This window comes from Furipterus horrens, unplaced genomic scaffold (genome assembly GCF_987537825.1).
Source record: "Furipterus horrens unplaced genomic scaffold, mFurHor1.1.pri manual_scaffold_11, whole genome shotgun sequence".
NCBI classification, from domain to species: domain Eukaryota; kingdom Metazoa; phylum Chordata; class Mammalia; order Chiroptera; family Furipteridae; genus Furipterus; species Furipterus horrens.
Genome location: NW_028327181.1, coordinates 20,296,007 through 20,364,730, shown reverse-complemented (window position 1 = coordinate 20,364,730; position 68,724 = coordinate 20,296,007). Strand labels below are relative to the sequence as shown.

Genomic DNA, 68,724 nt, shown 5'->3' with positions numbered 1-68,724 from the left:
AAACAATCCTCCAGCTTCCTTTGTAATGTGTAACGATCTGTGCCAGGCAGCCCCTCCCAGGTGCCCTTCAGCCCAGGCTCTCGGGACTTAGGGGCAATGAGTCCAGGGGCCCAGCTGGCCCTGCCGGGAGTGGCTCTGGATTGCTGTCCGAGGCCTTTGGCTCCTGGGGGGAACTGCCCTGCGCCTAGTCAGCAGTTCTGCTGCAGTCGGGCGGGCAAGCAGCCCAGCCACCCCCCTGGGGCCAACTGGAGCTGCTGGCCTGGCCGCCCCTTCAGCACATTCTGCCGTAGGTGGAAAGCTGCTCAGGGTGTGTGGAGCCAGGTTGCCCTGGCACTCCCTTGACACTGTCCCTGTCCCCACCCCCATGTGTCTGCATTAGTTCATCAGACCGGCATTGATTTTCCTTCCTCACCTGACGGCCAGGCTTTGATGTCGGTACCCTCTGTACCTCCAGGTGCTGAGCGATGCTGACCTTGGCCTCCCCTCCCTGCCCCACAGGGCACACAGCTGACGTCCTCCTGACCATCTCGCTGCCTCCTAGAGAGGCCATCGCGCCCCACCGGCCTGCCCCTTGGGGTGGGCTAAGGAAGGGCCTTGTTACTGCAGACAGCAGCACAGAGGGACCTCCTCCTCTGGTTAATGTTTAAACGCATGTGGACGTGCAGAGAGAGCTGTATTTCCTGCCTGCCCAGACGCTGCCAGCTGCTGGGGCTAAAGGGGAAGCAGGAGACCCCAGATGCTGGGGGCTGAGCTGGGGAGTGAGGGTGCCCACCACAGGCAAAATCCAGTGAGTTCCCCAGGAGCCAGGGAAGAGCTGGAGATATTACAGTGGGTGCCAAAGAGCAGAGCAGGGTGTGCGGGGGGCACAATGGGACGGTCCCACCTCTAGGCCATGAGGACTTCAGCAGGAGGGACCCCGGAGAGTCAGGCTGCCCAGAGGCTATGAGGAGGCTGGTGGAGAAATGTAACATACAAGCACTGGGTCCTAAAGCAGAGCCCTGTGGGGTCCCCCAACCCCAGTGTCACCCCCACTTCCTCCTTATCCCCTCCCAGTTTCCAGGACCCTTACTCTGAACCACCCAAGCCTCAGCCCCAGCGTCTCAGAGGCCTTTGCATGCTTTGAACCCCACCTGATATTTTGAAAAAGCTCCTTTCATTTTTGATGATAAAGCCAGTACGTGCCTTTTGGAGAGAACCTGAGAGATACAAGTAAGGGCAACGGACAGAACAGTGTTGTCTGAAATCCCAGCACCCTGGGCTGGAAGCCAGTGCTGAAGTTTGGGTGTATCGCTCTTTTCTTTGCAGGCATGACACACATTCGTATATACATGTCATGTGTGTGTGTGCACAGTCATTCACACCCACCCCACTCTCACGGACACTTGACAGTAGCCCCCTGTGCATTATCTGTCAGGTACATTCTTATTTCATTAAAAGTTTTGCATGACATATTTATGGCAGGCCTCGCCTCCCATTACCAACCGTGTGCTCCCTCCTTTCTGGAACTTTCCACACCTCCTGGTTCTGGGCTCCTGGGCTCCTGGTGCTCCCTTGTGGCATCCGCGATGTCCTCACAGGGACCCAAATAGCTGGCTGGGGCAAGTGCAGGGGCAGGGCTGCATCAGGACACGTTCTCAGCCAAACAGCCCCATGGCCACGCTGCTCGGTGGCCTCTGCAAAGCCAAGTGACGCCTGCAGCACCATCCCACCAGCAGCTTTCAGGGGGAGTGGCCCCGCACCCAACAAGGCAGATGGGGTCAGGAAAGCAGCAACGAGGTTCACATGACGCTCCTCTCCTCAGAGAGCAAGGCAGGTGCTGGGTGGTGCCCTAGAGGGGCAGGAGCCTTGGGGTGCTGAGTGAGGGAAACCAGAGGGGGCTCCCTGAGTCCCAAAGGCTTCTCACTTGAGTCACAGGGCTCTTGCCCTGAGCCCTTCACGACCTGTCCTCATGCCCACCGGTGCAGCCTGGGCCTCTGCTCAGCCTCCAGCTGCCACTCCTCACACACAGTAGGCCCACCTGTCCATCTGCCAGAATTTTCATTTTTGAGTGGGGAGCCATGGAGCCCAGAGGCAAGTAGACAGCCTGGCACCAGGGTCAGCATCGAAGTCACTGGACATCCAAAATAGCCCACCAGCCTGTTTTAACTACCTATCGAACACCATTAAAATGGATGGAATTCAGCCCTGGCTGGTGTGGCTCAGTTGGTTGGAGCATTGTCCAGTACACCAAAAGGTCACAGGTTCATTCCCCAGTCAGGGCGCATGCCCAGGCTGCAGGTTTGTTCAGTCCCCAGACGGGGTGCATAGGAGAGGCAACCCATCAGTGTTTCTCTCCCTCTCTCTCACCTCTCTTCCCCGCTCTCTAAAATCAATAAGGATGTCCTTGGGTGAGGATAGAAAGAAATTTGATAGAATTCACTTTTTCATGTCCCAAACTCTGTCCACCATAAAGGTACTTCCACACCTTGACAGGTTACTCTTTACAGAAGGGGTTTGGGGGTAAGCCCTGTGCTGGGAGGGTTCTGGGGGGATCCTGGCCCACATTCAGGGTGTGTTTGGGGGGCAGAGGCTGTGGAGCCCTGCTCTTAGCCTCTCCTTAGACCCTTTCCCAAGGACCAAGAATGCGGAACCACAGCGCAAGGTGCTAAGGGTGGGGTTTCCTGGCCCCCTGTTCAGGGAACATGTGCCAGATCAATCCATGCTGCCTGAGATCTTGGGTGGCAGCCTAGCCACTGGGGTCAGCGGTGGCAACCCCAGGCTGTCCATCAGAGCTTTCCCCCACCCACACCTGAGACACCTCCCAGGGCCACCCAGAGCTTGTGGCTGGGATAAAACCGGGCACAGGGGTTGGCACACGCTCCCAGCCCCCTCGGACCTCAGCAATTGAAGCCAGTGCTTGCTCCGGGCACTGCTAGGCCTGGGCTGGGAGGGTCCAGAAAGGTGGTGGTAGAGCCAGGGACAGAGGGCTGGGACTGTAGTGACAGAGATGGGCAGCAGAGGGCAGCAGAGGGCAGCAGAGGGCCACAGAGCCACTCTGCGTGAGTCCCCTGCCTGCCCCTGCCCCCTGCGCCCCAGGCCTTGTCCCATCTCCAGGACACCCGGAACCTGACCCACAGCTACACAGGGAGGTCAAACCTCACCTTTCCCACTCCCCACAACAGGCCAGCTGCCGGCATGGAGGCCACCTCCTTTCGGGCCTGTCCTCCACTGCTCGCCCCCAGCACAGAGCTTTTAGTGCCCTCCTTCCACTGTCCCTACCACCTGCCACACATGAGTCACCCTCCTGGACACTGTCTTGGTCCATCCCAGGGCCAGCACAGGGTCTCTCTTTTGCATTTCCAGGCCCCAGAGGATGGGGTGAGGCTCAAGAATGTTCCAGGTGGCCCTCATGATGAACGCAAACCAGAGGCCATAAAGCATGTCTAGGTTGCCACTGCATCACTGACCCCAAGGCAGGCTGGTGTGGCCATCAGTGGCATTTGTGGACACATGACATGTGACTCTTCTGGGCGAGGTCCCCCACCATAGAAGAGGAAGCAACTTCACAGAGAAAGACTCAGCCTCCAGGGCACAGCCAAGCATCTTCAGGGTCCACCTTCTCCCTGTGGGGCTCCCCACGAGGCCACCACACACTAGGCCCAGGGGAGGCTCCCTCACGCCTGACACCCTGAGGGTTACAGAGCCCCATCACCTCAGCCAGTGGTCACTCCCTCTGTGTCCTCTGGTGATGGGAAGCCCGCCCTTCGAGGCTGCTAGTTCCAGAAACTTCTATGGCTCTTTCCCATCAGCACAGGCTCAGCTCTCTCAGCTCCCTCGGCCCCAGGAGTGTGTTCCCAATTTGCCATCAAGATCCAGAAGCCCTCCCCCTCCCCCCTCCCAATCTGGCCCCACTCCCAGTCCCCAGCCCCTCCCTTCTCATCCACCTGCTTTTGCTGGTGAACGCATTCCTGGCTGTAACTAGGATCCATGGCTGTAGTGAGTGAGGCCCACGGTCCTGTCTCCAGCCCTGCCACTCCAGGGACCCACCCGAGCGCCCAGCTCGCACTGTTGGCTGCACACACCTGACCCATCAAAAACTATCCCTGGCCCTGTCCTCACCACCCACCAAATGGCACCACTGGGTCTGGGGACATTTTCCCTCCCCCGTTCTCTTTCACTTGTTCCACCTCTGTAACCTCTGCCTCTTCCTCCGTTCCACTTGGCCAGCCCCAGCGTGCATCCTGGGCAGACACTCCTCACTGCCCGCCTTCCCCCACCTACACCTGAGAAACCTCCCAGGGCCACCTTTGGCTCTTAGAATCAGCCTTTTTCCCACTCACTGCCCCCACCCCCCATCCCCTGACACACTGGCAAGAACCTCACGCCGCCTGCAGTAACTGGAACCTGGCAGGGCCTGGCACTCTCCCACTGTGAGGACTAGGACCTGGCTCGCTCAGCGCGTCAACACAGACTTGTGCTTCCCACAGCGCCTGGTGTGGGGCGGGCAGAACCCAGGCCAGCAGGTTTCTCTGGCCTGCCCCGAACACAGTGACAGTCCAGTTTGTGCAATGAGGGTGGAGCCCAGGGTGACTGCTGGATGGCAGTGGTGAGCAGTGCAGACGGGGTGCTACCCAGCGGCCAAGGGAGCACCAAGGAGCAGAACTGAGCTCTGATCGAGCAGCACCTGAAGGCCACCCTGCTGTGCATCTTCCCATTACATGAGCTCACAACTTTCCTTCACCATCCTACTCAGTTTGCAATAAGTCTTCTGTTCCTTGGAGCCAAAGGCTCACTGTGGGCATACCACCTCCATCCACCCCACCTCACCCCTGCCCCACCCCTCAGCAGTACGCCAAGTGGGTTCCCTCTGCCTGAAGTGTGCCCCAAGATCCCACTATGGATGGTTCCGCGCACCTCCCCCACCACCCTGGTCAGGCTCTTTGCTAATGTTAACTCATTATTTATCCCTCACCCCAGCCTTGAGTTAGGGGTGATCATGTTGGTTTTTAGTGTTCAATGCAGCCAGCTGGGTTCAGGGGGACCAAGCTGGGTCTACCTGCCTTATAGTCTCAACCCAAGGGGATTCTGGGAGAAGAAAACCCTAGATACCCCCAGAGGGCTATGCCCCCCAAGAGGAAAGGCAGGTTGGGGGACCTGCAGCCATGGGGTTCACAGTCAGAGGTTCCAATGTGTCCTGGTCCCCCAACCACACCCATCAGCCAGGGCCAGCCTGGCCAGCACTGTGACACGGGTTCACCTGTGTTGGTCCTCTCTCTCGTCCAGGGTATGGGGGGTGAGGGGGCCTGTGACAATCCAGGGGGATCATGTCAGGAATTAGGATAGGTGGGTTCCACCTGTTCCAGTAGGAAACACAGCATTTGGGCCCCCCCACATTCATGACCTGCAGGATGGAATGCAAGTACACGCAGACCTCGTTTTATTACACCTCTTTTTTTTACAGATTGAAGGCAACACGCTCCACCAGCAAAAACATGACGGCTCACTTCATTGCGGTACTCACTTGGTTAGCGTGATCTGGAACGAAACCTGCAGTGTCGCCAAGGAGTGCCTGTGTCTCCCCCACTGAGAGGGGCTGTTCCAGGTCCAGGACACTGGTTTTCTGGGAAAGAAAGGAGAGGAGGCTTCTGGGAAGCTATCAGGAGGGTCGGGGGGCATTGATTTTCCTTTCAGGGTCCCAAGGTGTTCGCTCAGCTATACCTCAGTGGCCAAGAAAATGCTACCTCCCGAGCCAACAGCAGTGCCCAAGGGCTCGCCACTGGCCGTGGGGCAGGCAAACCACCAAACCACCACGTCCCTGAGTCCTGGTTCAGGGGACACACCCTGGCACTGGGCTCCACGAGCCTGCCTCGCTAAAAGCAATCTTCCCAGTTGTTTGCAGCTGGTTCACCTTGGGGGTACTTGGCTCTGGGGAGCTCCTCACCAGGCCCACCGTCTCTGCAGGAAGCAGTCAGGGGTAGGCGAGGGCTTGGCTGGGTCACTCCTGGAACATTGATGTTTACCTACAACCAGCTTGAGATGCCCAGTGGCCCCCAAGGGCCCAGTGCCTGCCAACAGGGATGCCCATTTGGGGGGTCAGACGAACGGAAGGAACGCTTCATAGGAGGTGCTCCTGGAGGTCATCTCACCCAGAAGGGGGATCCTTTGAACCCAGACCCTCAGGTCTGGACTCTGGGGGGACCTCCACTGTCATCCCCCTGCTTCCTCACCTCCAGTCCACATACAGGGGCTCCAGCAGGCCCCACTCTGCCCACTGCCGACCCAGTTCGATGCCCTCACCCCTGGGGGCCTGTGACCCAGTGGCACCCTTTGTCCAGCCTCCACAAGCCCACACAAACCAATTGCACCCCTACCTGACACGGGGTGCACCCAAAAGACACCAGGTGCCTTTCTGAGGAGCTGCCCCAAGGGCAAGGACTGGGAAGGTGGGTGTCCCAGACTTGCTTCCCACCTGTGCCCCCAAAGCAGTGTTTTCAAAGATGGAGCATTTCCTAACAGAAGGGTGTGATGGTTAATGGAAGCAACTTCCCACATACAAAAGACTGAGCGGAGCCCCTGCCCCGGGCCACAGCCTGCGGAGCAGAGGCCTCTGCCCTGCTCTCAGGCCGTCCTCCCAGCTGGCCTGCACCCCTCTTTGCCTCCGGGGCTGGGCTTGGAGGTGAAGCGCCGCACCTCCCCCCCCACCCCCCAGCCTCATCTGTGGTCCCATGAAGGCTCCATTGTCCGGCGAGCCTGGCCTGAGCTCTGTCTCCCCACATCCCAGCTGTTTGACCCCAAACGTCATTTTCCTGCCGCTTACTCAGTTTTCTCATCTCTATAATGGAGCTGATGTGGGATGACATGAGGATGTGGGGTGCGTCTGGCAAGAGAACGCCCATGGTGGGGGGAGGAGATGTGCCAGCAGGAACCAGCAGAAGCACGGGGCAGCCACAGGCCTGCCTTTCTGAGCACTGGGTGGAACTGGGCTTGTCTCGGCTGAGTCTTGCCGTGCTGTGTGGCGGCTGCAGTTGGAACACCCCCATTTGTTGTCACTGACAACGTGGTCTTGAAGGGGCGGGTTGGTTTGGGGAACTTCATCCAGGCTCCCTGGGCTGGAGGGTCCCATCTTTGGATTGCAGGGCCAGGGACCATTCCAGACACAGGACCGAGGGGGCGGAGCTGGCTGCCTGCCCACTGTAGCCACATCGCTCCTGCTCTGTGCTGCTCCGTGCTGCGCAGACCCCTTTCCTCTTGCCTGTCTGCCAGACTCCCCCCTCCCCTTCCCCTCAGTCCGGCCTGGTCCCCTGGAGCCCCCCACCTTGAGCTCAGACCCCAATGTTGAGCGTGTAGGAGACCAGACTGACACAGGGAGGGAGTCAGTCTGTCTGGGGCAGAGGTGGGAGTAAAGGGGTGCTGTCTCCAAATGTAAGGGGAGCCAATAGGTCCAATGGCCCTAAATCTCCCCAAGGCCAGTGCTCAGGAGGCTAGGAGCTGGGGGAATCATTGTGGAGGGGACAAAAGTCCAGACAGGTCATGTGGGTCTTAGGCTTCAAGCTCCCCAAAGGGCTGCAGAGGCCACATCCCAGGTGGAAGGGTTATGGGGTTTCCTATGAGCCCCTCTGATCCCCTGAGAGTTTCTTCCTCACGCAAGTCTGAGAAGTGTGGGGGTCGCCGCCCTGCAGGGTCCCTTTCTGGGCTCAAACTAGAGAATGTGTGTGTAGCTCATTGTGTTTACTGGTTTTGGATTTCCAATTGCACAAAATATTGCGCTGATCTAGACATTTACAAGGAAAGGAGATGGGGCGTGCTGCCGGGGGGTACCGGAGGAGCGAAGGGCTATCACGGGTGAGTCTGGAGCAAGTGACCACAAGCCTACGATACTTACCTCCCCCACCCCCTTCAATCTGTCTCAAATATTTTTTAAAATGAAATATAATCTCTGCTTCACGATGGTAGTTTCTACACTGCTCCCCAGGATCTCTTGCAGAATTCTCCATTTGGTGCACCCTGGGTGCAATTTCATGCATGTGGGGGCTCAGGGAACAGGGGAGCATAGAGGAGAGGAATATGGGGGAAGGTGAGGAAGCCAGGATGGGGTGGTGGCCACACCTGAAGCAGGTGGGATCCACAGACTCTGTGCCCAAGGCATCTGATGGGGGCCTGAAGCCTGGAGCCAGGTGTGAGGGAAAAGAGAGGCTGCCTCTCTCATTCCAGCTTTCCTGCCTGTCCTCAAATACTCCCAGCTATGTGCTGCCTCAGGGCCTTTGCACTGGTGGTTCTTTCTGCTCATGTCAGATATCTTCTGGTCTCTTCTTCTGAGAGTTCCTTCTTTGGTGCCTGCTAAAGGAACCCCCACCTGATTCTGTTTCTGCAGCATCTGGTTTGGTCACATTTCCTCACTGCCTGCACCTGTCCTAGCACCTGGCATGTACCTGCCCTAGAAAGTATGCCCTATAGACTGGTATGCATGGGGAGGGAGGAGGCTCCCTCACCCCTGGGGGGCCTCTGGGGTCACTTCTTAGACTGAATACATGCTGGACTCTTGCCTTAGCCCTGCCCTCCGTCTGCTCATGCTCCTTCCTCCCAGGTGGCTCAGTGGTGTGCCGGTGGATGCTGGCCACAGGTGTCCCAGCTGTAGGGTGCAGGCCACAGCCTCAAGACCTCCATCTGGTCATGGGAGTAGGTGCAGCCCAGATCTCCAACACTCCCTCCCCATAAATAAAAGATTCCCTTCCTCCTTTCAGCCTTGCACAGCCACAGCCTGCTCACCACCCGGCCCTTTGTGCCCACGCGTTGCCATGGAGACAGGGATTCAAAGGCCTGCCACTTCAAGGCTTCCCTACTCTCCTGGTGGGCCAGGGTGGGGGTAGCTAGGATGGTTGCCCAAGCTCGGCCAGCACCAGTTCCTCTCTATCCAGCTAGATACCTGGCCCTGCCAGGCCAGTGCACCCACTACTTCTCACTGGTGTGGGCTGACTCTGGGCCTACCTGGGTAACAGGTGCACTTTTAGAGGACCCTTATTCAAAGTTGGATATAGTGAGGGAAACTGAGGCACACTGGTCCCTGGGGAGACTCCTCTTCATTTGGTCTTTCTGCAGCCCAGCCTGATGCTTAGCATTTGGAGGGTGCATTGTACCACGAGGCAGCCATGTGACTCTAGACAGGCTCTCCCTGCCCCCCCCCCCCCGCCTCCGCCAAATTTGCCATCTGTACAGTGGGCTGTTCTTGCCTGGGCACCCACAGGGTCCCCAAGGCTCTGGGACACAGGCCTGGGGAGGTGCTGTCCCCTTCCCCATGCCTCTGGCACTAATGGCTCAGGGCTAGCCAGCAGGGTGGGTTGCACAGGGCTCCTGATCGAGGACCCAGCATGTTCCCTCTGTGGAGTCTGTCTCTGAGTCACCCCACCATGCATGTGGTGGGGTCTCTGAGGCTCTGTGCTCTCTCTGTGTCCTGGATACCACTTACACTTCTTATCTCTCTGCCATCCACCTTTTAATCATCTCCTCTGACTCATGCAGCTAGAAAAATCTGCGGCAGAATTTTCTGGTTGCAGCCACGTCCCTCTCACCTACCCTGGCGTGACACAGGGACAGATGGCCATTTGGGATTTGTCATCCACTCATTGTGGCACTCGAGCAGCTCTGGGACCACTTCAAGCCTCAGTTTCTTCTCCTGCATAATGGAAGCAGCTGTCCACCCTTTAACAAATGCCCACAGACATCTGGAGCTCTGGGCTCCATGCTGGGCCCAGGAACAGGACACCTCATTTCTTTGGGGGAGACCCTGCCCTTCTTGCTCCAATCCAGGAACTCTGGTGAGGGCAGCTAATCACAGACCCTCCCCCTTACCCCTGTCCCAGGCAGGCTGGGCCAATCAGGGACTTCCCTGGGAGTTTACTGATGAAGCAAAGGAAACGGAGAGGCAGCAGAGCAGGCTGCAGCCCAGGCTGGCTCCAAGGGGCCCGGACTTTTTATCCCCCTTTCCTGGCCCGGACTCCCACCCCACCTGAGCAGCCTAACCGATGGAAGCCCTCACCTCACAGATGGCACCATGGTCCTGGTCCCAGGAGTAGGCAAGGGGCTTGGACACAAAGATTGTGCAGGCCGGAGCCACGTGACAGGGCACAGCAGGAGCCGGGTGGCTTCTCTAGGTGTTGCCCGGCACAGCATCTAGGAGAGCCTCCATGTTTCCGGTTAGCTCCCCGGGAGCAGGTTCCCCTTTTTGGAACCTTGTGGATACAAGAAGCCTGCGGCCCAGACTGCACTGGTACAATCCGTCCTTTTGGGAGGATGCTGGATGTGGCCTGACATCTCTGTTCAATAGAGGGGTCCTCCATGACCAGGTACCGCTATAACACCCCCGAGAAGCTCTGAAATGCAAGCTTAAGGTGTCCAACAACTCAGCTGGGCCCAATTCTGGTAGAGAGGGTACCACACTCACTTCTAGGCCATACCACCAAGTATCTTGGGTCCAAAACCAGGCAGTTTTAGTGGACACATGTGCCTCAGGGCTCGGTCAGGGCTCCAGGCTCCCAGGTAAGCCGTGGGCGAGTCCTTCAGGCTGTATAAGGAGAAAGAGTGTACGTTAGCCACCTGCTCCCCTGCCTGAGGCCCAGGCCTGGGCCTCCCTTGCTTAGAACCCCTGCTCATCAGGCTCCACTATGGTCCAAAAGTTTCCCCCCCATCCCAAATTCATACGTTGAAATCCTAACCACCCAAGTGATGCATTAGGAGGTGGGCTTTGGGGGAGGTGCTCAAGCATCATGAATAGGATGAGTGCCTTTATAAAGGAAGCTCCAGACAGCTCCCTTGTTCCCTGTGCTGTGTGTGGGTACAAGAAGCCTGCGACCCAGACTGTGCTGGCACCTCATCTGACTGCCAGCCTCCAGAGCTGTAAGTGATACACGTACGCTGTTTAGAAGCCACCCAGCCTTTTGTATTGTTAAACGGATGGAGAGGCTCCATGCCTCTTCCGCATCACACGAGCCTCCAGCAGGCCTGCCCCGGCCCAGGACATGTCTGGAAGGGAAGAGGCCAGGACTGATCGTGGGAATCTCTGGCATGGTCAGTCCTAGAGTCTGGTACACAGCAGGGCATTAACAGAGCCAGACCCCCACCCCCCACCCCACCTTCACTCCCACCTTTTATTCCCCGTTGCTCCTGATGAGCTTGCAGACATCACGGGGGTGCCCAGTCCAGAATAGGGAAGCCCTGCAGCCAGCAAACCCTCTGCGCCCCTCCTTGGGTAGGTGCAGTTGGCTGGTCACTGCCGTCCACAGGCCACGTCTTCTGGGCTTTGAGGCAGCTACATGGTGCCTGTTCTATTGCAGGAGCCCTCCAGCCTGGAGCATAAGTTCAATGAGCCAGGAAGGGTCAGGGCTATGATGTGGTGATTTGGACCCAGCCTGCCAGCCCCCCAGGCCTGGGCGTCCCCCGCCCAGGGACACTCAGCCATAGCCTCGAAGGAGAGAGCCAGCCGTGTCTGAGCTCACTCCTCCCACCTCCTGGGAGCCCAGAGGGAGCTGTAATCCCTCCATCTGCCGTCTGCATGTGGCGTAGCCTGTGGGGGTGGGTTGACCTCAGCCCATGGGAAAGGGGGCCAGGCCGGGTCCTAGGTGCAGAGACATCCCCCGAAGAGTAAGAGTCAACCTAACTCAGGACCCACCGCCCATCCTGCAGTGTGGAATGGGTGGGTTATACCCACTGGGCCTCCTGCTGCCAGGCAGTGATTTGAGAGGATGGTCCAGGCAGGGGCAGGAGCTGGGGAGAGGAGAACAGAGGAGGTAAGAGAAAGGGGGCTCGCGGCTGGGTCGGGCTGGATGGAAAACAGGTGCGTACAGATCTGCTGAGCTACAGCCACTGGTCCTTACCACTTGGTTCTGTATATCCCAGCTTTTTGCTAACAGATCCATTTTTTTTCAAAAATAAACTTTTAATTTTAGAACCGTTTTATATTTACAGAAAAATTGAGAAGATAGTACAGGGAGTTTCCATCTACCGCACACCCCACTTCTCCCCACTGTCAGCGTCTGACATGGTATGTATAATTGAGGAACCAATATTGAAACGTTAATACCAGCTAGAGCATGTTTCTGTTCCTGTTTCCTTCGTTTTTACTCAATGTTCTTTCTGTTTGAGGATCTGCCGGACTGTTAGTCAAACACCTAAAGACAAGGGGACACAGTGTGGCTGGCCTCCAGGGCCTCCAGCTGTGACCTCCCCCACTGCATCCGCTCCTCTGGGCCTCCCCAGGCATTGGGGGGGGGGGGGCGCTTCCCCAGAGTCAGGTCTAGACAAAGTGAAGGAAATGTCACCCTTCCCCACTCCCTGTGTACCACAGAGACCCTCCCGGGCCTCAATTTCCTCATTGTGACATGGGTCCAGACTGCTTCCACATTCCCATGGCGCTCGGCACCCTGCAGTCAAGCAGCAGAGACTCTCCCACTTTGGGCTGCGGTCCTATGCTCGGGGCTGGACTCCCCGCTCCTAGCCACCTGGGTCTGCCAGGCAGGATCTCTCTGCTCTAGGGCCTGGTTGGGGCAGGGCAGCCATCACAACCTGCTCCCTGAGGGGCACACAGGAGGCATTTCCTGACCCGCAAGGTGGAGTGGTTTTTGGAGGTGCCTCTCCCAGTTCCCATAACCCTCATCTCCCACCCCCTGGTACTCACTCCCCTTTCCTCCTTCCCCTGGCCCACCATCTTCCCACCTCCCGCTCAGCCTCAGCTGAAAAGATGACCTTTTCCCCAAAACGCTCAGCCAGGACAAGACAAGCTGATAAGTTATGGGTCAGGGGAGACCCAAACACTCTGCTTTGGTGAGAACAGCTCCTGTCTCACTGCGCTCCCCGAAGCTCAGCACTAAGGGCTGCTCCGAGCTCAGGCCTGTCAGGCCCCCTCCTCAGGGAGGGTAGATGAGGGGTAGGCAGGCAGAGGTAGGCAGGTGGGTTCCTGCAGAGTGGACAGCTGACCCTGACCACCTCTGTGTGGCACTCAGGGACTAGCAGATATCCTCCTTCCGGCAGCCCTCCTGGATCACCTCCTCTTTTCCAACCAACTGATGTCTCTGCATCTCCCAGATGGATTTCCCCAGGCAGGCCCTCCAAACTTGAGGACCCCTGGCCCACTCTGGGATCCCCTTGGACATTGCTCCCCCTCCTGTCCCACCCTTCCTGCTCTCCCCATTTCTGTTCATTCTTCCTCCAATGAAATAGGTGTCACCCCATTTCACCATCAGGAAAATTGGAGGAGGGGGGCATCCCAGGGACACGTGGCCAGTCCGTGGGAGGTCCGGGATTTACTGGCCACCTGTGACACATTGGGACAGCTGGGGTGTGAAAAGCAATGTGGGTGGAGTGACTCGATCTGGGGGGAGGTGCAGTGGAACTCTTGGTCAGGGGCTGCAGTGAGGGCTGGGAGTCAAGCAGTGCCCCCGTGCACCTCTGCTGAATTTGGCACTGCTCCCAAGAAGCAGGACAAGAGAGTAATTAACACAGATCTCTGCCAGCACAGCACCGATGAAGATGCTTACGAGCAGGTGCTTACGCGCTCTTGTTGGCAGCTACTTGCAGATGGGATGGCCAGGAAAACCTCTGTCCACTGCCTTATAGGTGGTGGCAGCCAGGAGAGGACAGTGTCATTTGTTTTCTTTTAAAAGAATGCTTTTATTATTATTATTATTTAGACTGAATTTCCTGGCCTTTGGTGTGGAATAAAGAGGCATAAAGAAGTATCTCTCTCCCACCCATCTCCAGCCACATGACACCCCCTGCCATACCTGCAGGTACCCCCCAACTATACCTATTGGTGTCCCCTCTCACACCTCCCAGCAATTCCTGCGGTGCCCTCCTCTCTCCAGAGTGAGTCCCCCATCTTCATAAGCTCTGCCATCCTGTCAGGGGTGGGATGCTGCATCGCACTGCAGCTCAAATTTTCATCTTTTTCATGGCGACTGAAGCTGAGCCTGTTTTGATGGGTTCGTTTTATGTCTTGGCCCATCTTTCTCCTGGGTTGTTGGTCTTTTTCTTACTAATCTGTAACAATTCATATCTATAACAAGAAACAGTCTTTGCAAGATGAATTGCCAATATTTCCACCATTTGTCATCTTTTTATTTGGTTCACCTCCCATGCAGCTGCCTTTTATTTTTATGAGGTTGACTATATCCATCTTTTATTTAATGGCTTCTGGGTTTTGTATAATTCTTAGAGTAATTCAAGGTTATAGATTCTGTTATGCTTCTTCTTTTTTTTATTTTTTAACTTTTTAAAGCTTTGGTTCATTTGGAACTTATTTTAGTGTAAAGGAGTCAGGTAGTGAAGGTAGTGATCCAAAAGTTTTCCCCAAATGTCTGCTCAGTTGTCCTAAGGCTGTCTGTATTACAAATTTAAAATTATTCATCGAATAATCCATTTTTTCCTTCTGGATTGCTCCTTCCCCCTTCTCACATTTGCCTTGGAGTCTCTGGGCTTTCTTTCCATCATCTGACTGCCCATGGGTTATGTTAATTATTGTGGTTTTAGACTAGATTTTAGGATCCCACACAGCCAATCTCCTGCTGTACGCTTAGTTTAAAATTTTTCCTTGGTTTCTTTGCTTGCTTTTTTTTTTCATGCGATCTTCAGAGTTACTAAGGCGGGGCCTCTTGATTTATCCGAAGAACAAGCAGTTAGAACTTCAGAACATGCACCTGGGTCCCAGGGCAGGCTTCACCTCACTGGTGGGTGGCTGCCCGCGGGCTTCACTCTCCGGCCTGGCCACGCCCTCAGGGTGGAGTATGCAGGCACGGGGCTGTCGTTCGGCCCCAGGCACCATCACTTGCCTATGGGAAGGGAAACGGTTCTGGCCAAGCTGTGTGGTTCTGGCCAAGTGGGGGACTTTCTGTTCACACACACCTCGGTGGAGCCCGCCTGGTGTTGTAGAATGGGCTGGAGAGGCCCAGTGGCCAGAGCAGGTGGACAGCACTGAGCACAAGGGTCCAGGAGAGGAGATGCACCCAGGATGGGCAGCTATGGCCATGTTGCTGACCACTCATTCCAAAGGAGGTTTGTAGGCAGGTGGGAGGCAGCAGCCAGTCAGCCTTCAGTCTGAACCTGTGCATGCTGAGCCCAGAGCCTGGAGCCTGGGCATCGATCAAAGCCTCCCAGAAACCTGACCCTCAGGCTGGCCAGTCAAGAGTGGCAGCTGAGAGCCCGGAATCCACGACATAGGCAGCCCATGGCTCTGTGCCCAGGTCTTCCCTCGCTTGATCTCCCCCACCCCAGAACCTGAGCTCGGCCGGCCTAGGAGAGCCTTACCTGGGAGAGACCAGCCATCGGTTGAAAGGCTGCAATGGGCTGGGCTCGTAGAGGGAGGACACCAGGTGGGGCTGGGGTGGGGTAGGCAGACCCCACACTCCTGACAGGCTTAGAGAAGTGCCTCTGAGGCTGGCAGCAAACCTCAGCCAGCCTGGACTGTCAGCGGGAATGCTAGCTAAAAATACCCCAGTCTCAAGCCTCCGAGCCCCCTCCTCGCACCAGGAACTGTAAATGTGCCCTTCAACATTCATGCAAAAGGGCAGCAAAAGAGCCCATTGGACAGATGAGAAAACTCAGGCCCTGCACCCAGTGAGTCCCATCCCAGGGCCCCAACCTCCGGGACCAGCCACAGAACCTCCTGTCTCACCTCAAGGTAGGTTATCCTTGCCTGTGACCCTGGGCAGGGGTCAGGGCAAAGCTCAGTCCAGAAGAAGCCCAGCATAGGATGAAGGCTCTGGCAGCCCTCACTCTGCATCCATCTCTGTCCCGTGGCTCTTGGGGTACAGAGCCACTCACTGGGGGGCAGAACACAGGGCTTGAGCTGAGCCAATCCAGAAGAATCTGGGGCAGCAGGAGTGTGCCAGGCGGGCTCTAATCGTCTGCCCCATTGGCACATCAGCCCCTGTGGACTTTTGGGTGACCGTGTGGCACAGACACACCCTTTGTTTTGGGCTCATTAACTGAGTGACTCAAGACAAGGCCATCCTCCCTGGGGCTCATTTTCTCCACCTGCATTCTGTGGCAGTGAGGGAAGTGGAAGTCTAGCAGAGAGGTGTGGGGTAACTGGAGACAGCCTCCCAGCGTGTTGCTGAGTGACTAAATGACTGAACAAGAGAGAAAATGAAAGCACGGAGGGGAGGAAAGCAAAGGGCTCCTCCCTGGTGCTCTGTGGGTGGGATCTGAGCCTCACGGCCCTCCTCTGCCCCCAACAGGCAATCTGGATGAGCCCTTGGCCTCTTTACCTGGGAATGAGCAAACCTGCATGCCCCATGGATCATGGCAGCTCAGAAAGGAGCTCAGGGGGCTGGGCCACCCTGGGAAAAGCAAGGCTGGGCACTAAGTCTGAATTACCCCAACAAGAGCCCCTCACTGCAGTTCCAGGATGGGTCTGCAATTCGTGACCTGCCCTCCACTCCTGTTCCCTACAACTGGCAGCTGTGGCCATGCCTAGGCCTGCATTCCCTGCTCCACTGGGAGCTTGCAAGTGCCCAGTTTTAACAGTCTGCTGGCCTCCTGGTATGAACAGTGGCTCCCAATTTAGCTAGAACTGTCAAGTGGGTGGTTCTGGAAGGATCTGCATTTCTTGCAGGGATGGGGGAGGGGAATTAATCAAGGGCTGATGCCTTGGACACAGCCTGGGGACCCCACTTTCCTGAACTCTGCCCCTGCATCAGACTTGGGGTCCTCAGGGACCAGAAACCTCCTACTTATTCCTGGCCTAGGCTGGTGCCCAGAGAGAGGTTACCAACCTGTCTGCACCCTCTGGGAGAAGACTCTCAACGCATCTGCCAGTGACCACTAGGCAGCCCTGGACACTCACCCCTCCCTCTGGCAGCAAGAAGATGCGGCAGATACAGCCTTGAGAGCCAGCTTCCTTGTCCTAGCCAGGTGGCTCACTTGGTTGGGGCATCATCCTGTACATCAAAAGGTTGCGAGTTCGATCCTGGGTCAGGGCACGTACCTAGGTTAGGGTTCAATCCCTGGCCTAGGCGCATACAGGAGGCAGCTGACTGATGTTTTTCTCTCACATTGATGTTTCTCTTTCTCTCCCTCTCTCTCTTTCTCTCTAAAGTCAATAAATATATCCTCGGGAGAGGATTAAAATAATTTTTTTTAAAGAGCCAGGTGCCAGCACTGCATGTCCACCCAGCCTGAGTCTCCTCATCCTGGAGACCGACCGTGGGGGCTCCAGGCCCAGAGGTGGGTGTGGTGAGGGCCACCGCTGTGCAATGCACATACCCCATCAACAATCCCCCGAAGGCCCTCAGAGGCAGGAGGGGCGTGTGGCCAGGCCAGAGGCACACGCAACACAGCAGAATCTAGGACACCATCCTTTGGGAAGAGGGTCCTGCTTGGTATGGAGGTTGGAGGTGTATGGAGATGGGCAGGCCCCATGGAATTCTTGGGGATGCCGCCAAGAGTCGGGCTGTCAGCCCCTTCCCTGCACCGGCCCTGGGTTGCTGCTGTGCTTGGCTTTGGTGGATAAGAAATGAGGAAGTAGGTTGTCTTAACATGCACAGAGTTGGGCAGGAGGACTCTGGGGGTGTAGGGCTGATGACAGAGGCCAAGACATCCCCTGCAGCCTTGAGGTTGGGGGTGGAGTGGGCTTCCACAGGATGCAGTGGATCTGGGCAAATCAAGTACTGGGAGGGGCTGCCAGGAGGTGGGTCTATCTAAGCACCCTTGACCTTAATGTTCTTGTCTGTAAAATGGGTAGTGGTGTGGTATCTACACCACAGGACAGAATGGCACAATGCACTTAGCAGGCCTGGCACAGAGTTCTCTCAGACCTCAGGCAGGCAGCCACCCTCCATGGTAAGAGCAGATGGCAGCTGGTGCACCCCCAGCTCCCTGGCACTGGGACCACATTCCCATCTGCCCACTCGGAGTGCTGGGGAGGATTACATTGAAACAGCACCTGGGCAGCAGGCACAGGTTTGATGTATGACCTTCGAGCTTCCTTCCGGGTCTCGTCTCGCACTGCCCTGGGGATGGCTCAGAATGTACGCATCCACCATGTCCCTCACCTCCCCACCCTTCCCTGGGAGGCCATTGAGAAACTGGATGGCCATAGGTACCCCACCAGGCTGCTGGAGCAAAGCCACCACAGGCCTGTCTCTCCAGGATGGAAACAAGGCTCTTGGAGCCCGTGGAAGCAGTGACCTTCTAGGGAAGTCAAACTGTGTCCCTCAGAACTGGCCACAGCAGAAGGATCTCTTTATGCTAGCTGGACTCTATGAGCTTGAGTGGAAACCTCAAACTGTCCCTTTAGGGCCCTGCATGGTCCTCTCAGGGGACAGGAGAGGTGGGCAAATAAGGGATATGACCAGCTGACCTCTCCCAGGAGGTATTAATGTCTGCCTCATCCATATGCTGCTCTGAGCTCAGAGAGACCAAGGTGCTGGGTGTGGTCACACAGCTGGGGGGACCTTCGAATGCCCGAGATGCTATCATGGAGGCTGGTCCCCAGGAGCCAAGGGTGAGAGTGTGGCAGTGCCAGACCTCATTGGAGGGGTGTGGCTGGCTGCGCAAGCTTGTAGGAGGCTGTGTTTCATGTGTAATGAGTCTGTGGGGGCAATTCAGGCAGACGCGCAGGCCAGGCAAGGAGTGACAGGCCTTACCAGCCTGGAGAGCAGAGATGCCTGCAGTCTCCAGCCCACGCCCACTCCTGGGCCTCAAGGGCACGTGTCCAGAAAGCCTAGGGAGCACCGATCAGTGAGGCCTGAATGGCCTGTCGTGCCTGCCCCCATGCAGGGCCTGCCAGGAACTGATGGGTGTAGACTGCGTTATGGTGGCAGTGCTCCACCAGGCTCCTCCCACGGGATTTCTAGCTCCTCCTGTGGGGTCGATCCCTAGGGCTGGCTGGGCCCCTTGACCAGATGCTGCAGCCTCCGTCAAGCCATCCCCACTGGATCCTCATATGCCTTCTCCCTCTCATGCTTTAGGCCCAGGGTTGGGGGTGATGGCTCCATAGCTGCCCACCCCAGGAGGACACTGTCCCTCATGCTGTCCTGCACCTGGCCACACCCTGATCCATGTGCCTTACCAAACCCTACCCACGTCTCCAGCCTGAACAATGAGCTCTGTCCTTCTGGAGGCGGACTGACCAGCCACCCAGCTCAGCTCAGCTCCCTCTCTACCTACCATGAGCCTCCTCAGCATAGGCCCACACCTACCTCCCCCACCCCCCACCAACACCTCCAGCCAACACCCTGGAGTCAGCCAATAGGCTTCCAGTGGGGAGGGCACTGGCCAAGATGCTGACTAAGGGGGCAAAGGATGCCTGTCCCACAGCCCACACACAGTGCCTGGCTTTCACACGAAGACCTGTGGCAGGTGGCAGGCCCAGGCCCCAGCCCAGAACAGCCAAGACATCCAGGCTTGGCAGCTGGAGAGGCTCTTGGTGCCAGAAGCCTCCACACTGTAAGCAACACTGGCTCCCCATTCTCCTCCGTGTGTGCTTTTGCCCCGGAACCTCTGTTCCCAGCTGCCGTAGGGGACGTTGAACCTACAGGTAGGTGAGGACACAATCTTCAGCCATGGTGGGCCAGCCCTGGCTGCTGTAGCACCCAGGAGCAGCCAGCAGGCAAATGTCCTCTCAAGGCCCCTCTGCAAGCAGGGGGCAGCCCTGAGAGCTAGACCCACACTGACCCTGATCTCAGACTGATGGCCAGGGTCACACGACTTGCCGTGTGATCTGAGGTGGCCCTGCAGGAAGAACTCTGGTCTCGGAGCTCTTCTGGAGGAAGAGTGCTGGCCTAGGGACGAGCGTCAGTCTGTTTGTGGCTCTGTGAGCCGTGGTCTCAGTTTCCCAGCTGTACAATGGGGGATGCACTTCCCATGTGGCTGTGGGGAGGACTCACTGGGGGTACTCAGCAACTAGCACCCACTGGCGAGGGGACCATGGGTTCACATCCTGCCCCTTTAGGGTGACAAGGGCAGGAACAGGCACACAGAAGCTTGGGGTAGCTAGGCTCTATTTCACCTACCATGTGTCTGGGAATTGAATGCATTCCACAGGACGTGGAAAACCAAAGCTGGGATGAGAAACTATCAGGCCAAAGTGTGGTCAGGACCACAGTGCAGCAGCCAGAAGGGTCTGGGCTGTGTGGCTTCCACACTGGGCCAGAATGCCAGCCCAGCACAGACACCCCACGGGGCTGCTGGGGACCCTATGCTTAGATAGGAGCACTGGGCTCAAAGAGGGCACCATGTTCCCTTGGCAAGGCTGGTGGGCCATGACCCTGTGCTCTGCCAACCTCTCCAGTGCCACCTCCAAGGTCAAGAGGTTTGCTTTGGTGAGAAGGCAGAGTGCACTGGGCTTCCCAGTTACCAGGTCTCTCAGCTTCATATCAGCAGGTGACACGGGTTAGGGCTCCCACAGGGACCACCGAGCCGTCAGTCAGGCGCTCCAGCCACGGGGAGGGTTCCAGGTTCTGCCCTGGGCCCTGGGCCCTGCAGACTGGAACTACTGTGAACTGGACAGTCGGTCCCCCACTCACATGGTCCTCTTACCTGCACGGTGGGCTCAGAGGTAACTGGGCCCAGGCCCAGACCCAGCTGTCTGCCCCCCAGCTCTCCTCCACGGGCAGGGCAGCCTGCAGGCACACTGGCCTGGCAGCTCCAGGAAACACACAGGAGTTTATCTGTGCAGCCAGGTAGAGGGAGGCTGTGAAGATGTTCGTGGGGAAAGGGTGGGATCATTGGGGTCTCTAGCCCTAGAGCCCTGGCTGGTTTTGTGGGGGGTGGGGATAGTAAGCAGGTGGTCTTGGAGCCCCCATTCCACAGGAGGGAAGAGGCGGAGGGCTACCTTCAGGGGTAAAGGCAGGACTGTGCCTGTGTCCCTTCCCTGGGGTGGTGCAGAGAGAGACCCAAAGATGGGTAAGGGGTTTCTGAAGTCTCTGGAGCTTTGAGCCTATTTTCAAACTGAAAAATGAAGCAATGCTACTCCAGCAAAGGGTTGCTAGGCATGGGAGCGAGGGAGTGAGCCAGGCAGAGGCGCGCCGCACCTTCCCATCCTCAGGCCTCCGGACAAAGCTCTGATCGGTAGCTGGCCACTTTGGGGATCCGCACACCCGGCCAGCCCGGGCCGCCACGCCCTCAGGCCCGCGCTCCCAGCTCGCTCCAGCCCAGGTCGCCATCCCCGCTGCCGCCTGCAGGGGCCGCCGACTCTTCAGAAATGCGTCGCCTTTGTCTGGGGCCGTGAGGCGCCGGTGCACCGGGCGTGCTGAGCGCCTCCTGCGGCCCGGCCTGCGCCCTCAGGCTCAGCGCCACCCGCCCCACCGCCCCACTCCCCGACTGCCCCGCGCCGTCCGCGCCACCGCCCAGCGCTGTCTGCGCCCCTTCCCCGCCCCGGCCCGCGCCCAGGTGAGCGCCCCGCCCGCCGCGAGGCCCCGCCCCGCCCCGCCCCGCCCCCGCCCCGCCCGGTCCCGGCCGGCGTGGGTACCGGGCGGGTTCCTCGCGCGTCAGACCACATGATCCCATAAAACATTCATCCGCTCCCGACCCGCGTCGCCGCCGCCCTCGCCCTCCGCGCCGCGGCCCCGCCAGTTCATCTGACTGGCGGAGCGGATCGCGCCCAGCCTCGTCCCGCGGCCGGGCCGGGGCCGGGCCGGAGCGGCAGCGCCTGGATGCGGACCCGGCCGCGGGAAGACGGGCGCCGGCCCCGAAGCGACTTTCGGTCCCCGACGCGCCCCGCCCGACCCCGACGATGAAGAAGGCGTCCGGTGGAGGTGAGTGCTGCGCCGCGCCCGAGCGGGCCGCTGGGTGGGGCGCTGAGATGGGGAGGCTCTCGCGCTGCAGGGCGGGTCCCGGCTGCCCAGGCAGGCGGCAGGGTCACAGGCGGCGGTGAGGGCCACCGCAGTGCCGCGCCGGCTAGGGCCGCGGGTGCCCGGCCCCGGGAGGGCGGAGCCCGTGGCTGCAGGAAAAGTTGCCGCTTCCCGGGAAAGTTGGCAGCGGCAGCGGGGAGGAAGGCAGCGGATCGGGATGGCCACCGACGCCGGGCCAGGGCTGGGGTGGAGGCTGCCGACTGGAAGGGCGCGGTCTAGCCTTGAAGCATCCTGGCCACGATGGGGTTAATGAGCAGGTTTGCAGAGAAGTGGGTACCGAGCCGGGGTGGAGGGTGGAGGCATCGGCCTCCTCCACCCTTGCCCCGCGGACTCAGCTCAGGACATCTCCAGTCTCTGGGGTCAGGCCGCAGCGGGATGCACGGGGGCGTTGGCAACAGCAGAGGGCGTGGAGTGCGGGGTTTGCCCTGCGCTGCCCCTTCAGGGGGCCAGCGCTGAGAGGAAGCAGCCAGGCACCCTGCATCCGCAGCCGACTGCCCCGAGAGGCTCTGCTGAGAAGCTCACAGCATCCCATCCCTGGCAGGTCCTGAGAATGGGGGCTGGGGGCCCAACTGCATCCTCTGCCTGGAGAGTGCTCCCCTGGTTCCCCCACAGGCTGCCCTGCTGATGGCCACAATGCCGCAGGCTGCACACACGTTTCCTTGCACGTGCACGTGTCTACAAGGGATGTACACTTGCACATCGCATGTGCACACACATGCCAGGCTGCCCCAGTGTGCATGTGCACACATGCTGTGGTGCCCACCCGCATCCTCGCCCCCACCTGCATGCCCTTGGCCATACATACATGTACATAGCATGCTTGTTGTGATCTCCATGCTTGACACATGCCAGGGCCCCTTAGCATGACCCATTCTTGTGCCTACATGCACATGTGTTGAGGGGGAGGCTATGGGCAGCTGGAGCTCACAGATTGAGGACGTGAGAAACACATTACAAGATCCTGGACCCACCTCTCTTTGCCAACCCCCATGTCGAGGGAGTCTCCCCTTCACAGCCCCTCAGGCTTCTGTGTGTGTGTGTGTGTAACTCAGTATGCATCTGAACATGTGTGTCTGCATGCATGACCAAATGTGCCTGTGGACACATCAGCATGTGTCTCTTGGCCTCCGGGTGTAGGTGCCCCTGTGTGCCCAGGTAGGCTGTGGCCAGGTTCTGCCCAAATCTGTGGCAGAGGCCCTGGGGATGTGTGGGGCACTAGTTCAGTGCACCGGCCCAGGGTGTGAGGGGAGAGGGCTCCCAGGCACTCCTTTTCCCCCATGCTGGGGCAGTGGTAGCCAATGGGGGCTGGGACCCACCTGGACAGGAAAGGTCCATCTCACTCTGGAGGTCAACGCAGGGACAAATTGGCCAGACTCCGTGGCATGCTCAGCAGTGCCTGCTGCTCAGCCCAGCGGGGTGCAGGTCTGTGCCCACGCCACAGCTGACCCAGGGCGACATTTGGAAAGCCAGCACCTCAGCCTCTCCATGGTGCGGGGTTCCGTGGTGTGTCACCTGCCTGGGGAGCTGTGTGGGGCTCTGAGACAAGGGCGTTGGTGACTTGCTCTCGCTGCGGTAAGGAGGACTCCAGGCCAGGCCTCAGAGAGGCAGCAGCCCACTGCCCGCTCCCCTGTCATCATCAGTGTCCTTGTCTGTACAATGGGGACAAGTCAGTCATTCTTACAAGGTGGGTCCCATGACAGGGCAGACAGTGAGGCTGGCTACTTCCCTTTGTCTAAGTCTGTGTTTCCCTCTGTAAATCAGGTGCCCCCGCCCCACCCCGGTAGGAGTGAGGAAGAAGCAGCTCCCACTCGAGGACTGAGGCAAGTGGTGGCTCCTGGCTCCAGGTGTGGGATGGTAGAACAATGGCCTGGATTTGGGTCCTGGCTCAGCTGCGCATTGTGGAGTGTGACCTCGGTGTGACGGCTCACCACTCTGTGCCTCAGTCTCCTCACGTGTGACGTGGACCAGTAATCAGGAGTTATTGGGGGCACTTCAAGGCCGAGGCCCCACTGAGTTCTGACCCTAGGGCTTCTACTTTCAAAATACCCCAAAAGACCACCATCCCACCCCCATCAGCCGTTCCCACATAGAGAAGTCCTCCTTGCACTGCCACTCGGACCCCTCCCTTCTACCCATTTGCAGATGGGGAAATAAAGGCCCCTAGAGGTCACAGCGAAGTTGGGGGCATGGGCAAGTAGGGGAGCAGGGAGGGAGAGGGCACTATTGAGGTAGGAGGTGGCTCCCTACGTATTTCCCAAGCTGGAGCAGCATCTCTGCTCTGCCCCTCACCAGCAGGGAGCCTCAGTCTCTCTCTCTTTCTGTGAGGATTAACGGTCAGCTGGAGTCCTGCAGTCAGGACTGGCCCTCTCCCTGTGTTCCTGGATGTCCTGAGGGAGGACAGCCTGGCCTAGTGGGTCACAGCAAGCAAGAGGGCTTGCAGGAGGTGCTGGGGCTCCGGAGGTCCTACAATCCTAGGAGGCTGAGGGCTGGCCAAGGCCTGAACTGCTGTGCCTCCCCCATGCTCTCTGACCACCCCCCACCCCCACTTCCCTCTGCTGCTCCAGGCCCACAGGCATTGGGGGCCCCTCCTTGCTCGCTGCCTTGGCCTTGAATTCATGGCTTTGCAGCATAGACATTTCTGGCAGCTGGTATAGCACCAGGAGGGTCCTGGCTGGAGGAGGCAGGAGCCCCCCCACCCCCATGAGGAGGTTCCTGCTCTCCTGGGCCTGTCGCCAGAAAGTCTCTTTGGAGCCCCAGTCTGTGCATCTGGAAAGGGGTCGGGGGAACGGAGCACAAGGAAGAAGTTCCATGATGAATGAGTGAATGGTGTGTGAGGGAATGAGTGTGTCAGTGAGTGTGGGAAGCCTAGGGCCCTTGACTGTTCCTAGTCAATATCGTTCATGCTGCCTCACCCCCAGGCTAGTGGGCCCTGACTGATGACCCACTTTCCCCTGCCCCAGGCCAGCTGCCTGACCCTCTATGGCCACCCAGGGCCTGAGCCTCAAGGTCTGCAGGAGCCTACCTGGCCGTCCCACCTCCAGCTGTACCCAGACAGGTCCTCTCAGGGCCCATCGTCTGTACCACTCTGTGTCCCCTGCCCTGTGGCCTGGCTGCTTCTGCACCCTCGAGTGGCCCAGTCCCAGACACTGTTTGCTTACCCAGGTGCCCGTTCATTCTCTCATTTACTTATTCATTCATTCATTCATTCATTCATTCTTGGACTGTCAGGCCCTACTCTGAGCCAGGCAATGGAAGGGATGTGACCTCTGGCCTCCTGAGTTTACAGGACTAAATTCTGTGAAGGACAGGTATCCCAGAGCTGCAAGTGGAAGCCGAGTCAGAGGATGGGCACATTGTCCACACCCCCTGCATCTCCCGGCACCATCACTGGAGTGCGTGGGCCCACCAAGTCCCACCATAAGGGTGTTTTGTGCTGCAGTTTCTTCTTTTGTCGCTGTATTTTAAACATTTTGCACATCGGGAACTATTCTTGTGCACATGGGTTTTGGTGGTGTGCGCAGAGTCCCTTCCTGAGGATGCGACATCCTTTATCCAAATCTGCCTTGGCCTCTCCCACTGCCCACGGCTGTGTAGCTGGATGTGGGGGGGATCCACTCCGCACATGGAGACCCCAGTAGGTTCCCCAGAGGTGTGGTCATATCCCCCTCGCCTGACCCTGACCCCTCCCAACCTTTCCAGGGTGGGCTCTGCATGCACATATGCTTCCGTATTGATCAGGATTCCAGCTCTGGCCCCTCCAGCCACCTCCCTCCTGCCCCCTTGACACAGCCTCTGCCTTCGCTCTGCAGCTGTCCTGTTTCCACGTGAGCCCGCAGCCTTGCTCCAATGGGGGAGCATGGAGGAGGAGCCACCACGCACCTTCCCACAGCTTTGCGCACCCCGCTTCCCCCACAGACACACACACACACACACACACACACAGGACAGGGTGACCAGGCCCAGGGGGTGTAGCCGAAAGGCAGGGCAGTGGGCAGACCTGCGCCATGGAGAGGTGCTGCCTGGGCAGAGACCAGTGGGCCTGGCAGGTGGAGCTGAGCCATTGGTGACACGGGCAGCCTGGGTGGAGGAGCTGCGGTGGCAGGAGCTGACCCAGCTTGGTTCAGGCTGGCTGCTTGGCACCCTGGGGATGCTCCTCTGCGCTGCGGTCAGCACCAAGGTATTCCTAACTGGCTGTCGCAGATCACGCCAATTGAAGTTCTGTGGAATGTTGGTGGGAATTGAACAAAGGTTTCATACTCAAGCAGATTTGGGACCAGCTGGGTTAAGAGGTGCTGATGGAGCTCCTTTTGCCACAGGGCATCAGGTTTGCAAGCAGGGTGGGGAGGGCCCCTCGGTGACCCCTGTGCCACCCAGTCCAGGGCCTGGTGTGCCCAGGAATTTGTTTTGGGATACAGTGACTGAGGTACTTCTGAGGGACTGTGAAAGGGACCTTTGGGCCCCCAGCAAGCACACTGGGAATGGGTGGGCTATCTTACACAAACCCTGTAACCACGGTACCTGGCGGGTGAAGGGACCACGCTCCTCCTGGCGTGTGAGGCAATGTGCAAATTTAACCTTTGGGTTTATGACTCTATTTCTTTGCAGCAAATGTCACGGGAAATGTCAGGCTGAGGCTGAAGCTGGTAAGGGGCCCGTCAAGGAAGCGGGTGGAGTGCTGAGAGGCTCAAGCCAAGGCAGGGCTCCAAGACCCTCACCTCCTCCCAGGAGCCCTCTTGGATTGCCCCTCACTTGCCTGGGCCCAGCACCATGCCCTCGGTCTGTCCCAGCCAGCCACTGTGACCTTGCTGAGATGTTGCCTTTATTTACCTGCTGTCAGGGCCCAGATGGGGCAGACTCGGGGACCTGCCAGCAGCCTCCCCTCCAAGTCTGGGCAGCCGTTGGATCAGCCTGTACAGTGTCGGCTTGCTGTGTGACCTTGGGCAGCACCCGCTCTTTCCTGGTCACCAGAGGCCTCATTTGTAATCTACGGCTGTTGACCAACTCAATGTCTTCGTGGGTGGGAAAATGCTCCAAGTCCGAGCCGTGTGGGGTACGGTTTCTGGGGGAGGTGGGGGAGGGCTGTGTACGGGACCAGCGGGGCGGGAGGCTGGTGTGTGGCATCCTGTGGCAGCTCCAGGCACACAGTAGGCACATCTAGCCTAAGCAGAGACTGGGGCACAGGGATCCAGGACTGTGTGGAGGCTTCCGCTGCACAGTTCTCTTTGCACCAGCCTCCTCTGCCGTGGGAGGGGTGGCCCCTTTTCCTGCCTGGTCCTTGGACAGGGTGGGGTCTGGGCAGCAGGAGGGTGGGCCATTTACCCCCTGGGTGTGGCCTCCTATCCAGAACCACCTCCCCTCCCCAAAGATGTGGCTGGAAGCAGAATTCCAGAGAAAGGCCACACCTGGCCTACCACCAGGACATGCTGGGTGTCCCATCAGAGCAACCTCAGGAGTGCTGTGGGGCCCAAGGTCACACAGGAAGCGCTGCATCAGCTCTCCCACCTGCATCCACAGAGGACCCCAGCCAGGAACCTGGGAGTGGCCCTTGTGCCCACCCCGCTCTCCCCAGAGCCCTGCCAACTTCCTTCCCCTGTGCCCTCCACTGTCCGCATCCCTCCACCCACCCTGTTGAGGCCTCCCTGCTCTCTCAGGACACAGTCAGCCCCAGCCCTTGTCCTCGGAGAGCAAGAGCTGGCTGGTCAGGGCCCTGCCCAGCTACCAGGCTTCCTGAGGGATGAGGCCATGCCAGATGGTGACCAGTAAACCCGGTGGGGGCCAGGCTGGTCGGCCTCCTTGGGGATCAAGGCCAAGACCCACAGGTCAACTGAAAAAGCAGCAGGACTATCACTGTCCCCTGGTGCAGTGAGCATCCTGAGCATCCACTAGCCCAGCATATGGGTGGCCTTCCCCACATGATGGGGACTGATGGAGGGACTGAGAAGGGCCATAGGACCGTGGTTCCTGAGTATGGCCTGACAGGTGACCTCCCCCATCATTGTCTCCTGGGGAGGACCCTTTCCACCCTCAGTGGGATTAGCCAGGGTACACACTCGGGGTGGGGCTTGGGGGAGCCCTAGACAGGTCCCAGAAGCTCCCTCACTTCTCCCTCCATTCTCTCAGCAAATGCTTTCTAGCAGTATTTGTAGGCCAGCCATGTTGCGCAGCAGAGTCCCCTAGATTCTTGAGACATCTTCCACCCAAAAGGCCCCCCAGTCCCAGGGAGACACCCCAAAGCCCATAAAGTCCCCAGAAGAGAGAAGTACTGTGTGGGTGCCAGCAGGGTGGTGAGGACCCTGAGGCCCTGCCCCCCACCCCAAGGCCACACTGGCTCTCGGTCTTAAGTGCTGGAGCTGCTTTCTGAGGGGGAGGGGGATCCTGAGGGGGCAGAAGTTCAGATACTCCAGGACAGCCCACTGCATGGGGCTGCGGGGTTGGGGCCTCTGGGCTGGGCCCAGGCTGGCCCTGTGCAGGGCAAGGAGGGAGATGGGAGCCAGGTGAGGAGTTTGCGGGGGTAAAGAGGCTAGCAGAGGGAGGGGATGGTGCCCTTGGACCAGACGGCCATGGAGGCTGCTCCTGCCTGCCCAGCCCCAGCCGCAGCCAGCCCACCGCTCCGCACGCTCTGAGCCGCGTGGCCCGTGGCGCCTGCACACCAGCCGTGTCCAGGCTGCCTTTCATCTCCCTGCCTCAGCCCCAATTTATGTCAGGCAGAGGCTGACACGGGGGCAGGTGTGACAAGTGTTTGGCTTCGTGTTTGAAATTGGCAAAAGGAAAACTCTCCCCATAAAGACATTCTATCTACATACCTCCTGGATGTCACCAAGAGGACCCATCACGCCTGAGACAGATGGTGGCCCTAATGGACTCCACTCTTCACCTGCTGCCTGAGCCTCGGCCTGGCCCCTGGGGTGGCCTGAGGTGGGTGGTGGCGGTGTGTGTGTGAGTGTTCCTGTGGATTCCTCCCAACACTGTGGCTGCCTGCCTTCCCCCTGACACCTCCTGCTCACAGTCTGATACAGGCATGACCATCCCCATCAGTGACAAGGGGCCCAGGGGAGGGGGACAGTGTGCTCCTCAGGCAGGCATGGGAATTAGGGAAGGAGGGGTAGGGACCTTCACGCTGCGGTGGCAGCCCAGGGGGCCTGCCATGTGTTCACTATCCCCTCACGGCCCTGAGACCCAGGAGGGTGAAGACCTCCTGGAATATCACTCACGCAGGACCCCTTGGGCCTCCCTGGTGTCCTTTGCTGCTGAGTACCCTGTGGTGGGAGCCCATGAGCCGTAACCCCAGCCAAGCGCCACCGGCTCTGCTTGTGCACCTGCCTGCTCAGCGGCCCCTTCGGGGCTGAGTCCAGTGTTGGGGCGGGTCTGAGGGTGGTCGCCTCCGGCAAGGCTGCGGTGTGGGAGCGGTCCCACCTCTGAGGGGTGCTGTGGAGGGGCTCTGGGAAGGAGAACCCTCCCAAGGTGGTGTTTCTGAGAATGGGGGTGGGCATTCCAGAGGGGGACCCCCTGAGCAAAGGCAAGGCCCAGTGCTCCTGCCAGGGTCACAGCCTAGAGCGAGGCTGGGTCAGGCACCAGCCTGCCGTTTCTAGCCATGACCTGACCTCCCCTCTGTCAGATAGGGACCATGGTGCCTGCTGGGGGCAACAGGAGGCTCCCACAGGCTGGGCATTTCCTGTGCACTCACTGCGCCTGCCCACGTGAGCTTTGTGGGCTCTCTGCCCCTGTGAGGTGGGTCTCATTAGCTCTGTTCTGTAAGTGAGGGGAAGGTTCCAGGAGGGTGTGAGACCTGCCTGGTTCCCCACCAAGGCAGTGCCCTGGGCAGGGACCCCCGGGCACGGGGCTCCTGGAAGGGGATCCTGCCACTCGAGCACAGCCTCGCCCACCCTTTGCCAGGCAGGGCTGCCCCATCCAGTGTCAGCACATGAGACCAGACAGAACAAACCAGAAACACTTCTGACTTGACCGGTTTGTGTACATTATCCTGGGAGAAAATCTGGAAAAATACACCAGAGTTTTAAGAAAGGAGTTGTATTAATCAGCAGGCTGTCATAACAAAATAGCACAGACTGGGTGGCTTAAACAGCAGAAATTATTCATTCCCTCACTGTCTGGAGGCTGGAAGCCTGAGGTCAGGGTGTAGCAGGATTGGGTTCTGGTGAGGACTCTCTACCTGGCTTGCAGATGGCCACCTTCTCTCCGGGTCCTCACATAGCTGGAGCAAAAACCAAGTCCCATGTCTCTTCTTATAAGGGCTCCGATCCCATCTTGGGGCCACACGCCAGAACCTCATTAAACCTAATCACCTGACCAGCACCTCAAGGACTCTCCTGGGCCTGGACATCGTCAGGCAACGCTGTCTGCCTCAGGCTTGAAAAGTCTGCACCTTGCTCATAGCAGTGGGCGTTTCCTGCGTTCACAGGACAAGCGTTTATGGAACCCCCACTGTGTGCCCATCACCACCAACCTGGTCTTGTCCCATGGAGCCCCCCGCCTAGGGGGCGACCGACAGAAACAAACAGCTCAGGCACCTGCCACGTAGATCAGCAAGGTGTGGAGTGAAGTGGGCTTCCTGGAAGTGGACAGAAATGGGAGTGCCAGGAACCCTGGGGTGGGTTCACCAGAGTGCTCCCAGCCCTGGGGATTTGTCAGGTTCTGAAACCCAACCTCCCATTTGCAGAGATGACAAACCCAGGCCTGAGAGGCCAGGGTCACTGGCGGTGTCTGAGCTTAACTGGCTGGGCTGGGAGTGACCCCGCCTCATGGGCCTGCTGCAGCCCTGGGGTGGGAGGAAGGCAGCTGGGGAGGAGCAGAAGGGTGGGCGGAGCCTGGCTTCCTGTGGGCCCTGCCTGGGAGGGAGGCAGCTGGCCACCCAAAGGGTTTTTATTCCCTAAGGGGAAGAGGTGTGGAGGCCTGGGCCAGGGGCACAGCTCTGAGCCCGCTAGGACTGCCAGGGGCACTGGCCAGGGGACCAGGTCTGTCTGACCTGGGCCTGGGCTCATGCTGGGGACCCTCCTTTACTGAGCTAGAGGAGGAATAATAGGGATGGGGGCGGGGCGTTGTGAAATAATTAGGAAAATTTTTAGGAAAAAGGCAAATGCATTTTCAGGCTTAATAAAGTCAAGCCATGGTCAACCTGAGCAGGGGGAGGTGGGAGAGGCCGGCTGGGTCTTCTGGGGGCTGAAAGGTCCAGCTGCTCTGACCTCAGGCTCCATGGGGGACTGAGTAGAATGTGGCCTGCAGGTGGTGGTCCCCAACAAGGCCTTGGGCTTTGGGGGCCCCTCCCCCAGCCTGATTCTTGGCCCCAGAGCCAACTATATCCTGGGTCTTTGGCGGGGAGGGCAGTCTCCTTCTGGAGCTTCCAGCAGGCATGGGGGTGGGGGACACCACGCTGGGGTACCTGCACTGACCTCTTCCCCGTCCCCAGGGCAAATACTGAGGAAATGAGGCCACCCTCCCCAGCCCTGCCCCCAGGGCAGCCGACCCCCTCCCGCTTCCAGGAGCACCAGGCGCCTCAGCCTCAGGAAGTAGCCGAAATACACTGACCTGTTTTCCAGAAGGCAGCGGCGCCTCCTCTCCCACCCTGGATGGTGAGAAGCCGCCAATGATTTCCATCCCAAATTGATTTCAAATAAGGAAGAGTTATCACACACAATCATATAGGAATAATTTATCACTTGTTAATAAAAGAGCAATTACTTATTCACGTCGCCCCTGCCTGTGTGCCGTGGGTTCAGTTGCAGACATGTGATTAGGGCTCTCACAGAAGCCAGAGGAAGATTGTGCTCAGCCAAGGCCAGAGTGAACCCTTCCACCCTCCCTGGGGGCCACGAATGCAGGAGGCTCCTGCTGGGTTTATCCACTGGACTCCCTGCTCCTGAGGGTCCTCAGCGTCTGGGACCAGATCAGATCAGATCTAGGAGGTGGGAGCTGTGCAGAGGTGAGGAGGGCTCAGGAGAAGTGGCTGCCTGGTGGCAGCAGGACTATGGACGGCCTGAGCACGCAGATGGATTTTCAGGCTGGAAGCTGTCCCTTCAAGTGTCTGGATTTCAGAGGCTTCTGGAGCCAAGAGCCTGGAACATCTCTAGGGACTGAAGGCGTCCTCAGCCACCCTTGGCTGAGCAGGAGCTGAGGGTCTTGTCCCTGCCCCAGACACCAGACCAAGCTCCGCTGGACCTCTCACAGCCCCACTTCCTCCTGCACCTTGAAGTCACCTGCTTCTGAAGACACCCATGTTCGTCTCTTCCTTCTGGCACATACACTTTATTTTCTTCTTTTTATTTATCTCTCTCTCGGAGATTTCAGGACCAAACATGCAGCCTTTTTAGAACGATAACACTGTGGTCAACCATATCTTGCTCAAAGTTAAAACCTGCACCCAGGCCTCGGAGGCTGGTCTGGAGAATCAGCGTGCAGTCCTGGGATGTAGCCACTGTTGCCTTGTTCCTTATTTTCCCATGTGGTTCCCTTCACATTTCCATGGCTCCTGCCCTAGTTCCCTCTTCTTCAGCACATTCCCCAGCCTCTTGCTACTGTCGGTTACATTCATAACCAGTGTTTCCCAGCCTGGGTCACACAAATAAATGCTCTTTGCCACCCAGCCACAGAAGGGTACTTCGGTGACTTTCTGCTCTTATATGGCCTTTTGTTTTTCCTGGAGTTTACGGTTGACTTTGTCTTTTTTTCCTCTTGTCCCATCTGCTGCCGTTATGCACTTACTCTTCTCCATGTCAGGCATTCTACTGGTTTCCTTCACCTGGGCCAGGGAGCTATAGACTCCTTATAGCTGCCCAGGGCTTCACTTTATCCCTCAATGTTTCTTGGGCCCCATGTTTTCCTCCTTCGGGGTTTATGTTCTGTTTTAGCTGACACAGCCCTGGCAAACTCTCTAAGGAAGACACAGTGAAGGATCCACCCTGAGTCCTCGAATGTTAGCAAGTCTATTCAAGTTGCATCGGCCTGGCCCAGAATTCCATGTTGAACATGGGTTCCCCTCACAGCTTTGAAGCCATAGCAATAACAGTTGGGCATTCAGGGTGCTGTGGGGAAATCTGATGCCATGCCGCTTTTTCTCTGGGTGCTTCAGGACTCTCTCGACCTTCAGAGGCCTGAAGTCACGTGGTGAATGTCATTCGTTGTGCTAGGCACTTGCCCAATGGAAGGCCAGGTCTTCTGCTCTGGGAGATTTTCTGGTATTATTTCTTCGATAATTTTTTTCTCCTTGATTTTCTCTGTTTTCTCTCTCTGAAACTCCCAATAAGACAGATGTTGGACCTATATATTTGTCTTCTGAAGATCATCATTTCTTCCCCTCTTTCTCTTTTTGTTATTATTTTTCTAAGACTTCCTTGACCTTGCTTTCCAACACTTCTATTGATTTTTTTTTTTAATTTTAGCAATTCTATTTTTAACTTCCAGGCACTCTTCTTGTTTTCCGATGGCTCCTTGTTCGTAGCACCCTCTTCTTGTTTTAAATCCTCTTCTACCCCTACAAGGACACTGATCAGATTTTTCCGAACTGGTATCTGTTCCCCACACTATCTGCTTCCTCTAGAGCCATTTTTCCCTCTTGTCTCCATTGTTGCCTTTTCCAGACCCCTGGTTGTCTGGTCACATTTGGTCGGGAAGCACTCAAGGTGATCGGATGCTCTGCTGAGAGTCGAGCTTGTTGACGCAGGATATGGGGGACCAGGTGAGAGCCACTGTCAGGGAGACCCTTTCTCTGGGCGTTTCTTCACGGCAGCAGCCCCGACGCCCTGTTCCATGCCCCTGTCGGCTCTCAGCATGTATATCTTACCCATCTTCGTGGGTCTCAGAGATGCACCCATCTCCCACACGGGTGGTGGGTGGGCAGGGAAGGGGACCAACGAGTGTGCCAGGTGTGGACAGGGCTCTCTCATGAGGCGAGGCAGTCTGCCCTGAGCTCCGGGCTTACCTGCGAGCCTGCACTCTCCGCTGAGGCTGCGCTCAGCGGAGGAGGGGAAGTGGCTCTGGGTGTGCTTGTAGCTCAGCCTGGCTGCTCTGCCCTCCTCCCACCCAGACACAGCCTCTCCTGGATAAAGTGGGGCTGGCAGGCCAGGCTGCAGCGGCCTTGGACTGCCAGAAGCAGACAGTCAGCATGGATCTCACCTCCCCTGACTCCTCACCTGAGGCAGTCTGACCAGACCAGATTAGCAGGGGCCCCACACCAGCCTCCAGGGAGGCAGAACTCTGGCCACAGAGCAGGGCCCCAGGTGTAGGTGCTTAGGGGGTTTCCAGGATGGAGGTGCCTTGGGGCCCCTGGGCAGCAGATGCTGGTCCATCATCATCCTCAACAGACTCAGAGCAGGTCGGCATCTTCCCCAGACACTCGGGAAAGGAGTCCAAGCTCGCAGCCGAGCCCAAAGCTGCCAGACCCCGGGGCCCACCTGAGCAGCCCAGGGAACAAGAAGCATGGACTGAGGACAAGGCGTTGTGGGGATCAGGGAGCCCAGAGCCTGCTGGCCCACTGCGGGGTGGGAGGTCAGCTGCCCCTTCCTGTTGTGTGGGTCTCTGGGACTCGGGGCCTGCTGTGGTCTCTGGGACTGTGGGGGTGGAGTCTGGGACCCTGTCACTGGCCTCGCTGGTGCCCTGTGGTCACCTAACCTCTCTGAGCCTCACTGCCCTGTCCGAGGAGGGGGGTTGGCAGCCACCCCTCCTTGTGCTGTGGGATGTGGGGAAACCTCCAGGAATGAGGGAAGTCTGCACCTGGGGCCATTCCCAGGGAGGCCAAGGGTCCTGTTTCTCCCCTTCCTTCCTGCCCTGGTGGGTGCTGTGTGAGGAGGGCGTGACGGTGGGCTGGCAGGAGAGAGGCTCATCTAAGAAGCCCCTGTGCGGCATCAAGGCGCTGACGCTGGAATGCAGTGTCCCTGGGCCACTGCCCACCGCTTGCTCACCTCTGGAGCTCCCTGCCCCTGTGTGAGACTGGCTGCATTCCCAGTGGGCCCCGGGTCACCCGAGACCCTGGCGGCCTGTGATCTCAGGGCCTTGCGCGGGCCTGGTGTGATGACAACAAGGACTGTGGGCCTCCCCAGCTCACTTTCCATTCAAGATCCTGGCAGGGGATCTGCAGGATGGCTTAGGGAAGCCTGCTGACTGAGAGCCCCACCCCCGGGCGCCTCTCTTCTTCCCTAGACCAAGTCGCCCCATCTTTGTCCTTACATGGGAAGATCCCATCAACCCAGGCCTGATTCCTGACATCCTGGGAAGGGCATCAAAACCAACCAGCTGCTTCCCCTCCTCCCAGCCCAAATGCACAGGGGGATGCTGGTTGGTCAGCGAGCCACCCTCAGGGCAGCCTGGCCACAAGAGCCCCGGAGGAGGGCACGTTATCCTGAGGTGGCTGGATTGGTGTGGAGAGGCTGTGGCCGCAGAGCCCCCCTGCCCACCCAGAACCACCTCCCTGTAGACATGTGTCCCCAAAGCGCCGTCCTCTTCCTCCCAAGCAGGGACTGTGGGGGTCAGTGCCTCCTCCTAGTGCCTGGAGATACCTGCTCCTCACAGCCAGTTTTGTTCGGGTTTCAAGTTGTCTTCGTCTGTGAGTGTTTGACTGCCAGCCTCCTGACAGCCTCTTTAGCAAAATAATTGTTGTTCCTTTGACCCGCGGGCTGCTTCAGGTCCACCTTCTCGCCTCACCACCCTCCAGCCCATGCGATGCCGCCAGCTCCATTCATTCCAGCTCTGTGGCCTGGGCGGCACAGTGGCCTTCTCTGACCCCTGGTTTCCTTATCGTTGCATGGGGGCTCGAGTGAGCTCATGAGGCCGCGGTGGGGGGCGGGGCGGGGTGAAAGCAGCAGCACCCACAGGCAGCAGGCATTCACCACGCTCCTGTCCCAGGCCAGGTTGGCAAACTAATTTTCTAAAGGGCCACATGCTAAATAATTTCTGCTCTGTGGGCCACATGGTGTGTTGGGCCACTCCACGCAGCTGGGTGGCCCTAAGCAGCCACAGCAAACACACAGGTAGGGCTGCCCACCCACAACACGTTCTTCACAAAGCCAGGCAGCAGCCAGTGGCCAGTTTGCTGGATGCCAGTGGAACAGAGGCACAAGGGCCCACAGGCTCTGACAAGGGTTTCAGTTTGGCCACCTGAACGGTAGCCTGGCCTTGGCGGGTGGGGACTCGGATAGGAGACTCTCAGGCTGAGGAGGGTCATTCGCTGCCTCTCGAGACCCTCACCCCCGGAAAGCAGTGGATCCCAGGATGCTCACCAGTCCACACTGGGTTTCTCCAGAGTCTCAGCAGGCACTGCTCCCATGCTCACCACCGCGGCTCGGTTTCAAAGCCCCCAAGCAACTGCCGATGTTAAACCCTTCACACAGAGGCCCACATCTCCCTGGCCCGGGGTTTGCCAGTGCTCAGCTATTCTGGGACAGCTCAGATGGGCTGCAATCCAGCTGCTCCCTCCAGACCGGGGCTGATCCCAGAGGCAAATAGACAAGGGCCTCCCAAGATGTGCACTTGTCTTTTCATCGCAGAATGTATCTCGCTCGAACAGAGGCTGACTGCCTTCCTGTCGGTGATGTTTGACAAGTGCTGAGAGCACGTGGGGATGTGCCCTCTTGTCCTGGCTCCTGTTTGCCCAGCATCACCACAGCACCCCCTCTGCTGTTCGGTGACTCACCCTTGTGCCTTAACCCACCGAAGCCTCGGCAACTGAAGGTCCAGGAGTGTACTACAGCATGCACCCCAAGTGTGCGTTCCTATAGCGTGCACCCCCAGTATGCAGTCCTACTGTGTGCACCCTGATTGTGCACTCATGCACTTTGCCCTGTAGGCAGCTGTTACTCAAAAGAATGGCCAGCTTTGTGTAAGTGGCAGATGCAGGTTCCTGGGAAGAGGAGGGGTGGGTGAGGGAGGAAGGCAGGCCCCAGCACTGTCGGCACTGCCAGGCCAGGCGCTCGGTCCTGGACAGGAGCGGGTGGTGGGAAGGAGTCAGGGGGGCAGATGGGAGTTGGGGCAGGAGTGCCCTTCCTAAGCTCCCCAGGGCAGGGGCATGTTGGCCACTTGCCGGTTCCTCGTAAGTGTTCTCCGGGAACTCAAGCCTGTGATGGTTGCTGGAATCAATTAGCCGAGGGACTGTGATGAACTGGTTTCGGAAACAGAATTCTCCAGGTGATTAGGCAGCAGGTGTTTGCTGGTGGCCTGGTGGAATGGCAGGGATGCTGGATAAGTCCCTGGGGCTGGACCGATTTCCAGCTGGACAGAGCCTCCAGATGCTGGCATTCAGCCCCTAGCATGGGGGTCCCTGGGGTGGGGTCCAAGGGAGGCGGGCATGTGGAGACAGGTGAGCTGGACAAGGCAAGGTTCCAGAGCCTTTCAGGCCAGAAGCCCAGCTTTATCCAAGTCTTCAGGCCAACGGTCCTGATCATCATACCCCCTGCCTGGACCTCGACCCTGGTATCCCCTGACATCTGGTGCCAGCTCAATGTTCTGTGACACCTTAAATTTTCCATGTGGCACAAGCCATTGGGGGGGGTGGTGGTGACCGCCTATGGTCATCCTAGTCCTGGATCACAACTGTCACAAGCCCAGCTCTGTGTCCTGGGCTCAGGCCTGCAGTGCCCAGCGCGTCAGCTGATGCAGTTTGCTGAGCAGGTGAGAGTCGAGTGAGAGCGAGGCCCCAGCGCAGGGCGCTCCCTCTGCCTCTCGCTCTCAGGCGGGCCAGGACCCTCCCCTGCAGACCTCAGTTTCCTTGCCTTGAAAGGGTCCCTGGGCTGCCCTCCCAGGTGCTGTATTGTTTGGCAATTTTGAGGGAGAATGGAGCTCGGGTTTGAGGTGAGGGTGATGCGTAAGGTGGGGATGGGGGGGTTTGAGGTGAGGGTGATGCGTAAGGTGGGGATGGGGGGGTTTGAGGTGAGGGTGATGCGTAAGGTGGGGATGGGGGGGTTTGAGGTGAGGGTGATGCGTAAGGTGGGGATGGGGGGGTTTGAGGTGAGGGTGATGCGTAAGGTGGGGATGGGGGGGTTTGAGGTGAGGGTGATGCGTAAGGTGGGGATGGGGGGGTTTGAGGTGAGGGTGATGCGTAAGGTGGGGATGGGGGGGTTTGAGGTGAGGGTGATGCGTAAGGTGGGGATGGGGGAGCTTCAACCCTTTACTGCCCAGCAAGGCCTTTCGTCTACCTGGCACCATGACCTTAGGAATCCTACTAGCCCTGGGGCTGTGAGCGAGTGGCAACTCGCTCAAGTGTAAAATGGGTAAATAAGCCGGACCTGTAGGAAAGTTGGCAGACAGAGGGGCCCAGCCTGGGCCTGGCCTGCTGGCCCTGGGTGCACCTGTGCCCATGCAGAAGGCTGGTCCTGCTGGCCGGCCTGAATCTCTGTGCGACATCAGGCAGGCCCTGCGCATGCTGGCCTCAGTTTCCTCCACTGCACACGGCTTGGCCTGGGCCCAGCACCCTCCTGCCACGGTGGTGACTTGGTCCATTTTCGACCTGGCCTACCCCTGCAGCCACTACCCTGAGAAGATTGATTAAGGCACTGGGGAACGCAGGGTGTCAGCCACGCCCCTTCCAGGGTGGGCTGCCCCCAATGGAGCTGCTACCGCTCTCCTCCCTGGGCACCTGGGGCTGTGGAAGCAGCCTGGGAAACGCAGTGAACATGCGCACCGCCCCTGTGCCTGTGAGCGGGCCCCGGGACGAATGGAAGGTAGACGTGAGTGTGAGAAGTGCGTGAGGGGCAGATGGGAGACAGGATGGGTGGGTGCGCCAGTCAGCGATGAGGGCTGGCGGGGCGGGCGGTGCGGGAGCAGGCAGGGGAGCGGCGCAGCTGCCCTGACCCTCTGCGGCATGTGGACGCCACTGGCACCACCCCCACCTGGAGCTATTTCTGGCCTTGGTGTGCTGAGCTGTGGCCTCCTGCTCTGCCTTGCAACTGCGGCCTGTGACGCGACCCTCCAAGGGATGTTCTTGGTGTTCGAGAGGGTCCTGAGTTGACCAATGTCATGGCTATGCGATAGCTGCCCAGCCCCACTACAGCCTACTGACCCCAGACTGCTGGGGTCAGACTGCTGGGGTGGGGGAGGCAGGTAGCAGATTGGAGTCTCCCTAGAAATGTCCCCTCCCAGACACCAATGGCACAGGAGGGAGCCATGCGCCCCTGACACCCATCCTCGTCCTCACAGCCTGGGTCCGAATAACTGCTAAGGTCCCACGGTAACCACTCTGCAGGCTTGGGCTGGACACACTGTAACTCCTTCCCTCTCCCCCTTTCCTCCTGGACCTTCTCCAGTGAGAGCAGGTCAGGGCTGAACTACTCTCTGCCTCAGTTTCCTAATCTGTAAAATGGGTTCATGATACGAAAAAGAAAATTGATTCCTGTGTAGCTTGGACTCACACCTTTTATATCAGCTGGTGGACCCTCATAACAACCCCTGAGGTGGGAGTCTCTGCTACCCTATTGTAATGTGGAACCACTGTTCTGGGACTCTGGGGCTGCCAGGCCCTGTGCTATCTCTGTGGCCTCACTGGGTGGAGCAGAGGCGTCCCCATGGGACCTCAGGGGAACTGCACCCAGGCATACCTCAGCCCAGGTTGAGGGGCCCCTGGCATGGTGGGGGCTAGGATACATACCAAAGACCTCTCTCCTGGGCCTGCAGTTCCTACTCCTGAGCTGCTGACCTCAGCCACCGCCTGCTCGATGCCCATTGGTTCCTGCACCTGGTGGCGAGTCCCCAGAGTTTCCTGCCCCTGCTGGCTCTCCTTCGGGCTCCCCTCCCTTTTCCTCCTCTTTTCTCCCCTCTCCACCTCCTTCCTCCTCCCCCGCTATTCCTCTCCAGGTTCCCATCGCCCTCTGTCCCAACACAGCAGCCATGAAGGGGAGCCTGGGTCCTTCACTGCGCAGGAGCTGGGGCAGGGTGAGCAGTACGGGTGTCCTGTGGGGCCACAGGATGCCCCCCAGGCTCCTGGCCTGAGGCTCTATGACCCCCTTGACTGTCATTTGTGCCCCATTTGGTAGCCGAGACAGTAGAGACCCCAACTAGAATCCAGTCATCGTTCTACCCTCCTCCCAGGCAGGAGTGGCAAGCCCTCCCCCAGCCATGGCCCTGTGTTCACTGCTTCTAAGCCAGACCGGCTAAGGCAAGAGCCGCTCCATGTGGAGGGTGCTGCTCTGAGGCCTCAGGGAAGAGACCAGGCTTCAGGGATGGAGGGAGAGGGACTGGTTTGGTTTTCTGTGTGTAGCTCAGGTGGCCTGGCAGCCTGCTGTGGGGCCATGACGGTGACAGGGGCCTTGAGAGACATGTTATGCTCTGTTTTCCTGCATGTGCCATGGTTTCCATGTACGTGCGCTGTGGTTTCCATGTGTCTGAACCAGAGCCGCAGCGGGGCTGTTTGCTCACCGCACGTGCCCGGAGGCAGGCTGACGCTGGCACTGAGGCCTGGGACCCAGCAAGGCTGGGCACAAGTGGGAGACGAGCTGAGGGCAGGCAGGCGACCAGGCTGCAGCCAGTGGGCAGGGGAGGGGGTGCAGCCTGGGGCCCCTGATGGACAGAGGGGAGCAGCAAGGGTGCGAACCCAGAAGCCAGAGTGGCGGGGTTGCAGGGGCTGCAGCGGCCAGAGGGATGGAAAACAGGATGAAGGGAGAAGCTGAGGGGACAGGTGGGAGGCTGGGATGGGGAAGGATGGGGAGATAGGACAGGGGAGGTCTTTTAGGGTCGGGAGGGGCTGCAGCCCACAGTGGGTGTTGGAGGCGTCAGGTGAGTGGCTGAGCCCAGCCCCTGGGGTGGGGTCAGGGGATGCTCTCCCATTACCTGGCTTGGCCTCCAGTGTCCCCAGGGTCCTTGCTGTGAATATGAACCCACACTGCAAAGTTTGGTTTGAATATCATAAAAAGATGCCCCCTTCTGCTTGCTCAGCAGAGGGGTTGCCATGGAGACCAGTGGGCAGGCCCCTGGGGGGCCGGGCTGGAGCCAATTACCGTGGCTGCAGCGCTGAGAGAGCCCACCACCAGCTCCTGCACTGACGGCAGGGCCCACGTGCAGAAGGACTGAGCCTCAGAAGTTGGTTTCGGAAAAGCAGTTGGCTCAGCGGGAGCCGTGTCTTTGTGCTGGATGCCCTCTGCTGGCAGGGCTGAGCTGCTCAGCCGCTCTGCCAACTTCCGCCACCCCTGGTGGTTTGGCCAAGCCTGGAACCTTGCTTGGGGCATTCTTAGAGTGGGTGTAGCCCCAAGCTCACAGTCTCCTGGGGGCCCAGGCTGGGGCAAGCTGGAGGTCAGAGCAGCCAACCCCCACTTCTGGTGACGTCAGCAGGACCTGACACCAACCTAGGTCACAAACGCTAGCTGCAGGCCTGGGAGCCACAGGACACAGTACTATCTGCTCGGTGAGGTGGCAGACATGGTCATGAGGGGTAGCTGGTGACATAGCCGGTCGGTAGTGTGGCCTGGTCAGTGGTGTGGTACAGTTGGTGGCAGGATCAGAGCCAGGCCGGTGAGTACCTGGGGCCCCACCCCACCCTACCCTAGGCCTCGAAGACAGGAAGTGCTGTTTTCCTAGCACAGTTACATCCCATGACAGCAGGTGAGATGCTGGTGGGAGCTGGTATAACAAGGCCTGACTTCCCAAGGAGGCCCCGTGAGGAGAGAGCCAGAGAGGGTGTCAGCGGTATAAATAGAGCAACTGCCGAGGTGCCCCTCACAGCCTCCCATGCGTGGCCAGCTCAGGAGGGGTACCCAGGACTTGGGGGATCCTGGGCCTGGCCTGCCTCTCTGGATCCCCATCCTGGGGCTGCCATGTCCCCAACAGCCAACAGGAGACAGAGGATGTCCCCACACTGTGGGAAGTGGGCATCCAGGACCTAGGGACTGGAGTCTGGGAGGGCACACCCCTTGTGATTACTTGTGTGCACATGCCAGCTTGCTGGGGCTCTGAGCTTAGGGTGAGCATTTGGACCAGCCCAGGCAGAGAGGACCCAGAATGGGTGGGGGATCCCAAGGTCATGGTTCTGGGTGGAGGAAGCTAGCCTGTGGTCCTCTTCTTCCTCCCTCCCTGCTTCTTCCCCAGCACTCAGCCAGCTCATATCTGCAGAATCCCGCTCTTTGTTAGCTGCCAAGGAAGGTATTAGCTGATAACTCAAATGTTAGTTGATAAGCCATAACCCTCCTAGGGGGATTCACATTTTAACAGTCACTCTTGAAGGCAAAAGGAACTTCCAGCATTCAAAGATGGGAGCTCTAATGGTGGGCTGATAGGCACTGAGCTTAGCGTTGTATGACCCTCCTGGTGAGACCAGGGCCAGGTGTGTTGCCTCAGGAGGGGTCTTCTGCCTGTTATAGGTCACTGGTGAGGCCACGGGTGTGTCTGGCCCCTCCGAGGAGGAGGAAGAATGGGGGTGTAGCCCCCTAGGGCTGGAGCGGGCCCCCGAGAATGTGTCCGATGGGAGGGTTGAGGGAAGCTGGGACTGTGCAGATGGTCGGGCTGGTAAGTATTAGCTCCTGGCCTGGGGAGGAGATCAAACAGTGAATGAGGCTGTGGGGAGGAGGCGACGGAAGGTGTTTCATGCCGAGGCAGGAAGCTCTCCAAGCGTCTGTGAGTCCCCGTGGAAGAGGGAACAGCCTGCCCGCAGGGGGTTCACCCTTCTGACCTCTGGATCCATTTACCCTCAGATGTCCAGCCTCCTGGTCCTGTGATAGAGTTGCTCTGGGCCGGTTGGTGGGACCCCAGACCCCTGCAGAAGGGACACTGGGGGCTGTGGCTGCCACCAAGGTGTCTGCAGTTTCCTCATTAAAGCACGGCTCCCTGCGGCAGTGAGGCCTCCACAGAATTGGGTCATCCTGGGGCCTCAGCCTGTCCCCTAGTCTGGGCAGAGCACAGGTCTGAGCCATAGCTCCATTCGCCTTGTAACCTGGGAGGGCCCAGCAGCTGATGACTGGGCGGACCTGGGCATGAGCTCGGCACGGGGATCCTCGGAAGGTGCTCTGCCAGTCTGGCCCTCGAGTGGCTGCCAAGAGCCTCTCTCCCAGCCTGGCTTTTGGGCTGATGGGCCTGGGGACAGGCCAGGGACAGTTCTGGGGCCAAGAGGGTCAATGGGAAAGCCTAGGGGACTGTGCACGCATGAGTCCCAGGAAGGTATCTGCAGGTGTGAGTGTCCGTCCCGGGAAGCCTCCGCTGGGACCCGACTAACTTGAGTGGCAGGGTTGCTAGCATGCCGGATCGTGTATTTGAGCTCTGGGCAGGATGGCATGGGGCATCTGCAGGCAAGTTTCCTGGCGTGGAACAGCCCAGCGTCTGGCTAGCACCCATGGTGGGGGAGCCCTGGTGGCTTGTAGCCATGGGGCCTCAGTGCAGTCAGCAGGGGCTCAGCTGAGCCAGGCAGGATCCCAAAGCGGGAGTGGTTGATGTGCCTCAGGCAAGATTGTTGCCTGGAGGGCTGTCACCTGACGGCACATGTTCCTTGAACACATTTCCAGCTGAGGTTGGAATACCAGCCTTTAGCACCAAGGCCTTGTCTGCTTCCAGAGAGCGTATGATTCCCCCAGCAGGTTTGGTGCAGCGGCTTCTGCGAGGCAGGCAGAGCAGGGATCACAGCACCTGAGTTTCCAGGGGTGACAGCGTGTCCTGGGGCAGCCTGGTTCCAGCACAACCCCCCGCCTCCCAGGGCTCCCTGCCAGCTAACTGCCCTCTCCTCTGCCCACAGGGAGCCGGCTACTGGCCTGGGTGCTGTGGCTGCAGGTGTGGCGGGTGGCAGCTCCATGCCCAGGAGCCTGTGTGTGCTACAGCGAGCCCAAGGTGACAACCAGCTGCCCGCAGCAGGGCCTCCAGGCCGTGCCTGCTGACATCCCAGCAGCCAGCCAGCGCATCTTTCTGCACGGCAACCGCATCACGCACGTGCCGGCAGCTGGCTTCCGTGCCTGCCGCAACCTCACCATCCTGTGGCTGCACTCGAACGCGCTGGCCCACATTGACGCCACTGCCTTTGCCGGCCTGACCCTCCTGGAGCAGCTGGACCTCAGTGACAATGCGCAGCTGCGTGCCGTGGACCCCACCACCTTCCACGGCCTGGGCCGCCTGCACACACTGCACCTGGACCGCTGCGGCCTGCAGGAGCTCGGCCCCGGCCTGTTCCGTGGCCTGGCTGCTCTGCAGTACCTTTACCTGCAGGACAACGGGCTGCAGGCGCTGCCTGACGACGCCTTCCGAGACCTGGGCAACCTCACCCACCTCTTCCTGCATGGCAATCACATCCCCAGCGTACCCGAGCGCGCCTTCCGTGGCCTGCACAGCCTCGACCGCCTCCTGCTGCACCAGAACCGTGTGGCCCGCGTGCACCCACACGCCTTCCGTGACCTCGGCCGCCTCATGACGCTCTACCTGTTCGCCAACAACCTCTCTGCTTTGCCTGCGGAGGCCCTGGCGCCCCTGCGTGCCCTGCAGTACCTGCGGCTCAACGACAACCCCTGGGTGTGCGACTGCCGGGCGCGCCCGCTCTGGGCCTGGCTGCGGCAGTTCCGTGGCTCCTCCTCCGAGCTGCCCTGCAGCCTGCCCCGCCACCTGGCTGGGCGAGACCTCAAGCGCCTGGTGGCCACCGACCTAGAAGGCTGCGCCGTGGGTGCCGGGCCTTCCCGGCCTGTCTGGACTGGTGGGCCAGCCGACGAGCAGCTGATGGCGCTTCCTAAGTGCTGCCGGCCAGTGGCTCCAGACAAGGCCTCGGTGCTGGAGGCCGGCAGTCCAGCTTCGGCTGGCAATGCACTCAAAGGACGTGTACCATCCGGTGACAGCCCTCCAGGCAACAGCTCTGGCCCGAGGCACATCAACGACTCCCCCTTTGGGATCCTGCCTGGTTCGGCTGAGCCCCCGCTAACCGCACTGCGGCCCCAGGGCTCTGAGCCACCAGGACCCCCCACCGTGGGGCCTCGCCGGAGGCCAGGCTGTTCCCGAAAGAACCGTACTCGCAGCCAGTGCCGTCTGGGCCAGGCGGGCAGTGGGGGCAGTGGCACCAGCGACACAGAGGGCTCAGGTGCCCTTCCCAGCCTTGCCTGCAGCCTCGCCCCCCTTGGCCTCACGCTGGTGCTGTGGACCGTGCTGGGGCCCTGCTGACCAGCCTGCAGAAGAGATCGAGGCCTTTCTCAGTAGCCAGGTGTGTGTACATATGGGGTCCCCTCCACCCTGAGGCCAGCACCGGAGAGCTGGTGCTGTCCCTGACGGACGCCTTCCACCCACCCACCCCATCTCCACTCCATCATGTTTACAGGGAGCAGGGGCAGTGTTTGTTCCAGAACACCGCCTCCCACCCGGACTGCGGGATACAGAAATATGCATTTTATTTTATTTGTGTAAAAATATTGGGCAATGTGGAATAAAGAGCTCTTTTTTAAGCCGTGGCCTCTCAGGCTGTGGGTGCTATGGGCAGTGAGAGGTGAGGTGGGCCCTGAAGGTGTAGCCCTGCCCCATCACAGCCACACAGAAGCCCCGAGACAGAAAGGAGGTCTCATCCATACAAGTGGTGCAGTCAGGGCTCTGGGCAGCTGGGACCATCTCAGCCCAGCAGCAACCGTGATGGTCACTAGGGACGCAGGTGCCCTTGCCCACCCCATCCATGCTGGGCTGATAACCGCATTCCAGGAGAGGTGTGTGTCCAGCACAGACTACACATCAGCCAGGGGAGCCAGATGGGGCTGCCTTTGTGGGGACATTTGCTCTAGTGCCACAGCAGGTCCCTGGAGGTCCCCGTCTCCCACCCCAACCAGCCTTGCCCCAGTGCCCCCCCCCCCCCCCCCAGCTCCCAGGTGACTTGGAATGTTCCCAGCAGGATCTTGCGCAGGTGGGCCGAAGGGCTGAGGTGTGAGGCCAGCTCCCTCACTCTAGGGGCCTGGCAGGGGCTGTGTGCACCCTCACAATGCTTCCTGTGGTCACACATGATACCTGCAGTCACACCTGCACAGTCTTATGCCCAGGGCACCTGCACGTACACCATGGTACACCCCAGACACAGGCCCACGTGGGTCTGCATACCCCTGTACATTCATATGGACACATAACACGCACACACAGGCAGGGCAGGGCCCTCACATGGACACACACGTGCATGCGCACACAGCACAGGCAAAAATATGCACATGCACGTTTCCTTAAGGCCTGGCTGGTGAGGACTCAGAAAGAAAGGGGAGAGAGGACACGTGTGGAGGCTTCCCTGTCCTCCTCAGGCAGGGACCTGTCGGAGAAGGGAGGAGGAGAGCACAGATTGGGGAGGGAGGGAGGGGAGGGTTGCTGGTGGAGCCAGATGGCCAGGAGGGCCGCTGGGGCTGCAGAAGCCCACGGGAGGGAGGCAGGAGAGGCAAGGACGTGTTCAGCACCCAGGCCCCTTCTCTGTGCCTCGGTGGGGCTCAGACCCTCCCTTCACTACCCATAGTGTCAGGGCATTGTGTGTGTGAGTTGGGGATGGGGGTGGGGTGCCCCTGCCTCTCCTGCATGGCCTTTACCCCTCTTCAGCTGGGTCCTCTCACACACCCCATCTCCTCTTCCAGACCCTTGGGCCAGGGCACCCTGGTACTGCCCACCTCTGTGTGGTCCCAGCAGTCTGCCCCTCTGTACAGTGGGTGCTGGCATGTCCCAGCTCCAACACCCTGAGCTTGCCCCAGGGCTCAGAAGGGGCAGCTCAGGTGAGCCCGACACAGGCTCCCGCCCCAGCCCCTCTAGGCCCAGGAAACCCCAGAGTCCCCCTTGAAAGCCCCCAAAGAGGCAGCTTGTGGACTCTGGTGTCAAGGTGTTGGGTTGCCTCGGGCCTGTGCCTGAAGGTCCACCATCGGTGCTCCCAGCTCCCCATCCTTGTGGGTGCACAGCCAGGAATCTGCCAGTGCCTGGGCATCATGGGCAGAGGCAGAGCCTGGGCAAGAGTTTCTTCATCCGTTTTTCTCCTGAGCAGCCGCTGCTATGCCCAAGAAGACGCAGCCACACTGCTCGGTATGAGAAGGGGCAGGGCTCCAGGCTGAGGCTGTGGGGCTCTGGCACCACGTGGCGGCCCCTGACAGCCAGGAAACCGCAAACACCCATTTGCAAAGGGCTTCGAGGCCCACCTGAGCTCCTCAGCTGCATGCTTCCCAGAGCAAGTTCACTGCCTCCTTGGAGCCTGTCTGTGAGAGACACCTACCTGTCTGCTCTCAGGACACTTTCCAGGCCGACTGTGCCCGTCACCAGCAGCTGGAGTCTCAGGAGGCTGCAGGGCCTACACTGAGCTACGACAAGGCTGACATCCCTGGGTGCCCACACTGGGCCTTGCCACCACAGCCACATGTCCTCCCCAGCCTGTCCCTTGGGTGCACCCTCCTCTCTCCCAGGAGGGAGAAACTGGGACCACGGTGTGGAATGGGAAGCAACCAGTTATGCTGAAGGTGAAGCAAGTGGATGGGCAAGCCCAGGTGGACCTGGGGCATTGCACAGGATCCCTAAGGCTTTGGGGACTGTGCCCCAAGGGGGCAAGGGTGGGATCTGATTTCCTGAGAAGTTCCCTCTGGCTGCTTTGCATGCAGTGGAGGCAAGGAGTGCACAGTCTGGCCGGAGTAAAGTCGGGCGACCATGAGGTGCATGGCCAGGTTTGAGTGAGACCCAGCATTGGGCAGGCTTCCCGGCGTCTGCCCTGAGCATCCGCCATGCGGTACCCCCGTCCCTGGGGTGGAGACGCTGGGAGGAGCAGCCTCCCTTGTTGTTGAGGCCCAGGAGACATCTGGGCGGGGGTGTTGCGTGGGCTCTGCGGGCTGAGCTCAGGAGAGGGGGCCCGAGCTGGAGGACAATTTGGGAGTCATGAGCATTTGGGTGATATTTACAGCTTAGGAAGAGATGAGATCACCAGGCAGCCAGTGCTGGTGAGGGCCCGGGAGTGGTGGGAGTGCTGGGCCCAAGGCAGCAGGCTCAGCTCCTACCTGCTCCCACCCTGACCCCAAACCCTCACTGGCCCTGCTGGTTCCTTGAGAGCACGCCTGACGGACCTGGGCTTGCTCCTGGGCTGGCGAATGGGTGGAGCTCACGTTCAGTCTCTGTCTCCTAGACCCTGAGACCTGTGCAGGAAGCTAATTAAAGCCAGAAGAAGTGCTGAGCACGTCAACCTCCCCCGATGTCAGCTACTGGTTTACTGCCGATGCTCCTGGCCCCCATCCAAGGATGCCAGGCCAACCACAGGACAGTTCGTGGACAGAATCCTTCACAGCTCACAGGCCCATCCTCAGGTCCCAGGCCCTGGCCAGGCTAAGGCTGCTGAATGCAATTAGTGGAGGATGAAACCTTCAGCCAGGGCTCAAACATGGGTAAATGGGGTGAACAAGCAGCCCATCAGGGGGCTGGGCTTGGGGCTGGGCTGCTCCCAAGGGCCACTTCTCTGCAGCCCTGTAAGGTTTGAAGTGTCCTAGGGCCACCCTGTGCTGCCTGCCATCTTCCCAGGGACTGCAGGCTTGGCCCAGGTCCTCCTGTGGGTATACTTACCCCGTTTATCTGGCTGCCTGGGGCTTTGCACAGTAATTGAAATAATTAGGTTTTAATCCTTATACCAGTTTTGAAATAGTAGAAGCAGTAAAATGCTCAGCAGCTGATGGGAAACTGATGTCCAGGGAGACTGAGAATGTGCAGGAAACATGTTGATGGAAATAAGTGTTTATTTGTTTGACGAGCTGGGACCCGAGGCAGCGAAGCTGAGGCCTCTGTCAGAGTGAGGACAGCTGCCCCGGTCACCAGCCCTGCCCCAGCTCTCGGCCACCCTGGCGTGGGGTGAGCCCCTCACCCCTCTTGTCTCATCCATGTCCTCACAGGAAGGAGCTGCTGACACCCTCACTGTGCAGGCGAGGACACTGAGGCCCAAAGGTGTGAAGGGACATGTCTGGGCAGGATTGGACCTGCCAGAGGCCACACTTGCTCAGACACACTGCCACCGACATGGCCCTACCCAGAGTGCTGTGGGCCAGCACATGGCTCTCTCACCATGGCTCAGTGTCTTCACCCCAGCTCCAGGATGTCACATGACCCTGGACATCAATCTCTCTCCCTTGGACCACTCAGCCTGGGAGAGTCACTCATTCCGCATGTGGACACACTCAGAGCCATGAGGACATGGGACCACTCTGGGGCTTGTATCACGATGCCCCGGCCCCTCTGGAGGCCTTGCTCTTGGTCCTGCCTTGCCCATTCCCACTCTCTTCCCACCCTGGGCTGGGCTGAGGCTTCTCTGTGCCCATCACAGTCCAGGGGCTTGGCTGGGTCTCCACTTGAAGCCCGGGCAGCCCCAGGGGAGCCTGTAGGGGCCACTGCCCACCAGCATTCTGACTCCCTATGTAGTCAAGCTGGAATCCTGGGGAGATCCAGGGGTCTTGCTCCCTCCCTCCCACCACTGCCTACCCGAGCTCCCAGACCTAGAATGCCTCAGGATTCTCAGGACCCTCCCCATCAACATTCACCTCTGACATGCCCCCTCCTCCAAAAAACCCTCCCTGAACCCCCCAGGCTGGCTCCCACCCAGCTGGGCAGTGACAGAATAAATCTGCGCACCCAGGGCTTGGGGAGTCTGGAGTTAGGCTGTGGCTGGGGCAAGTCACCGTGTCTCGGTGGTCCTCGGTTTTCCCGCCTGTCAGGGAGAATGATGGAACCCTTGTGGAAGGGGTCCTTGCAGTTCACAAAGCTGCTGGGAGAGGGGCCAGTTTGGGGTCAGTGCTGGAGGGCCTCGGAGACTGCGGAGCTGACCAAGCCCCCCGGGGAGAGGATGGACGGGACCTCCCGCTACCCTGTCTCAAGACCCTTCCTCCCTCCAGTCAGCCCACACGCAGCAAGGCGTCTTCTCAGCCCTCAGACCTAGGCACCATGCACACAGCACACTAGGAATCTCAGGCCCAGCAGGTTGAGGGAGTCCCCAAGGCTATGCAGCAAGTAGTGGGGCCAGGCTGGGCCACCTGAGCACACCCCAGCCAGGGGCCACTGGAGCTCAACTCTGAAACCTCTCACCCTAAGCTTTGCTCACAGCATTTCTTTCATTCCCGCAGCCAAGTGCACAGCGGGGCTCGCAAGGCCCTGCTGACTATGGAGGGGCAGGGCTCGTAGCTAGCCTCCATGGCCACTGGCAGGAACTCCCAGCTCAAGGGTGTCCTGTCCTCTTTGCTGGGGCTTGTTCGCTTCAAGCTGTGTGGCTGGGCTGGGTGGAGGAGTCTCAATTCTCTGGGCCAAGGAGGGGTGGGAGGGGTCCCACTGATCCTGACATCCACCATGCATTTATTAGTGTGCTGGGAAATACGAATGGGCCTCCTTCTTCGGGGCCGGTGCTTTGGGCATCACCTCCCGGGCCACTGGGCAAGAAAGGGACCTGCCCAGGGCTGAGTGTGGGGAGGCCTGTTGTGTAGTCTGGCATGTTGGATCCATGCACATGGATGAGTGAGGGAGCGCCCCAGACATGCCTCCTCTAGACAAAGCAGGCGGGTGCTGAAGGACCCCTTCCCCAGCCTGCTCCTCTGCCAGGAGGGCTAATTAAACTCCCTGCCGGCAAACACCAAGGTGGAGGAGGCCTCCGATCTGTCTTCACAAAGGCTGTGCAGAGATTTATGGGCACTAAAGGAACATCCATCTCAGGGCGGCTGATGGGGGCTGGGGTGGTCCCCTCCCAAGGAGCACAGCAGCCTCATTTTGATTCAGCAAAGGGGAGACACGAGCGAGGCTTCAAGGGACACTCACCAAGGAGGGAGAGAAATTAATGCAAACAATTAGGGAATGATGAAGACCTTGCACGGAAAATACCTTGACACTCACAGCGTGGCAAGGCCAACCTGGGAGCCAGCCACGGGGGCAGGGCCGCCTCATGCCACACAATTATTTTTGAAAAATGATGCAACAGAGAGTGAGGGAAAGCGGAGGTGTGTGTTGTGTGTGTGTGGCGGGGGGGTGGGGGGTGCTGCAGTCTCCGGAGTGCGGGGGCTTCTGGAAGGCAGTCATAGAATGGAATGAAGAAGGGGGGTCTCAGGGCCTTGGGAGTTAGGAAGCTCAGCCAAGGGGCCACAGGGGCCCTGAGAACCAACATGGGGGTGGGGGCGCCTCATGATTGAGCCCTTCCTTTGCCAGCCAGGAGCAGCTGTGGCCACAACTGCCCACCTCAAAGCTCTCACCCATCAGTCCTCCAGCCAGCTGAGCCCCAGTCAGAATCTGCATCCAGTCCATGCACCCTGTCTGATTATCCATCTGTCTCCTCAACACTCAGTCCTTCTAATAATGCTTCCCATGCTCTTCACCTCAACAGACCCTGGGGGTGGGATATAATGGCTTTCCTGCCCCAGGCCAATATCATCCAGGATACTCCCCCTTCTAGCCATGGACCACCTCCAGGCCTGCAGGGTAACACTGGCCACAAGGCCATGTCCTGGGCCAAGCCTGACTTGGTGTGACCAGCCAGACCAGGGCAGTGGTGCTATTGCCCGAATTGCTGCCATGGCCAGGAAGGCCTATGGCCCCCGCCCAATTGCTGGGTCCGGTCTGTTCTGTTTCAGGGTTCAGGTGGGAGATGGAGACAGCTCCTGGTGTGGACCCTGGTCTGTCAGGAACAGACAAGCCCAAATGGCAAGGACACACCCCCTCAAACCTGCTTCCCATGTGCAGATTAACTGGCACACGAAGACTTTTGCAATTTTCCCACCCATTAGGCTTGTTCTGCAAAAATCAACCCCAATTAACACAGCAAAACAGAAGCATCCAGCGCTGCACTCCAGAAAAGAGACATGAGGCAGAGCGAGACCGCTGTGTGGAAGGGAGGGGGCGCCCGGCATCCACCATCCACACAGCGGTGTTTTGGAGGAGCCTCGGGGTCCTTGCCAGTTGTTGTGGGCATTCCAGGCAGCAGGCAGTGTCTGGCACCAGCAAACTCCACTTTGATGAGTCCTACAGATTCTCTAAGACCTCATTCTGGGGCCACCTCCTGGAAGCTGGCCCTGACTATACCCATTCAGCTCTGGAGTCTGAGCCCCTACCCAGAGTTCCTCCTGTCCTGCTGGCAGAGCCGTCAACCCCTCCAAAGATGGCTCAGGGTGGCCCTGTCTCTAGCCTGTGACAGTCATCTCCTGGCCACTCCTAGAAAGGCTTCCATGGTCTGGAGAGATGTGGGAGAGACCATAAAACCTAGAAAAGTGTTCACTGTTCCGGGGTCATGGGACCAGCCCAAGCCAGAGTCGACACCCAGGATAGATGACATAATTGAGGGGGACACTTGGCCTCTGCCAGCCCAGAGCCTGCTTCTTCTCCTGGGGCCCCCCATTGAGACTGCCTGACACACTCACCATTGTCTTAGTTGGGGTGGGTCTGTCTCCTGCACCCCTGGTAGCTGGGCCTCAGCATCACTAGTAGGGACAAGGAGAGGTCAGTGGCTTGCAGGGTAGGAAAAGCTGGGGAGAGGGGAGCAGCTCCTCACCTTCCTCTGAAACACTGCTGAGTGCCGGGGCAGCCAAGGAGCAGTAGACTCTCCAGCCCAGAGGCTAAAAATATGCTCAGCCCCATGGAGAGCCAGCCTGCGGCAGCTGGCCTGCTGTGTGTCACAGCTGCTCCGTCCCAGAGGGCCCCGTAAAGGAGGGACGCTCCCCGCTCCACTCCTCCTGGCTGAGGAGGTATCAACAAGGCCACCCTGACAGAAGAAACAGCCTGTGCCAGTCCCTGAGATAGGAGAGAAAGAGGCCGACGACTTACCCTGAGCTTGGGGAGCCTTGGTGGGGAGCAGGGTGGGGACCCGGCCCTGGCGTGCATGGACTCACCTGTCAACCTTACCTGCTGCCCATGCAAGGTGGCAGTGGGTCCCCATAGTGAACCCAGTGAGGGGTGCTAGGCAGGACCAAGGCAAGGCTGAGGGTAGGGAGGGAGGTGGCTGGATACTTATGAAAGGACTGGCCTCACCTGCCTCTGGGGCCCTCTGCTGGGTGGCTGCTGCCACAGGACCCACAGCCTTTGCTACCAGCTGTCCTCCAGCCCAGCTGGCCACACATCAAGCAGACGCTCAGTAATGCAGGACTGGACGTGAAAAGTCGGTGCAAAGCAGGGCTAAAAGGAGACATGCTCATGTGGGGCTGGGGTGGAGGACCTGAAATTCCTCATCGGGGCAGGAGGACACTGGGTCTGGCCTGGGTAGGGGTGTGTGTGGAAAAGTGGGCTCAAGGGACCCTAGACCTATCACTCTGGTCCCTGTCCCACTCAGGGACCAAAAAGATACAGTGTTGTGAACAGGTAGACAGCTCAAATTGAGAGACAGTGTCCCCCACTTACCAGTCCCAGAGCCTTTAGTAGGCAAAGCCCATGACATTGATGCTCCCACCCTTCCCAAAGCCCTTTGTGTGTTTGGGGCGGGGGGCGTTGGGGGTGGGGGGGCTTGCCTAGCCCTTCCCACAGAGGACCTTGGCTCTAGGGGCCTTACACACCCGTCCTGTCCCAGTCAGGAGGCTCTGAGGGTGGATGGCCATCAGGCCTGATGATAGCAGCTCATCCTTGTCCTCCTGGGTCCCCCACCAGAACTTGGGTGCTGCAGAATGGACCCAGCAAGGGACAGGAAGCTGAGCACCATCAGCATGAGGTGAGCTGGGCACATGAATGGGGCTACCTATTGGCGACATGTGGGGAAGGGTGCTGCATTGGGGAAGGGTGTCTCTATAGGTCAGATCATGGCCATGTGACTGGGGTCAGGGGTGAGGACCCCTCCCTGGGCCCTGTGCAAGGTGAGGCAGGTGTCGCTACTTTAGGGGTCCACAGACCATGAGGAGTTCCTTGAGCACCCCTCTAGCATCTACGCTAGAGGAGGGGGCCAGGGCCTATGGAGGGGAATGGAGGGAGGGGGAGGGGCTGGCCAGGGACCCCACTGAGCTGCTGAGCTCTGGTGTCTCAGCCACCTATCCTTCTTCCTATTGCCAACACATATACAACCCAATGCCGACAACGTCGCGCTGAGTGCCTGCCCTGGGTACCAGGGAGGGAGCCCTAAGTCCTGGGCCGGGGCACAGTGCAGGCTGGATGCTGTGATCAGCTGCTCATTTAGCCAGGAAATCCCCTAATTACAGCTATGTTGCTGGGGCCGCTGAGGCGCTGGCTGCCTGCTGCCTGGAAGGGGAGCTGACCCAAACCAGCTGGGAGAAAAATGAGAAGGCACTTAACACCTGAGAGAGGTTTGCACCATGAGGCACTTCCCCAGGACTTGCTAGTCTTGCCAGGCCCCAGCCCCCTCCTGTGTCCTGCCTGAGGGCATTGTGCCCACCCCCAGCCTCCCCTCTGCACCTGGCTGGAATCTACCCGCCCAAGTCCTGCACCCAGATTGCAACCAGACACACCAGCTTAGGGGTCTGGCAGGCGGGGCACTAAGTGGGCACCTGGAGAGCAAGGCTCTCTCTTCCGTGCCAGCATTGTCACTGCACCTGCCGGTGCTGGTGGCCTGAGGTTGCACGTGGCTGCCCAAGTGGGCTGGGCCCTAGGGCTCCCCTATACTCCACCTGGTCTGCCCCACCGCCACTTCCATCCTAACTGAGCCTGCTCCCTGACAGAGTGCCACACAGGCCTCCGTGCCAGTTCTGTTACCATCAGCACAATCTTTGCTCACTGAAGCCTGGCAGAGTGGAAAGGCTGGGGCAGCCAAAATAGCTCCAGGTCCCCTGGGAGCCACACAGCATAAAACAGAGGAGTAGGGAGAGGTGAACACCCTAGGTGTGATGGGGACAGCCTGGGGCCGCAGAGGCTGCCTGGACCTGCCCTGCTCTGGTCAGAGCTTGGTCCAGGGCCCAGAAACCACTATGAGGCTCACGGAGGCCCAGCACCCAGCTCAGGGCAGATCGGCACCGGGCCAAGCCAAGTGCACAGTTAGTATCTGGCTGGGGACACAGCATGGGCAGCGGGGCATGAGGAGACCCAGGATTAACTGTCACCTCACCTCTGCGGGAGCTGGGGTGAAGCCTGCATGGGACTCCAGAGCTCTTCTCCCTCCGTCGACCCCTTTCTCCCACTAGCCTGACCCCAGAATTCCCTGGCGCTTGTTAGAAATGCAGGGGACCGGCCCCTCGCTGGAGAGTGGGTCAGCATGTCTGCGGCTCTCGGGCTGAGCGAGTGCTCTGGGGGACTTCCATGACTGGGCGCGCTTGAAACATGGACCCCAAAATGCTGCTGCCCAGACGGAAAGAATTATACAAGCACAGCAGGAATAAACGTCATGATTTTGTAGTGGGGGAATTTATGGGTAAAGGTTCCAGAGGGAGCATGGAGGGCCAGCAAGACTGAGCTGTTGAGCTGGCCTCCTGCTTCTGGGGGTCCCTGGGGTCACCTCACCTCCCCAGGCCTCAGTTTTCTCCTCTGTGAAATGGGGTGATGGTGAGACTCATAGCAAAGCCTCCAAGGAAGGCCCCAAGCCCTCCCTTCTTGCACACTTTTCAAGAAAACTGTGCCACGGGGTGCACCCAGCAGGGCCCAACGACACGTTCACGAACCTCACACACACACAGACTCACACATGCACATGTGGGCACAGAGGGAGATCCAGCCGCGGGACCCAACCATCACCCAGCACACCAGCTCCCAGGCCTGTGATTTTGGACATTTGCTCACTTCTGGGGTTCATGTGTCTGTGGCTGTCTGCCCCCCACAGTGTCCCCTCCACTAAGGCCTCCTCCTGTCACTACAAAGCCACAGCAAGTGGCCGGCAACAGATACATGGCTGAGCTCCAGCTCCTGGGACTAGGCTCCTGACGCGGGCACCAGGCTGCCCGAGGATGAATTGCTCCTGAGCAGCAGCCTTGGGAAGCACCGCTCACGCCCCCACAGGCATTCACGGTGCCCAGCACAGGGACACACGTTGGTGTGCAGGGCCTGATGTGGGGCCACCTCACAGGCTCCATCTAGGCTGATCCAAGAGGGCTGCCCTCAGGCTGGGGGGAGGGGTCTACAGCATCAGCCTCCTCCCCTGGCGCTGCCACCCTAGGGGGTGGGGTCTCTGCACCCAGCTCAGGGCAGGAGGGTGGTCTGGAGGGTCCTGTTCCCAGAAGATTCCAGAAGCAGAGACCCCGAAGCCCCCTCCCCATCCTGAATGCTCACACTCTTCATTGCTGTTGCGTGTTGTTCACAGTTCACTCGACGTTAAAATTAGGACCGCTGCTGAGACTCCAGCAAACTCAGCCCCAAAGGGCACTCGCAGCGGTGAGCCATGGGACATGGCAGGAGGGGCCGGCCTGCCGTGGGGCAGATGCCCAGCTGCGAGCATCCACACCTGGCCAAGTCCTAGACAGGGGCCTCCTGAGAGGCCAGAGGTGGACATGGGGGACAGGTGGTCCCACAGCAAGGTGAGGAAGAGACTGGGGATAAAGTGCCTGACGCAGTGCTGCGATGATGCTATGGGACTGCAGCACTCACCTGGGTCCTATGGGGCCATCCAGGGGTGTGGCCAGGGAGTCAAAGGCCCAGCTGCAGTCATTGGGAGCATCCCCCAGTTGCCTGGCAGGGATGGTCACAGAGGACACGGCGTGCTCCTTCTGCCCCTTGTGGGGCAGCCGTGTATGCTCTCAGGTCCCCGTCCCTTACAGGAGGCAGGTCTGCAGACCCCCCCCCCCCGGGAACCTTGCACCTGCTGGTCCCTCCACCCCCTCCTTGTGCGCTCTCTCCAGGCACAGCCCTTCCTGGTCTTCTGCTCACAACACACCTCTACTTCCTGACTATGCCCCCCACCCCCCACCGCAGTCCTCCCCAGCCCCTTGAGTTTACTGTGGGTGCTCCACGTGGGCCCACAGGGTGCTGCCTTCTCTGTTACCGCAGCTCTCTCTCAGGATGGGGCCCAGAGGTCTTGGTAGCCACCTGTGACAGTAGCAGAAGGAATATACACCTGGCAGGTCAGACACGCCTCAGGGACATCGAAGTGGCCAGAAGGACACGGCGGCCCAGTCCCTGAGGGCATCGTCTGCGCATGCTGACCCTCGGCCTGGCAGGGCCCTTCCTCACACGGGAAGCCCAGGGGAGGCTGAACACAGCGGAATTGCCACCCCGGGGAGTCACTCAGACACACCGACTATAAGTAGCTGTTAGTTTCTTGGAGAGCAAAACAAATTGTTTTAATAGCAGAGCAGTTATTCTTTGTGCTGCTGTGGGCTCAGTACCTGGGAGTCCCACACCCCCCTACCTGGCCCTCATCTGGGCCGAAAGCATGGCAGCCCTGGCAACCCCAGGACCTCAGGTCAGTCTGCCTGGGGAGTGGTGGGTCCTGCCAAGCCCGGGCTGGGTCCCTGAGCCCCTCATGGGACCCAAACTAGGCCTGGCATCTTATTTCCCATCTTCCAACAGCAGCAGGGCTCCTGGCCACATCTCCCAATTCCTCCTTCTCCATCCTCACACCACCCATTGGTGTTATGCTGGGGCATCTGGGAACATGGGGACTTGCAGGGGCCTGAGCATGCCCAGCCCCTGGGACCACACCTCACAGGGCTCTTGCAGAGAAGAACTCAAGGCAGCTCCCAGGAGCACTTCGGGTGAAGGTGGGGCCTCAGTGCCCCCTCCCAGGGGCCTGGCTATTGACGTTGGGTGGCCAGTGACACCTCTGGGTCCACTGCCACCACACTGCCCCCTACATGAAGTCCCATGTGCACTGAGCTCAGGAACTGTGTTGTCTCTATAGCTCTGGAAAGGGCCTTGGGGTATTGCCCCGGGGGATGGGCAGAGGGTCCTAGCCCAAGAGAGGCATCTGAGCCAGATATCTGCTCCCATCATGGAGCAAGGGCCAGTGCCCCCACCAGGTGAGGAGCCCCCAAATCAGAGGCAGGAAGGGAGCCTTGGTTCTGGGCAACTCAGGGCAACTCAGGCCCCTGCGGCCCTTCCCCCACCGCAACAGAAAAACATCCTCCATCTTGCCATCAGCTCAGCTCCTGCATCGGCTGCCCTATAGCCTCCTGGAAGACAGGAAATCCATACTGAGTTGAACAATGATGCTTCCAGCGAGGTCATACCTGTTGGGGGTCCGGGGCAGAAGCAAGTACGTGAGGCTGCCTCTCCTCACCTATTCATAAGCTGAAAGGAGGCTGAGATGTCCAGGCTAGCTCCCCACTTGAATTCTGTAAGAAAGCTGGGCCATTCCAGGCCCAAGGCCCACCTGGCTCTGTCCACCTTGGGAGCACCCAGCCCAGGAATCCTCATGCAAGTTCCTAGAACATAGGCAGGAACCATGTCACTGTCGGCCCCAGCATAGGGGGCAGCCAGGACAGGGACAGTTTGCTGACCAGGACGAATCCCATGGGGTCCCTGTCGCCACAGCAGCCTTCCCCTCTGCCACCTGCCACAGGGGCTGGCAGAGCCTCGGAGGCCCTGCTGGGTTCCCCTCCCTTATTGCTGCAGGGAACAGCTCCTCTCCCCCTACCTTACCCAGGAATGTCAGGGCAGCTGAGAGAAGCTCCTCTGGGCACCCCAGACCCCTTGGCTGGGTGAGGTGACTCATGGGATCAGTGTCCTCTGTCACCCAGAAAACCTGCCTACCAAGTGTAAGCCCAGGTGGCTTGGCCGTAGGGACCCAGGAATGTTTGTGAGTGAATGAATGAATGAATGAACAAAAGAACAAATGTCTGGTGTCTCCACAGAGCCATAGTTGCCCCAGTTGATGGGAGGAGCCAAGAGCTTCAGGGCCCCGTGGGTGGGGGCTCCGTTTAGGGCCTGGACTCAGCTTCTTTGGAGGTTCCTGTCAGTGCCCTCCAGCCACTGCAGGACAGCAGAGCCCCGGGGTGCTGACCTCCTGCTGCACTCAGTGGGGAGGTAGAGGCTGGAGATGGGAGTTTCTGTTGCTGCTCCCCAAGGTCATCCCATGACCAGGTAGCCAGTTCTGGCCCACGGGCTGTAGGCAAGAGTAGAGCAGGACACATCTGGGCTTAGTGGGAGGCCTGCAGTTTCCCTTTCTCCCTCTGCCCTAAATCCAGCAATGCCCCAGATGGTGGATGCCCCTCAGACTGGGTAGTTGAATGACTTAGAATAGAGCCTCCTGCCAACTCAAGGCAATGTTTAGTGGGAACAGGAAATCCTCCGCTGTTGCTTTAAGGTTTGGGGCTGTTTGTTCCGTCAGCATAATCCACATATCCTGACTGATACAGGGGACAGCCACCAGGCTGGTTCCTCGCTAGACACAGAAACTGGGTCAGACACTGACTTCCTGGGCCTGACTGTGAACCGACTGTTCACTCTTCTAGGCCAGGCTGTCCCCTTTGTCCTCCTATGGATCCTGAGTCCTAAAGCAGCCGGTGCCTGGCACACAGGAGAGTCAACAAGAAAAGGGCAATAAGCAGAGTCTGAAGCTAACTAGAGGAGGCATGGGTGACCCCTTCGGGCCAGATGTCTGAGCTGGTGGGCCAGCCAATCTCTGAAGATTTGAGCCCCAAAAGAAGAGCCCAAGAAAGGGGACCCAACTGTAGCAGGCCAACAGGCCAGGCATGCAGCCACTGTCCCCTGGGCCTTGCCAGGGCGAGTGGTGAGCAGCTCAGCAGGACAGGGATGAGCCATGGGCTTGGGCCACAGTGAGGTTGGTTCCTCTGTCAGGGCTCTTGGCTCAGTGGAGGCGACTCTCCAGCATGACCACCCAGATGTCCCCTGGACTGAATCATTTCATCAGGAGGAAGGTCCCAGCCTTCACCCTTGTTCTGGCCTCCTAGAGGGGGATCTGTCATCCAGCCAACCCCTCCTGCTCCCTTCTCCCTCCTCCTTCCTCTGGGTCAGACACCTGCTCACTGTGGCTGGCTGTGACCCTACAGTTGACTCCTCCAGGCTAGGCTGTCCCCTTTGTCCTCCTCTGGGTCCTGAGTCCTAAAGCAGCTGGTGCCTGGCACACAGGAGAGTCAACACAGTGTTTCTCTTCTGCTGTCCATTCTCCTTGGCTTGTAGTTTAAATAAGTGTTTGACTTAATCTCTGAGAAAACACCACATAATAGGATTTGAGGATGGACTCACAGAGCCAAGAAGTCAACGCTCACCGATCCTCACTCTGGAAAATCACACAGCTGAGTGATCCAGGCCCCTGGCTCTGGTCGTAGGCTTGGTGTGCAAAGGAAGGTGGGGCTCATGAGTGACATGAAGTGGGTGTAAGTGCTCGCTAAGCAGCCATGAGGAACGGCCATGGCTGCCCCCATTTTACACCAGGGAACACTGAGGCTTAGAGCCACCTGTCCTGGCCCCTCGGGGTCTGTCACGTGGAGCCCTGTTGCCTCAGGTACCAGGGCTCCAGCCCATGGATCAAGCTTATCTAGGAGCCCCTGGGAGAAGAGGGGGCCGTGCAGCCTGCAAAGGCTTGTTTTCATTAGCAAGAGATGAATAATTAATGCCATAGTGCCTTAGAAACTGTTTTGGTTTTTTCTTTTAAATGTTTTTTTCTATGTATAGAAACAGCACTTTTGTAAGGCACCAAATTTATTTTTTAATAAGCACAGCAGTTATTTACTTAATCTCTAGTGTCCCCTGGGGTGGACTGGCACGGGGCGATGAGGACTGGCTAGGGCACCACCATTAGCCCCCACCACGTGCCAGCCCAGCCTCTGAGTGCACAGCAGGGGCACAGGGCAGAGGGAGGAGGCCATGGGTGAGGCCTGGCCAGCAGCTCCGACTGGAGCATTGGTGCAGAGTTCCTGAGAAGCCAGCCTGGGTCCTCTCATCTCCCAGACTGCAGGTTTGGGCCAGGGTAATGGGTAGGCAGTGCCAGCTCTGAAATGAGGGAGAAGGAGACCAGGGTGGGGTGGGCCCCAGGCAAAGGCTGGGAGTCCCCCTCTCAGGGACAGCATATGGTGGAGAGGGCCTGGGGGTCACTCATCCTGAAAGGGCAGGCTGAGCCAGCTGTGGAGTGTGAGGCCGCTGGCCCTGGATGAGCTCCCCATTTCATGCCACCCATAAGACCCACCTTGCTTCACACACCAAGCCTGGGACCCAAGTGAGGGGCCTGGATCACTCAGCTCTGTGATTTTCCAGGCTGAGGGTTGGCTGCTTTCATTTCTTGGCTCTGAGAGTCCACCTTCAAATCCCATTATTGGGTGCTTTCTCAGAAATTAAGTCAAACATTTATTTTTAAATGACAAGCCAAGGAGAATATGGGCAGCAGAAGAAGTGCAACATGTGGACTCTCCAAAGCACCTTCTCAGACTGGAGGCACAGGGCAATTGAGCCCCAGGACGCCCGAGACCCTTGGCCAGTCTGCAACCAGGGTCCAGGCACGGACGTCCGGGCCTTACACTGCGTTCTGCTTCTCAGCTGTGTTGTCTTGGCTAAGAGGGGATGCTAAACAAAAGAATTAGGATGTAGACATTTTCTTCTTGCAAAGAGTTGTCATTAATTTTTAAAGTGTACAATATTGTCCTCAGCAAAACATGTAAAAATGAGTTGTCTGTTCCTAATAAATATTTTCTAGATTAAGTATTTGTAATGCTATCAATTATTTATCTTTATAGAGAGAGAATGTATAATTTGTTATAAAAAGTAGGAAGGGTCTTAATTTTTCTGCACAATATATGAAATTGAGTTTTTGACTAATACATGAATAAATTGACTCTAATCCCTTCCTGCCACAGTGTATGGTGATGTTTTGGGTATAAATCTGTTGTTTTATAGGTGTTTTCAAAAAAAATTAATCTTCAATATTTAAGAATCACTGTAAATCTCAGTAGCCGAGTTTCATTCGGGGGTTTTCCATTTATAAGGCCTGTCGTTCTCACATGGCCCCCTGGACTCATCACCATACATGACAGAATCACACCAGGGCACCATAAACACGTACACATGTTCATAATTTATAAAATAGATGCAGGGTTTTCTGTAATGAGTGGCGCAGGGCCCCCAGCGGCAGCAGGCACTGCACCGGGCCCTGTTCTGCCGGCCCCCCTGTAGGCTCCATGCAGTGTCTCAGGGCACCTGGCCTGCTCACTGAAGGGCAAAGGCGAGGGCAGGTGCATTCCAGCTGAAGAAGCATATCTGGGACCTCTTGGTGATCCAGAACCTAGGGAGAAAGGTAGAGAAGGGGTCACTGCACTGAGAGATCAGACTTAGAGACCTGGCAGAGAGGGCCAATGAGAGGATGACAAACAGGGGACGGAATGGGGCCAGCATGCACAACTGTTAACTCCACAAACCTCCTAAGCATGGGCTCGCAGCTTACCCAGGGAAGCTGACTGAATTCAGTAATTGTGCACCCAACACCTGTGCTATAGTGGAACCTGGGGACAGGTGCATAAGAGGAGCCCTGTCTCCCCATTGGAGCATGGCATCTGGTGGTGACTACCCCAGATGTGGTTCAACTAAGCCCAGAAAGCCTCCTGGAAGAGGTGGTGCTGTGTTGGCAAGGATACCCAGTTGTACCACCAGCTTGCTGTGTGACTCCAGTGAGTCTGCTCCTGCTCTGGAACTTGGTTTTTCCACCTGGAATCACAGAACCTGGGTTTTAGTCCCCATGAGGCCATGTAGAAGCCACAAGGCCAGGCTGGCAACTCCCATCACAGAGCTCAACTCCTCTGCAAAGGATGGCTGATGGCTCTGCATGGGGCAGTGCTGTTGGGATGGCTGACACCCCAGGGACAGGGACAGATCATGGCCCAGGCTTGGCCAACCACAGTACCTCCTCCTGCTGGCCACATCACAGTGATTGGGTGGAGGGAGAGTCATGTGACCTGGGCTACACCTATCAAGATACTTCCCTGGAATTTTTCAAACTGAAGCAGAATATGGATCCCCCATTTCTCCCTAGAAGGAGGCCTGGAGGTACAAGCCTAGCACTGCTGAGGCCACAGGTCCAGCTTAGGAACCAGCCAGTTAGGAAGGCTGACCATGGAGTAAAGTGGCAACAGGCCTGGGAAAGGACCAGTGTCCCAGAGCCAGCTAGTCCCTGTGGCCCCAAGGCCATCCTAAGTGCCCAAGAAGTCCCCACCTATACTGTCCTGAACCACTTCCCTGAGCCTTGGGGGTTCACATCGGAACCCAGGTGCTCTCAGGCCCACAAGAGTGCACAGCCGTGGAGTCAGTGCTCTTGGTCTATTTACTCAGGGTGTTAGCGTAGAAGAGAGCAAAGGAAATCACACATTATTAAGCATAACCAACTAGGGAGCCTAAGTCTGCTTAACCAGAAAGTTACAGCTTCACACACCCCAGGGAAGCACTGGTCCATCCTTGCAGATTACTGGGGAGATGAGCACATGTGCAGTAGGAGCCAAGATGGTGATCACAGAGGCCTCTCAGTCTAGCCTGGGAAAAGCACTGAATTGGATAAGGGGACACAGTACCCTGAAAGCTCTAGGAAATGGATTGGTGAGAGGGCAGGCCCAGTGCAAGCCCTTGAAAGCCTGGAAAGTTAATTGGTTATTTTGAAAAAGCACCTGGTCCTTCCCAAGCCCAAGATAATATAATCCCAGCAAACAAAGAGTTCTCTCTCCCTTCCTCCCTCTCCCAGTAACACACACTCACCTCATTTATTTGCACATTCTCTCCATAGCAGCCACACGGCCCATAGCCACGTGGACTTCAAGCAGGCTCCAGACAGAGCCTAGGTACCGAATACAGCAGTGCCAGCCAACCAGAGCACAGCCGTGAAAGGGACTAAGCTTTAACATGGCATTGAATCTCTGGATACTGATCCTATTTCTGGGCCAGATGAAGGCAAAGGTGGACTTTGTCCACAGTGGGTGGACGGAGATAAAACATTGGGAACCCACGAACACTCCTTTGATTTTGCATCTGGCACCACAAATAAATCTCAGCGCACCACAACCTCCCATACATGGGTCTCCTGAAACACTTTCCTTGTGACACCACAAGAAACCCACTTGTACTGGCACCAAGGGGATGGGGTGGAGGGGTACAGGGCCCAGGGGTTCCATCTCAATCCTGATGCTGACTGAGATGGATCTTCCATGCTTTGCACATTAGGAAGCAGCAAGAATCGGAGAACCAGAGGCTGAGGTGTGTTTTTGAAAACTGAGACCTGAGCTCTCAGAATTAAGAGCAAGACATCTATCATCTTCATCGTCCACAGCTGCAGAACACAAAAAACCAAAATGCCAGGCAGCAAAAGCACAAAGTAGGCTAGTCACAAAAGGCCCGACACTGGAGGAGTCAGATTTGTAGAGACAGAGAATCGAATGGCGGTTGGCAGGAACCGGGGGAGGGGAATGGGGAGCTGCTGTTTAATGCAGACAGAGCTCCAGTCTGGGGAGATGGAAACATTCTGGAGCTGGGTGGTGGTGACAGCTGCACAAGGATGTGACTGCGCTTACTGCCACTGAGCTGCATATTTTCAACGGTTAAAATGGTAAATGTTATGTTACATATATTTTACTGCAATTTAAAAAAATATATTCCCCTCCAAAAAACAAAAAACAAAAAAACAAAACAATACCTCAACATTATAAGTCAGTATGCCATTAATTTTTAAAAAGTATATAAATAGGCCTCTGTTTCACTCTAGGTGTGCTATGCAGGATCACTTGCAGAGTGAATGGCCTGAATATAGAATCTTTAACTCAATAAATGGATTGTTTTAGTCATAAGAAGGAGGAGGAGGAGGAAACGAAAGGAAATGAAAGGAACAGTGCATAAAACAGGGTCCATAAGAAAACTGGATGAGCCCTGGCCAGGTGGCTCAGTTGGCTGGAGCATTGTCCCATGCACCAAAAGGTTTCAGGTTCGATCACCAGTCAGGGCACATACCTAAGTTGCTGTGCATTCTATCCCTAGTTGGGGAGCTTATGGAAGGCAACCAATCGATGTTTGTCTCTGTCTCCGTCTCTCTCTCTCTCTCCCCCTCCCTCCTTCCCTTCCTCTCTCTCTATAATCAATAAACATATACTAGAGTGAGGATTAAAAGTAATAATAATTTTAAAAACTAGACAATCAAAGCGAGACCTGGTACCAGTCATGTGTGATGCCCAGGGTTCACATCATCCTTCTGGAAGGCAGTTGCCCTCAGACGGGACAAAGCAATGCAGTGCCGTCCATGAATCCTCAGCGGCAGCAGGGAAGGCGCTCTGTGCAGCTGTATTGAGGGCGAGGCAGGGAGGACAAGCTCTGATCTCCAGCCTGAGGGGCCTCCCAGGTCCTCACTTGTGCCGGGCTCCGGGACACAGCAGCTAAAGGAACAGGTGGGGCATTCCCTGGGGGACACAGACAGGTGGCAGGAAGCGGAGAATGCTCCATGCCAGGGAGGTCTCCTACAGAGACCATGGCTCCTTCTCCTACTCTGAAAATTTCCCTGCACAAAAATTTTAATGAAAAGCCACAAGAACCAGAAACCATGTGAAGACTGGCTAGTAGGCAGCCTGGAGGGACCAGACTGCCCACCCTCACTCAGGCAGATCCCCGGGCCTCTAGTGACAGGCCTGGATGGTTCAGTGGGCCCTGGGCTTCTGTGGCCTACGGGGCCGGGGTGCTGGGCCTTCAGCACGTGCTAGGCACCCCACCCCCTTCCCCTGAGCCTTTGTAGCAGATGCCTTTCATTCTCTCCATTCTGATGCTGACCCCGCCCTCAGCCCCCCCCCCCCGCCCCACCGGAAGGTCAGCAAACAACTCATCTTTCCGTGAGCACACTTTTCAAATACAAACCAGCCAATCCCCAGTTGCCCCAACGACCCCCTTTATGGGCTCTCACACTCAGAGCCACTATCCACCTGCCTTAGTCACCCAGGGCCAGTTACCAGATGACCAGGGAAACCCCTACACCCCAGAGTCCTGAAATTATTCAAACTAGTCACCCCTGAGCCTGCTTACCCTTCCTAGTCTGGCAAACCACCTGAAAGGCTGCGGCACCCACAGTTCTCCTCCCCCACTGCCTCCTGACCGAGCCAGGTCCTTCCCCATGTGCCGCTCCTCCACTCGGGAACTGTGAATATCCAACTATCTTTTCAATGACGATTGTCTCCTGAACCATTGGCTTTGCCAGACCTGAATAATAATAAAACCTACGCTTCAAACAGGCAGCCCAGGGCAACCATCCAGGCATAGGGGTGGGTGGGGGGGGAGTGAGACTTATCCCTTTGGGTTAGCTCCTCCTCCGCCATACCGCTTGGGCTGCTTGGGCCTCCCCAGACTAGCAGCCCTCTAGAATGGCAGAGATTCCAGTGGGCACTGGGGTGGTGGGAGGGCACCCCAAACTCTGCTGGGTGGGGGGTACCTGTCAAGGGGGTGGGGAGCCATGGTGGAGCCCTGGAATGCTGTGACTGTAGCCTCACCCTGGGCAGGACAGTCAATTGCACTGGGAGGACCCGACAGCCCTGTCACGTCAGTCCTTCTACCCCTTGTTCTAGCACATTCATATGGCAAGGCCTGGATGGCATCTCTGAGACCAAGAACATGGAAGGCTGAGGAGAGTAGAGTGATTACTAACAAACTACGCAGCCTTGATTTCCCTAAGGTGGGGGCTTCTCATCCTGGGCTCGACAGGGGTGAGAATTTGTCTCGGTGATGGTGACAGGCAGGGTGGGGCAGCCACGGCACAGTGGGCGCTATCAACCAGGAAGTCACGTCATCACAGAAATCGCAGACCACTAGAGGCTCAAGGATGCAGAGCCTGGGGCGCTCTGGGGGTGCCAGTGAGTCCTGTCCCCCGGGAAACAGGGTGAGATTCTGGGTTATGCCTCTACCCTGTCCCGGGCTGACCACCAGGATGCATCCACAGGCCCCAGGTAGGAGCAGGTTGATTGGGGCATGGAGGACCCAGGGTGGGCATGGGCTGTGGGCCAGTGTGGAGAGGACTGGCCAGCCTGGCTCTGTGGCTTCTGTCTTTGCAGGGCATGATGGGGACTCAGGATTGCTTGGCTTCAGCTGACCCCAGGGGCCCTCCCATCAGGAGGCGCTCAGTCAGCCAGAACCAGCCTTACCTATGTAGCACCTGTGAACTCTGACATGTGGGGAGGCAGGTGCAGGGGTGTCCGTACACATGGGCTGAAGGCTAAAGGGGCAGTGCTGGTCCCAGGTCCCTCGGAGTCCATGACAGCTATGGAGCTGGGTCTGGGGTAGCTGGGTGCAAATCCTACTGTCCGTGGAGCAGCCACGCTTCATGGGGGCTGCACCACCTGAGGCCACTCTGCCCTCCCAGCCTCAGCTTCCTCTCGGCACCTGCTCTTCCTGGGCTTAGCTCTGGTAACTGGCCGGGATCATGTGCAGGCCATTTCTGGATTTCCTATCACTAAACCCACCTGCAGGCACCGTCATCTTCACAGGGAATGAGCCTGCCATGAACCGTGGGTCATGAACCTCACCAGGGTTTCTAGCACTCATTGGAGGATTGAGTTGGGGTCCTAGCTAAGGACCCACAGCAACTCTTGGTGCCTTGGTCAAGGCCTCCAACTCCCAAGCCTCAGTTTCCCCTCATTAACTAAGGCATAATCTCCATGTGGGAGAGGAGGCCGTATTCCTCCACCCTCCCTAGGCCTCTAGCCTTGGTCTCTCCTTGTGCTGCCATCCTTCGGGCTCTCCCTGCACCTGAGGGGGTTCCCTTAGGAAGCAGCGAGCCCATGGGGCCAAGATTTAAAATCTGAGTCAGGGATTCAAATCTAATCTTAGGTGCTGGCATGGTTGGTCAAGTCCTTCCACTTGGCACAGCTGGGTGCTCCCAACCCGAGGTGCAGGAGATGCAGAGAGGCCTGGCACCTGGGCATGTGCTGGCTGAGGACGCACGAGCTCAGGAGCAGTGTCTGTGCACAGGCCCAGCCCGTGCTGGGGTGGCCATGCCCAGCAGTGCCAAGGGTCTGAGGCCCCTAGTGCTGCTGAGCACAGCGAGCCCTGGGCCAGAAACTCAACAGCAGCCCCTGAGGCACAGCTCGGTGACTCCAGGCTCAGAGTCTACCCAGCCAGCCCGTTACAGCTCAGCCCCGAGCAAGGCTGGGAGGTGATGGAGGACACCATGTTTCTCCCACTCCTGGAAACAAAGACAGAGTCTGCAGGTGAGGCTTGGGAACAGAATTAAGTCAGGTAAAGGCATTGGGAGCAGAGTCGCCATGCCATGAGCCACCTCAGTCACTTCTCGAAGCAGTCGTGGGATGGGCTGCCACGGCTTCAAGGCTGACCGGAGTGGTGCCGGGGTCCCAACGCACTAGGCTAACACCCACTCAGCCTAGAGCCAGCAGACTCCCCACCTGACTCCGGGCCCAGAGGCTAAGCCCTGGCCCCAGCTCCACCAGGTCTCTGGGCGCGGTGCTGCCCTCATATGTGGACGCTGGCTGAGTCCCAGCAGCCCCTGCCCCAGACCCCCTTCCTCGCTGCTCCTGCCGCCCGAGCTCAGTCACTGCACACCGCCCTAGGCGAGAGCCGGCTCTCTGAGTGGCAGCAATTAGGGCCGTAGCTGGCAGAGCAGCCGCTCCCTCCAAAGCATGTGATGTGGCAGCAGCTCCCCAGGGGCCACTGTGCTCCGGCTATGGCTGAGGCACTTGGAATATGTTGCTTTCTGCTATAAAAATGGAAACATCCCCAACGTGAGACACAAGCTGGCAAGGAGAGCACCACTGTGAAATTTCGCACCCTGAGGCAGGCGGGCAAGCGAGGAGGAGGGGGACACCAGGCAAGAAGGGCTACACGGGCGGGGGGGGGGGGGGCAAGGACCCGGGTTGCAGGAGCAAGGCGCACACGCCACCAGCCAGACGACCCTGCTGGGCATGCAGGTCAGGCCCTCCCTGCCTCGACTGCCCATTTTCCAAAAACACTCACCAAGCCAGTGCCTCCAGTTATCGGCACCCGCTGGGGCCACTGGGATAGCGTGAGGGAGCTGAGCGTGGAGGTGCAGGCCAAGGGTGTCATCCAATTCAGAGAGGGGGGCTTCCCGGGGTCCAGAGGCACGGGATCAACCAGGCATCTATAGTTCTGCTGCCAGGTGGGGTGGGAGATCAGTGATGGTGTGTCTTTGTGGTGAGGATTGTCCCCTAGTGGCACCAAGTCATCCAGTCAGATGCTTCAGAACCAAACATGCAAGCCAAGCACCCCGGACCTTGACCCATGTCACTGTCAGGCTGATGTG

The 68,724-nt window shown here is 58.4% G+C and overlaps 1 protein-coding gene and 2 long non-coding RNA genes across 4 annotated transcripts in view; 2 read left to right on the top strand and 1 right to left on the bottom strand.

The window, feature by feature from the left end:
* Positions 1–21,469: 21,469 nt before the first annotated feature.
* RTN4R (reticulon 4 receptor) lies at positions 21,470–45,142 on the top strand. The gene is made up of 2 exons (XM_090292458.1): positions 21,470–21,722; positions 43,465–45,142. Exons 1-2 carry the CDS (start codon positions 21,701–21,703, stop codon positions 44,862–44,864), a joined length of 1,422 nt encoding a protein of 473 aa, XP_090148584.1. The 5' UTR covers positions 21,470–21,700; the 3' UTR covers positions 44,865–45,142.
* LOC149997211 (uncharacterized) lies at positions 28,380–31,518 on the top strand. The gene is made up of 2 exons (XR_016514249.1): positions 28,380–28,733; positions 31,243–31,518. It is a non-coding gene; the product is annotated as an uncharacterized LOC149997211 (long non-coding RNA).
* A 16,160-nt stretch (positions 45,143–61,302) lies between the features above and the next one.
* LOC149997209 (uncharacterized) overlaps positions 61,303–68,724 on the bottom strand; it is a 7,776-nt gene continuing 354 nt past the window's right edge. The window contains exons 2-4 of one of the 2 annotated variants that reach the window (XR_016514274.1): positions 68,418–68,629; positions 64,623–64,752; positions 61,303–61,728 (exon numbers count right to left, since the gene is read on the bottom strand). This is a non-coding gene — a long non-coding RNA (uncharacterized LOC149997209). The remainder of the gene's footprint in view (positions 61,729–64,622; positions 64,753–68,417; positions 68,630–68,724) is intronic. The other variant, XR_016514273.1, reaches the window with a different exon arrangement.

Bases quoted from the DNA above. Each gene is read 5' to 3' on its own strand.
- RTN4R (XM_090292458.1), top strand. From the start codon at position 21,701: ATGAAGAAGGCGTCCGGTGGAG. The intron at 21,723-43,464 runs GTGAGTGCTGCG...CTCTGCCCACAG, and splicing joins GAAGAAGGCGTCCGGTGGAG to GGAGCCGGCTACTGGCCTGG.